We start from the raw sequence: 71,134 nt of genomic DNA, 5'->3' as shown, positions 1-71,134 counted from the left end.
GTGGCTGATGAGAGGATTTGAACGCTTGTTTCGGCAACCGGAACACATCCGATGAGACAAAGACACATACATCGTCAGGTGCAGTATATATATATATATATATATATATATATATATATATATATATATATATATATATATATATATATATATATATATATATATATATATATATATATATATATATCTCTACTAACTATTAAGAAGGGAATGTAGACTGCCCCCGCTCCCTACCGCACGCCCCGCGCATCTCGCCGCACGACCTCCGCTGCCGCAACGGCCACACCCGCACGCCCGCCCGTTCACCCCGCATCCCGCCGACCTCCGCTACCGCAATGCCCATCCCCGCACGCCCGCCGCCGCCGCGAAATCCGAGTGTAGACTCCCCCGCACGCCTCCTCTGCGCGTGCCCCGCGCCCGCCGCGCCTTCTCTCTGCAAATGCACCGCGCCCGCCCCGCGAACCCCCCACGCAAGCCCCGAGAGCGCCGGCCCTACCTCGTCTCCGAGTGCCGCGACCTCACCGACGCCGCGCGCTGGCGCTCCGAGATCCTCCGCGAGATCAGCGCCAAGGTCGACGAGATCCAGAACGAGGGTCTCGGTGAGCACCGCCTCCGCGACCTCAACGACGAGATCAACAAACTCCTCCGTGAGCGCGGCCACTGGGAGCGCCGCATCGTTGAGCTCGAATTGCTGTTGTCAAAACCCCAATCCAGCCTTCTATTTCCGATCGAGCCCAAACGAGGCAGGTAGAAGGCCGACGCCAGCGCAGGTGCGGATGGCGATGGGAGCGACGTTTTGCGCGGCGGTCGCAGACGCCATGGTCATGTTCTTAGGGTGCTGTGAGCCTCCGCGACCTCAACGACGAGATCAACAAACTCCTCCGTGAGCGCGGCCACTGGGAGCGCCGCATCGTTGAGCTCGAATTGCTGTTGTCAAAACCCCAATCCAGCCTTCTATTTCCGATCGAGCCCAAACGAGGCAGGTAGAAGGCCGACGCCAGCGCAGGTGCGGATGGCGATGGGAGCGACGTTTTGCGCGGCGGTCGCAGACGCCATGGTCATGTTCTTAGGGTGCTGTGAGCCTCCGCGGTCGGTGTCTCCACAGCAGCCGTCACGTCGTACCAGGGGGCGCAGGAGGGCGCTAGCCACTATGCGCTTCTCGTCACCACGTCCCTCCTCTCGGTGCTCCTCTTCACCTTCGACCTCCTCTGCGGTGTGCTCGGGGGCGCTAGCTTCAACCCCACCGACTTTGCCGTCTCCTATGCCGCCGGACTCGATAGCCCCTCCCTCTTCTCTGTTGCGCTTCGCTTCTCGGTGCAGGTAAGTAACGACGATGTGCTTTCCCCCATCCTCTGCCCCTCCTGTATTCAGTGGAATCAATCGAATTCTGAGGCAACATTTTTGTTAGGCCGTCGGCGTTGTGGGTGGTGCCCTGGCCATCTCGGAGCTGATGCAGGCGCAGTATAAGCACACGCTCGCGGGCCCCTCACTCAAGGTGGATCCCCACACCGGTGCTCTTGCCGAAGGGATGCTCACCTTCGTCATCACCCTGACCGTGCTCTGGGTCATCATAAAGGGCCCCAGCAACGTCATCCTCAAGGCCTTGCTGCTCTCAACCTCCATCGTCTCCGTCATCCTCCCAGGCGCAGAGTACAAAGGACCGTCTATGAACCCAACTAATGTCAGTATTACTGCCTTTCCTTTGCTTTTGAATTCTCTGTGTTTGTTTGTGTTATATTGGCTAAATTATAGGAAGGTTGGTTGAAAGCGTAGCAGGTGCAAACGAGTCTTAGGTGCATAATATGTTGCATATATTAAATCTCGATGATCCATATCATATCCAATATGCTCTCATATCTTCCCTTTCTGCAACACAGCATGCACACCCTTCTCTGTTTAGGAAAAATAGGTACTAGAGGGCGTTAGATCTGAGATTGATGACGATGATTCAGTATGTGCATCATATGCATCTGAAATGTTCCTGTGTTGGTTACCTTCATGTTTGGTTTCCTTGTGGTTTCGTTCTTTGCGCCGGATGAGCATACCTATACAAGACACTCAAATTCTCCATGCTTTCAGTTTGCTTCAAAGTCCACGGGTAGTTTCTAGACACCATCTACTTCTTACTACTAATTTCATTACCAGTCAACCGTTTTTCATGTGTGATATTGCACCATGGACCCCCTACAGCTTCAGAAGTACAAGTACCATTCCTAAAATTTAATATCCAATAACTATAATGGGATTGGGAGTCAGGAATAAAAGATCATACATACTGATGGGGATGTCATGGCCAAAACTCAGTGTCAGGTTGCAAAGTTTCCATGTACTATAGCACTTACCAGATAAGTCTTTGTTAAGAAAACATACTGCCACAAATATTGGTACGAACTTGGTAGTTCACAGCATCTTTTTATTTTTTACCACTACCCATCAGTTGTAGTTATATTTTAACTATGCTGGGGTTCCCCTTCCTGGCTCCTCTGCTTTGCGTGCGTTCGGTTCTCAGCCCGATCGATCTGCCGCTGTACTCGACTCAGCACGCTGCGCATAGAAGGAGCTTCAAGGACGTTTACTTGGTTTATGAGCTCATGGACACTGATCTGCATCAAAAAATTAAATGGGTGTTTGGTTTCTAGGGACTAATTTGTAGTCCTCCATTTTATTCCATTTTAGCCCCTAAATTACCAAATACGGAAACTAAAACTATCTGATGTAGTTTCCGTATTTGGCAATTTATGGACTAAAATAGAATAAAATGGAGGGACTAACAATTAGTCACTAGAAACCAAACACCCCCTAAGTCATCTCAACCACTATCTAATGATCATTGCATGTATTTTCTTTTCTAGGTAAGTTTCGCAAGGATCCCGTTTTCAAATAGTTACATCATTTGCTCTTGTTTCTTTATTGATATTGATATAGTATGTTCAGTAATCTGTTATCAGTCACCACATTCTGAAAGTATAGCCATTTTTTACATGAACCGAGGGGTGTTAAGTTATCTCTGTTGTCACAAGGAATCTATTATCAAATTGACACAATTCTGTTATGTGATCTGAAATCGGCAAAATTCAGCCCAATAACTACATGTATCAGAATGGGGATAAACAAAGGACTCGTATGATCTTAGCTCCTGCTTCCAGTCTCACCATTACTTTTTTGTCTGTATGAATTAGTAGTATCTCTAGATACACTAATTCGATTTGAGACAGTTCCTTGCGACTTCGTGACAGAAGTGAGCATCTTTCTTTTGATACAGTTGTAGAATTTCTTTATTAGTGTACTGATGATATTTTGATACAATTTGATATTTATTCACAGGGGGGCTTTACCAGTTATTATCCAAAATTCATAAAATCTAAAGAGTATATACCTTCCATATCCAAATATGCCCAAAGGTTAATGTGATAAACATGGAACAAACCTGTTTTAAGAGTCTTATCCAGTTAAATCAGTTTATCCCTAAGTTAACGCCCTCCCTCACGTCTACAGCTAGCGTGCCTCCGCGGCGCCGCCTCCCCCGTGCTTGCCCCCGCCTCCGCTCAATCCACCGCCTCCACTCACTCTGCTGAGATCTGATCTCGATTCGCCCCCTTGACGAGATCTACCGTCTCTCTTGCGCAGATTCCATGGGGTTCCCGCGGAGGAGAGGCTCCACTGGCGCTCCTTCCTGGTGAAGCTCGGATCCGAGAACCTCAAAGGGTCCAAGAACGAGGAGCTCCACGTTGCCTCCCACAAGTACGTTTCATGATCATCTCTCCCTACAGACCAAATTTACCCTTTTCATTCTTATTGTTATCAATATGCTTGTGACCATTTTGGTTTTATTTAGAAATCAACCCATCTCTGATGGGAATTAGCTCCAGGAAAAAAACTATGGTACTGTTATTAACTGGTTACTTCCAATTGGTGGAAGCCAGTCCATGAAGATTCTCCCTCTTCTTACGTGAAATTCCCCCTCTTTGTTAACTTGTTACTGGGCGAGGTGTTCAATCGACGATGGCTTATTTTCTGCTCTTTTTCTCGGGGTGGTGGTGGGCGGGCTTCATATGTGATTAATCACCTCAACATGGTGCGCGGCAAGGGCATGGCAGCGATGTACTCGTGGTCCTGCAAGAGGTAATGCGACACTGCTCCTTGTCCGTGACATTTTCCTGACCTGTTTTTTCTTGGCAATCTCTTTTTTCCCCAGTGTTGATCGATCAGTCGGTGGTTTCAGGAGCTACAAGAACGGGTTCGTGTGGCACGACCTTTCGGAGGACGACCTCGTCCTCCCGGCGACCGACGACGAGTACGTGCTCAAGGGCTCAGAGCTTGTGGACCAATCCCCTTCGGGTGAGCATTTCTCTTCCCCTTTTGAATTCGCATTTCTGCAAATGCTCCTCAACAGGTTCCAGTTAGTCATCTGGTATTCATAGTTCATGGCATTAGACAGAGGCTGGAGAAAGCTAATCTTGTTGATGATGTTGTCGATTTCCATCGTGTAACTGCTAACCAAGCTGAAAGATACTTGACTTCTTATCAAAGAAGTGCCCAGATGGTTCTATTTATACCATGTCAGGTAAGTTATTGACCTTTCATGATGCATCCCGCTAATATTTCTTTTCCACTCAAATAAGCAGGTTAGTTGCAAATTATTTGTCTGTTTTTCTAATTTTCAAGAATCTCAATTGTTGTGCTTTGCTGAAATGCGGCAGTCACTAATCGCTGATAGCGCTATCTTACCAGTGAGGCCTTCTAAACCCATATGTTCGGTAAAATATTCCATTGCTGTCAAATTTGTTTCCCATGACAGACCATTTCTTGAATGTCCTGTATTTTGATTCTATGCACAGTGGACGCGGTGCATGGCGTGCTGGTCATGGTGCTTCATGAAGGTTTTGTTTTCTTCATTATTCTTTTTTCATCATGCTGCTGCTGCATTTCAGGTGTAGCATTTTCGTGTAATTTGTCATTCTGCTTGTTCCTATAATTGATGAGCCTCCAAAGACTAAAGAAGTTAACATGAGAGATATGTATGTCGTTCGTCACTGATCTGTGGCCACTACTGCTCTTCTGCTCACAGACTGGACTTGGTTATGGTAAACGGTGACCTTTTGCTATGGGAAGATTATGCAGACGTATCAGCTGTTCAAGAACTGCAGCATGCGTTAGAGGAGTACTTTTGCCGGTTGTTCTTGGTTTAACAACAACGAAATGTTAGTTTCAACCTTTTCTTATTCACTTCTGTGTCTTTGTTCTTTTTTTGAGGAATCTCCTCTGTATAATCTTCATGGTTAATTACTCATAGAGTCAAAGATTTATAGTGAAATTTTGATTGATCTGAACAGGGAGCCGTCTCGAATCGTTAGTGCAGTTCAGGTGGAAGACCTTAGATGATGACCAGGTGAGAGTTTGGCACCTTTGCTATTTTTTTGGTATTGGAATGGAGGGAGTGTTATTTGGATGCCTTTACTGATTGGGTTACAAGAGGTTATTTCTTATTCAGGCTAATCTATTACTCCTTCCAAAAGAACAGCCAAGGTGGTGGTGAAAGGAAGGTGTCAGAGGTCTGTTCGTTCCATCGTACGTGGCAACCAATTTGTACATATTTACCCTTCTTGCGGCCTCTCTGTTAACTTCTTTAGTCTCTTCAGCGACCGCTTGTTCAGTGATGATTTGGTTTTCTTCTCCTTCGCCATACGATGTTTCAGTGGTAGTTTTCTTTCTCCCACGTTTTGGGCTTCTCTTCTTTTTATTGAGCTTTCACCATCACTTTCATCGCTTAACCCATCCACGACATCTTGAGAAGTCCTTGATGAAAAATTAGCACTGTGATTCACGATAGATGAGTAGAAGATGCTAAAGGGTGTTGCATGAATATTCTAGAAATGCTAATAGGAGTAGCAAAATTATGTTTAATTTTAATAGTTGAGAATGACAACAAATTAGTACTTGTGACTTAAGGTACTGTTAGATTTATAATATTATAGCTGTCATTTCATAGTTATCACTTATCAAAACATATAAATTACAGAAATGAATGGTCAAATTCAAAATTGCCCTACAGCTGATAGCTCTAAGGCTGAATCCAACCATTCCCCCTCTCAAATCCCCCTATTCATATTCTCTATTCATATTTAAATACCTCCCTCTTCCCTCTATTTCACTTTCTCTCCAACCATTCCCCTATACATTTTAACTGAGCTATTTGACTTTTAGACATCAGTTTTTGTAGTTTTAAAAGCACTGATTAACGAATGGGGAAGATTAGAGCTCCCCCTTATAAAGGGGAATTCCATTCTCTCTCCTTCAACTGCGTGTGGCAGAGGGGGCTCTTCCGGGCACTGCCGTACACCGAGATACCAGGGGGTATCTCTGCATTGTTTAGACTTTATAACTAATTAACTATTGCATATGAAATTGAAGTTTTAGTTGACAACCCCTTTACATTTTACCTGCGAACCATTTAATTGGGTTGTATAATAAGTATAACATCTAGCACCGTTTTGTGATTCGAGAGTGTAACAGTGCATGTTAAGCTGGGGCATCATGCTCTTGTAGTCTGTCTTTTGTTACAGTACTTTAGATGGCGATCCTGCACAGATCAAGGATTTTTGTGCTAGATGTTTACTTCGGGCTCAGATAAAGGAAAAATGCTCAGAAAAGGACCTGCTTATGCTTTTATTAGTTCGATGGATTGATTGATGTTTACTTCTGATGGATTTGAGGTTACACCTCATCTGGTCATGACACTGAGGTCTGAGGATCAAGCATTGGCCATTTATGAAGTATGCATTTTTAATTGAAATTCAATATTGAAACATGACTTGGAAGTTTTTAACAGAATATTCTGTACTGTTCAATGAGCGCTGTTATTAAACTTGGACCTTGTGAAGCTACTATCTTCTTTTTCATGTATTTCAATTCCATAGTCCATAGATATCTTAGATATATTTGATTTTTAACTATTGTGTCATCAAAACCGGAACTGTGATCTGAATCAAGATGTTCGCAAGTTTTGACTGTTTGAATATCTATGTGTGGTGTAATTAACGTAAAGTATGCTATCATTTTTTGTTTTAGAATCATCCTATGCTTGCTAAAGAATATGAACGTGTTAGGGCTGGCAAACCTCCTTTTATGCTAGATATGTATCGCTATGGTTTGGAGCCACCTCCAATGAACAAGAGGAATGATGTTGGCGCTTGGAGGCAGGCTCTACGGAATGCTCAGAGCCAGTTGCAGCATCAAATTATAAGGTAAGTGAAGGTATTATTTTTGGTGCATCAAGGGTTATGTATTCACATTCTATAATATAGATGCCTATTTGCAGAACTGTGTGTCTATGTAGAAACTAAGTAAAGCATTTTTGTGACAGCTACAAGTTTATAGCTTGTAATAATAATGAATATGGCTTGCACTGTTGTTTAGCGTGATGTGAAAAAAAATCTTAACTCTAACGCATGTACTGATAAGCTGCCATAACCATTCCTGACATGCCATAGTCAGAATAGTGCCCTTGTTTCTCCACAAAAATGCATAAAATCTGCTGCATGCTGAGTTAATGAACTTTTTCTCTGCATGGTTGCATTTTTCTACCCCATTTAATATAAAGGTCACAAGTACACGATGCCTATATTTTTATTACTCTCTTCAATGATTTCTGTAGGGCAATTTTGAATTTGACCATTCATTTCTGTAATTTATATGTTTTGATAACTGATTAGAATAAAACACTTCAGCTCACTTATATGTGTTTTCTCGTGCTCTTAACGACCTTTCGTCATCTCTGTATAGGCGTCGTCGAGACAATAGAGGTGGACAGAGAAGAGAACAAGGTCACGGTGATGGGAGCATCGTTGGCCCGAGTTTTTGCAATCCCGAGCTAAAATGGTGGTGTGGGTTTGGGGTGGGGGTTGTTTCTTCTGTGCTGAATTTCCCTAAGTTTTGCTGCAGATAAAAATGTCATGATTGATTATTTTTTTCTCTAGGAATTAATGTAGCCATTAAATCAAATTTACCTATATGGATGGTGATCCTACTACCGGCTTCAATCAGCTTTTGCAGTGTATTCCTTTGGGTCAAATTGTTCATTGGTCCTTTCGCTAAATGATGTGGCCACTTTGTTTTCATTTCATCTTTTGTGGCGCCAGCATAAAATGTTACATTTGGTTTAATTTATTCTGCATTTCTTATATGTACTTGATAGACCGCATGTATCTGCTCCTCGCTCGTAGGTTTTGCAATTGCAATATGCCACATTTTTTTCAACTATGTTTATCCTAAGATCAATTAATTGAATATATAATCACAAGGATGCTAGGAATGTATTCCATGATCACAAGCCCACATTAAAGTACTAAATGACTTTGTTGTCACTCTTTTTGAAGTGTAAACAAAGTTGTAACTTCACCTACCTTGTCGTCGGCCCGTCCGGCCCCATGTGATGCCCTCGGTCTTGTGGATCCCCTGATCACCTGTCGCTTGTTGTGTCTGTGCTCTCATCGGCTTGACCTTGCTCAATTATGTGCCGTCGCAACGCACGGGCCCTGTGCTAGTATATATATATATATATAGTATTTAGAGCCCTGGGCTCTATTTAACTACAGGAAACCCTGACCAGGTGTGCAGACCGCACCAGACCCTTTTTGGCTTATTGTACCTAACTGTGCTTACGCTAAATTATAATACGAGTTATGCTGATGTGTGTATCAGTTTATGCAAATATAGTCTGCGCATATTACGTGCATCAGGCCCACGATCCGGCCCACGCGTTCAATTATTCAGTCCCACACTGACACTATAAAAACACCCCACGCCGCCAGGGATTAGGTTTTAGCGGCGGCGGCGGTTCCCTCGGGCGTGCGAGCGGCGGTGATCCTGGGGGCCAGCAGCGGTGTCGCCTCGAGGCAGGCGACCGACGGTGGCGCTCCACCATGATCGAGCGACGGTGGCGCTCCACAGGGAGCTCGCCCGCCTCGCCGCCAGGTCCGTCGCGCGCCTGCCTGCTGGGGCTGGCCGGCTCGACAGGAGCGGAACCGCCGAGGAGGCCGAGATGGCCGCCGCGCTCATGGACGTCGCGGCCGCCAGCGCCGCCGCCTCCGCCGCCGTGTTCTCGGCCGTCGCGTCCGTGTCTGCCGCCGCGTCGTCGTGCTCGAACAAGAAGGCCCCGACGGCCTTCGTGGCTGCTGCCTTCGCCAAGAAGCCGGAGACGCCGACGCCGGCCGATGTCGCGCAGAAGAAGCACGAGGAGCTTGAGCGATGCATCGACGAGTGCGAGAGCGGCAGCGAGGTGGTGTTCAGGAGCATTGTTCGGAATAGGGTTTCGTTGCTCAACATCCATAGTCCGGCGATCTAGAGAATCGATCTCTCATATCAGTCGCCATCACAATTTAGTTAACGACTGTTGTATACTATGTTACATACGTATATATACAGTGTGAATACACGTTGAAACAATAGAGAATAAAAATATATATGTGCAGTTGGAAATAACACAGAAATTCAGTCAGCATGTATAGCCCCAGGGTAAATTATTAAAACTGTACTACTGTAATCATCAGGAGGGCATTATTTAAATGTTGTATGATTTACGCTAAAATTCGTACTCATTTACGCTGTTTTAGCTCACGTTTTACGCTGGAATCCGCCCGAGCAGAACCCGCGAACTGCGGCTATAAATTAAAATTTATTTCCTTCTACTAATGTTCTCAAACCGTAACTGTCCCTTTATTTACGCGATTATGCAGCACGTCTTTCCTTATATCAAACCGGTCAAGATTTATATAATGCATGGTTTATGCTATCATGTTACACATCATTATGCAGTCGTAAACGGTTTATTCTACGCATCGTTATGCAGTCGTTAACCGCCGCCAATATCACAGATACGAACGTGGACAGGCAGCTGTAAATGAGAATTTGTTTCCTCCCGTAACTGTGCCTTTATTTACGCGAACGTGGGGCACGTCTTTCCTTATCTCAAACCGGTGGATATTTAAATGTTGCATGGTTTACGCTATCATATTACACAACGTTATGCAGTCGTAAACGGTGTACACATGGTAATATTCGTTCTCGTGATTCGTGGCCCAAAAGATTCCTTCTATGCATGATTTATGCACATTTATACATATATTTATGCATGCGTATATCGTCTGTCACGTCTCATCCAGGATTCGTGGCTATCATATGCATGGCTGACGCATGCATGCTCGCGTATAGTGGGCTGACCGCGACCTGGTTGGCGTCCTGGCTGGGGCTTCCCCCACTAACGGAAGCCCAGGGCTTCCATTACCTCTTCCCTATATATATATATATATATATATATATATATATATATATATATATATATATATATATACACTACTTATTAAGTAAGTAATAGTAGTCTGCCTCCCCTCGTTCTGCCGTTCTGCCTCCCATCTATCTGGACCGTTCGTTTCTACTGTCTATGCCATCCAGCCGCAAGCGCCCCTTCCCTGTCCACGCAAGGATCCAGCCGTGCCCGCCCCCTCCTCCGCACCAACCGCCCGCCTCATCTGCACCGCCCCTCCACGGACTCCCAGCCGAAACCCTAGCTCTGCTTGTGGCGGGCGGTAGCGACTGCGCACGACGTGGAGGAGGCACCCCCACCCGCCCGCTCGTCCGTCCCCCGCCGTCCTCCTGCCACGGATCCACGGTGCACGGTGCAGGATCCACTCTTCTCGTCCCCTCCGCCCGCCCGTCGTCGCCTCCATGGATCCACTGCGCTCAGCACAGGAGCTCTTCACGCGTGTGGGTAGCGACTGCGCACGACGTGGAGGAGGCACCCCCACCCGCCCGCTCGTCCGCCCCCCACCGTCCTCCTCCTGCGGATCCACGGTGCACGGTGCAGGATCCACTCTTCTCGTCCCCTCCGCCCGCCCGTCGTCGCCCTCCTCCATGGATCCACTGCGCTCGGCGCAGGAGCTCTTCACGCGTGTCGCCCTCCTCCATGGATCCACTGTGCTCGGCGCAGGAGCAACGAGGGGCGCGCACAATGGCAGTCGGCGGTCTCCAGGGAGCGAAGAAGCGCAAGCGCGAGCACGCGGAAGGGAAGGCAAAGCCTCGGAAGCAAGTCAAGGGAGGCGGGGACGGAGCGAAGCGGAAGAGCCACTCGGCCGCCGGCGGCTACACGGCCCATGGCGGCGCCGGCGAAATTGTGGCGAGGAAGAAGACCCTGGTTACCCCCAAGGAGAAACGCCTCGCGGCCAAGGTATCTCTTAATTGCTCGTTTGTGCTCTGAAGTGCCTTTGTATGTCTGAGCTTAGGTTGACGAACGAGCTGGACTGTGGCAGGAAATGTCGGAGGCCAGGAAGATGAAGAGGAGGCAGCATTACAGCCTTGAGAAGGTGCTTCAGTGCTGTTTTTCCGCACCATATGTTCCAGTTTGGGGCTTGCACCACCTATGTTCAGGTCATATTATAAATTAAGATTCTTATTGTAATACTTTTGATGACAAGCTGCATCCTGATTTGCACTATGATGGATCGGTCCGCTGTGGACAGAGTTTATGTTAAACACATCAGCCTGCATGTAGTCATATGTCTAGAGAGTCAGTTTCTGCAACTAGATTTTGCTTGCCCTACTTTCTTATTGAACGGTTCTTTTGATGATGCCATTATGTGCTCTACTATCCAAGCCTGATTTTTGCCTTTTTTCGATTTTGAATTTGGGTGTTGCCTCCACTAGATCATCAACACCAACAAGTTCTTCAACCTTGACTGATGTTTGTGGTGACAGTAAACTCGTCAGTTTGCTAAATTCAATGCTTGTTTGCTTTGTTTGACCCTGAATACTGGCAGGAACTAACGAAATTGTGGGAAAAGATGAGATGTCGCAATGTGAGCAAAGAGGAGAGGTCCAAGTAAGCAATAGGGTCACAGTCTTGTATCTTTATGTTTGCATTCGTACATTAACATAATTGTCACCATTCCAGGGCAGTAAGTCAGGCTATCCATAAAATGGATGGGAAATATTTGGACATTGCCACATCACATGTTACTACACGTGTTCTTCAAGTAAGCTTAGCACACACAGTATTTGTCGTCCTACACGGCCTTGCCCTCGCCCTTTTCTTGCTTTGTCGTCCTCTCCTCTTCCTCTTGCGGGCGCCATGATCCGTTTAGCGAATTATGCATAGCATGCGCCCTTCGGGTGTTGATCTACCGAACCCCGTCCGTGCACGTCGCCGCGTTTGTGCTGGCCAGAGTGGATCTAATGTTGAGGCCTTGGGAAGACGAAGGAGCGTGTAGTTGGCAAGATACATGAGGCCTTAATTATATAGACACACACTTCTTTTTGATGCAGTCTGCCATGGGTCATGATCTTGTCTTGTATATGCTCCAAAATGGTAGACACGATTACCTCAAAAATGTCATCTTCTTTTATCGACTTCATAGAACTACCAAGGATCCTATTTTATATCTAACTATAATAGACCAAGCGGCCAAAATAACGAGATGAATCCATTTACCCTCAGCCACCACTCATAGAACATCACTATACTGATCCTCATGTTTCCAACGTGGACGTGGTTAAATTTCAGAAAGTGCTGGTGACGTGCTTGTGGATGTAATGCAATTATGCAAAACATTCATAAGATTGCTTGTGTACTTGATTAGTATCAAGGTTTCAAGGAGCAATGACATTTTCTGAATATATTTGTAGGACTACGAATTTAGTTACTAACTGGACTACTTGTAACAAATAATGTGCCTGTCGAATAACCAGTTGTAGGTCAAACACAAGTCTTCGGTGAAGCTTCCCTGTGTATTGCTTTGGTTGTTTAGAAAAATCACTTCCTCCTTGGCGAGCAAATGCCAACCTGAATGTCAGCTGATCATAAATTCATAACTGATCCAAAATCCGGATTTGATCAACATAAGAAATCGGTCGATGATGACACCATTGATATTGATGTGGAACTCTATGAGACGGTCGACGGTATTGGTAGTTATAGCGATATCAACATGCTATTTGCACTTCTGATTTGTTTTGGCCATCTTTGTCATGGCTATTGCTTACTGTCATTTTTGGCAATGCAGGGTGAGACAGAGAACAAGGACATTGTGAACCAAGATGAATCATTCATGGATATTGACAGTGCAGAGTGCGGACTTGAGGAACCAGCTTGGAGTAACAGAATATGCTGAAGAGCTTTACAAGTTTTACAGAGAAAATTTATTTGTCAGACGATACAAAGCTATCAGTTTCTAGCTGCACACTATATAGCTGACCAGTGCATTTTGCTTGTTTAGTTCACTAGCATATTCATCCATTGAGGTGGTTCTTTTTTCCCTTTTCCTTTTGAGGAGCTGACTGCTTGTCCGAGAAAGTGTTTATTAGGATCGTTTTGCACTAGAAGGTTCAAATAATGTTTGGTTAAAAAATGACATCTGTTATAGGATAGAGGCTATAAATATAAGATAGAATATACCCTTCTTTAGTACAATGTGGCCGCATTTATTTCAGCTGCTCAGATTTGCCACTCTTGGAGCTTCTAGGGGTTGTCACGGTGTTTCCTCCCATGATGAGCTTGATGTTGTCTGTGTTGCCGTCACCAACCTCTCTTTTGTCAGTGTCACCACTGGTAGTTCTCAAACACAATTTCACCTCCTTACTCCTTAGTTGTAACTTGCTCCATGTATTTTCATCTGTTCAATTTTCTATATGAAAGTTCTTGGTGGCTTGCAAGTAATATGCCTTCATCTAGCATGCCTAACAACATAAATATTTTTTAGTTGACTGAACTGCAGACTGAAACGTCTTATAATTATAATTTGGAAATGAGGAAGTAATAAACAAAAAAGATTGACTGAACTGCACCAATGTAAAGCTGGTTCACTCGTGTAACTGATGCGATACAGTATGCAAAGCTCCTGCCTTTGGCCTTGATCCACATGCTTGGAAATGTTTTCACCAATATGAGTTTGGGTAAGGTGGCTGTCTCCTTCACCCACACCATCAAGGCCATGGAGCCCTTCTTCTCGGTCCTCCTCTCTATCCTATTCCTAGGAGAGGTAATTGGTCGGTTCGCACCTTTGCTAGATTATTTGTCCTCAAAGGTGGAATCCTTCATATAAACATCTGTCCTACTGACAGTTCTGTTCCATTACCTTTTTAGGATTTTGCTCCTACACCTATTAAATTATTTAAGGTACCCTTTGATGCTTCAATCTGTTTTAGAAATATCTAACTTCCATTGGATAAAGAACACATAAGTTATACACTCATTTTTTTCTTTAGAAGCTTAAGTATTGAATCTGTTGAAGGTTTATTTCCATTGAGCAAAATAAATCTATTGTTACTGATGTTCTTAAGGAGAACATGGAAGCTATAAAGGAACACTGATATATATCACATAAACGGTTTGGTTTTTAATTCAACTTTAATGATAAATTGCAAACAATTTTTATAAACCAAAATCCGCATATGCTTACTATTTTATATCCTATTAAATGTAAAACTGTACTCATAATAAGGACTAGAGGAGGACGAGGAGATGATTTGGTGCTACGAGGGTCAGGCCCCATCTCCAAGAAATGGACCACGCTTGGCTATTGCCACCACTTGCACGCCCCTTTTGCGAGGCAAGGTGATGCTTTTGTACTAAAGCTAATTTTAATGACTGCTGTACCTGCTATACTTGATCGTGTCTGTGATGGTGTACGAAAAAATGTAATGTTATTCGTTACAGTTAGCGCATACTTTGCCTTTTGTGGTCTTTCATGTTCTTGCAAACTGTTCTATTTATTTCATGCTTAGATGAATTTAGGTTGATGTAAAAGGAGAGTTAGTGAAGAGATTATTTGATATTTCCTATAGCCATCGTCTAGCCGTTGTTAATGGAAGCTGCTTTGGTGTGTGGAGACTAGAGAAGCTTTTGTGGTGCTTGTCTTTAGAAAGGTTCGTGCAATCTTGGGAGGACGATTCGCTTTATTCTTGCAGGTGGATCACCTATTCAGGCCGAGAGCCATCCTCGCCCCAAATCCTCACTGCAGTCGACGGCCACCTCCCATCTACACCAGGACCAAGAGGCTCATGCTGCAGAGGTACAATACCCTAGATCCCTCACTGCAGTCGATTGCATCACTGTTTTGTACCAATTTGTAAGTTGTCGTAGCAACGCACGGTCACCCTACTATGATTTATTAACCTATAAATGGTTCACTGCTGTGAACCACCAAGTGTCAATCACTTAGCCTTCAACATATTTGAGGATGAACAAAATGTTAATCATGGTTTGGTTGTCAATTTACTTGAGGCCAGTATTCTAAAAAATATAGTTGAACCAAAGTCTGTTCCAGATTACACAGCTCGATTGAAGGACTAAAAATATCCTCCTACATTTTCCATTTGAAGTATACTAAAAAATATAGAGTAGATGCTCTATATGCAATAAACAGTTTCACAATGCATGTTTTTAGCCAGGCAATAGTATGTCATATGGAATGTGATTATTAACGTTTCAATTTCTTGTCTTCACAACCTTTATACTCTACAGGGTGTGGTCATTTTTTTGTTTAATTTGTTTTGTCATTTTCAAATGATGTAGACTGAAAACGCGGATCCAAACTACAAATAGCTTACATATCAAAATTGCCATGTTCTTTTTACAAAATTTCAGGTTGGACCTACCACTGCTCTTTTTAAGGCTAAAGTGCCCTGGTCATCCCAAAGAGGAAATCTCTCGGAGAAACAAAGAGTCTTCAAAACGGTGAAAGGGTGGGTAATTCAATGATTTACCTTCCTGCTCGGTTATTTTAGTGCGTTGTTTGCCTTATAGAGTAAATCTTCCCAGTTCCTTATTTCTCCATTATGTTTTGTTTAATTTGTCTTAATTATGCTGTGTACTGAACAAACTTACACAAGAGAAATTCGATCTTTTAAAGGGTCAACTAATGGAAGCTGGAGAATCGGTAAATAGTAGTTTTTAGAGTCTTCTAAGATTTAATAGGCAACTCTAATATTAAGAATAGTAGTTTTAAGAGTTGTCTTACAGTTAAAAATGTCAGAGAGTTAAAAGTTGACTCTAATGTGATAGTTTTTTAGAGTTCGACAAACTGAAACTATGATAGCTTTTTAGACTAAAAGTGTGATAGCTTTTTAGTTAGTCTTTTAGAGCGAGGCAACCTTTCAGACATCGGCCACTGTATTTTTAGTTGATTGACTGGCCTGAGGGTGGATACTTGACCATTGATTTACCAATGCCTCGGGGAGAAGTTTTCATTGGGGGTCCAAATGTAACTAAAGGCTATTTCAAGAATGAAGCTAAAACAAATGATGATTGTGAGCCCATATATGGAGAGCATTATGATCAACAATAATCCTTTCCACAATTTCTGTGTTGCGCTTGTGGTAGCTGCACAAATTGAGCTGCAAAGCTGGGCTTCCCAGCAAGGAATTAAAACAACAATTTCTCAGATTTGTGCTTTGATTTTTTTAGAAATGTATAGTTTTGGCTTGATCACACTTTATCCATGGAGTTGAGGAGGCACTATTTCTATACATCGCACCTTTGCTAGATTATTTGTCCTCAAAGGTGGAATCCTTCATATAAACATCTGTTTCTGTATTCTGTCTCTACAGACACCTTCTCTACCATTGTTGGGTTCTCTTGTCCCTATTTGTCGGCGTTTCGAGACAGGGGGGTCCCTAAGCCGACGAGTGAGTGTGCTGCGTGCCCCAGCCCAGATGGGTCGAGCGCGTGGGCGAGCGCGGAGGGGGGAGAGGCGAGGCGGCCGGAGCCGAGCGTGAGAGAGGTGGAAGTCCCGCGGCCTTCGTGTTCGTCCCGCGCCCAGGTCAGGTGCGCTTGCAGTAGGGGGGTTACAAGCGTCCACGCGGGTGAGGGAAGAGAGCGGCCCCAAGAGAGCGCCTGTCCCGTCCTCGGTCCCGCGCGGCCAACCTTCTCTGAGAAGGCCCTGGTCCTTCCTTTTATAGTTGTAAGGAGAGGATCCAGGTGTACAATGGGGATGTAGCAGAGTGCTACGTGTCTAGCGGGGGGAGAGCTAGTGCCCTAGGTACATGCCGATGTGGCAGCCGGAGAGATCTGGGCATCCTGCTGTCGTGATGTCGTGGCTATCGGAGGTGCGACGGAGCCTGATGGAGGGACAGCTGTTGGAGCGGTCGAGTCCCTGCTGACGTTGTCCTGCTGCCGTAAGAGAGCTGGGGGCCGCCGTCGTCATAGAGCTCGTGGAGCGCCATCATTGCCCCTCTGGCGGAGCTGACCGGACGAGACGCCGGTCTTGTTCTCCGTGACCTGAGTCGATTCGGGGTAGGATGATGATGACGTTTCCTGTTGACGTGGCGGTCTGTGCTCTAGGCAGGGCGACGTGGGGTTTCCTCCGAAGCCGAGGTTGAGTCTTGCCTTCAGTTGCCGTGGCCGAGCCCGAGCCAGGGGGTCGGGCGAGGCGGAAGTCGTCCGGCCGAGGCCAGGGCGGAGTCCGAGCCCTGGGGTCGGGCGAGGCGGAGTTTCGTCGTCTTCCGGGTCTTAGCCCGAGTCCGAGCCCTGGGGTCGGGCGGAGCGGAGTTCGCCGTCTTCCGGGTCTTAGCCCGAGTCCGAGCCCTAGGGTCGGGCGGAGCGGAGTTCGCCGTCTTCCGGGTCTTAGCCCGAGTCCGAGCCCTGGGGTCGGGCGGAGCGGAGTTCGCCGTCTTCCGGGTCTTAGCCCGAGTCCGAGCCCTGGGGTCGGGCGGAGCGGAGTTCGCCGTCTTCCGGGTCCTAGCCCGAGTCCGAGCCCTGGGGTCGGGCGGAGCGGAGTTCGCCGTCTTCCGGGTCCTTTGGCAAGGCCTAATTGCCTGTCAGACTCACTCTGTCGAGTGGCACTGCAGTCGGAGTGGCGCAGGCGGCGCTGTCCTTCTGTCAGACTGGCCAGTGGAGCGGTGGAGTGACGGCGGTCACCTCGGCTCTGCCGGGGGCGCGTGTCAGGATAGAGGTGTCAGGCCACCTTTGCGTTAAATGCCCCTGCAATTTGGTCAGTCGGTGTGGTGATTTAGTCAAGGTTGCTTCTGAGCGAAGCCAAGGCCTTGGGCGAGCCGGTGATGTGTCCGCCATAAAAAGGGGGCCTCGGGCGAGACGGAAGTCTCTCGAGGTCGGCTGCCTTCGGCCGAGGCTAGGCTCGCGTGAAGCGCGATCGAGTCACTCGTGTGGACTGATCCCTGACTTAATCGTGCCCATCAGGCCTTTGCAGCTTTATGCTGATGGGGGTTACCAGCTGAGAATTAGGCGTCTTGAGGGTACCCCTAATTATGGTCCCCGACAGTAGCCCCCGAGCCTCGAAGGGAGTGTTAGCACTCGCTTGGAGGCTTTTGTCGCACTTTTTTGCAAGGGGACCAGCCTTTCTCGGTTGCATTTCGTTCCGGTGGGTGCGCGCGAGCGCACCCGCCGGGTGTAGCCCCCGAGGCCTCGGAGGAGTGGTTACACTCCTTCGAGGTCTTAATACTTCGCTTAACGCTTCGGCTGGTCTGGTCGTTCCCTCATGCGAACTGGCCGTAGCCCGGGTGCACGGTCGGGGCCCAAGCTCTCGGGCTGGTATGTTGACGCTGTCAACGATTTGGCCGGAGCCGGTTTTTGCGAGAGCAGCCCCCGAGCCTCTGCACAGGGCGAGAGGACGATCAGGGACAGACTCGGCTTTCTACATACGCCCCTACGTCGCCTTTCCGCAAGGAGGAGGGGGGGAGTGCGCCATGTTACCCTCGATGGGCACCGAACATGGTGTCTCCGGTGAGCTGCAAGCGGGTAATCCGAGTGGACGTCCGTGCCCCGTTCGTTGGGGGTCGGCTAGGGGCCCAGAGGCACGCCCAAAAGTACCTGCGGGTGACTTGCCGGACCCGGTCCCCTGGCGACGGGGTCCGAGGGCTCGATGCCTCCCTCCGATGGGATTCCGTTACAAGATCGTTCCCGCTGGTCTCGGATATGTCCTAGGGTACCTCGGGAGCGCAGCCCGAGCCTCGGTTATGTATCGAACGTACCCCTGGTCATCCCTCGCTCGGTGTCTGAGGCGACTGTGAACCCTTCGGGGGCCAGCCTTCGAACCCCTGATCAGTAATGGGCGCGGAGCCCGAGTAGCCTGAGGCGGCCGTGGAGCCCTTCGGAGGGCCGGCCTTCGAACCCCTGACCAGTAGTGGGTATCGGGCCCACGCGATCTGAGGCGGCTGTTGAACCCTCGGGGGGCCAGCCTTCGAACCCCTGATCAGTCATGGGGGGCGCGGAGCCCGGTTCCTTCGCGGAGAAGGATCCCTCTCGGGGTATCCCCCTTCCCCGGTCCCTGTTGCAAGAGATAGAGAAAGAGGAAAACGGAAAAGGATACGAAATCAGACGACGCGGCGTACCTTTTCTGACGCGGTTATTAAGGCGAAGGTGAAGCGTCGCGCGCTCCTCCTGCCAGAAGCGCCGCGTGTCCCGCCGCGGAGTTAACGCGACGGGGCGAGTGGTTGGCGGGGCGGCCGCTACGCGTGTGCGAGCCGTTTCGAGGAACGGCTGTGCCGCTTCGCGTTTTTCGAATCCTGTATCCGGTCCAGGCGGCGTGCTGGAAACGGTTTCGCCCTGGCCTTCATATACTCGAGAGGGGGCCCGGTGACGGTTCTTCACTCTGCTCCCTTCTTTTCCCTTCAGGTTTTCGCCACCCGGGAAACTTTAGCCGGAGGAGAGGGAAACCGCCTTCCCTGCCCCCCGCGCCGCCATCTTCTCCATCTTTGGTGATGGCGGACCGAGTGACCATAATCCCCCCGCGCGATCCGTGGCCCTTCTCCACGGTGACGGCGAGCGATCTGGAGGAGCTGGTCGGCGAAGGTCTGCTCCGCCCCCTCACCGACAAGCAGCGGCCAGAGTGGATTCCTCCCGTGGGCGGAGCCGCTCCGTCCCCACCGCCGGGGTATGTTGTGAGCTTCGTCTCCTTCCATGAGCGGGGATTTGGTGCGCCGGCGGGCCGCTTTATGCGGGCCATCTTGTTCCACTACGGGGTGGAGTTGCACAACCTCTCCCCCAACTCCATCTCGCAGGCCGCTATTTTCGTAGCGCTATGCGAAGGGTACTTGGGGATTGCTCCCCATTGGGATTTGTGGACTTACTTCTTCTTCGCCGAGCCTTTCGCCTTGTCGACGGGGGAGAGGAAGATCCGCGCAGCGGTGCGGGCCGGTGGCTGCATTCTCTTGTTGAGGCAGTCGCGGGCGTTGCAGTACATTCCTGCCATTCTCGCGTCTTCGAACAAGGGGTGGCAGCGCCGGTGGTTCTACCTCCGGAACGACGGTGAGTTGCTCCCACCGTTTTCCCAGCGAGTAGTTACAGCTGCCACCGACGCCTGGCGCCACGGGACCCCGCACGAGAGGCAAAAAAAATCTCGAGCCCCTTCTCCAGGCCCTGAAGGAGTTGCGGGAGGGGGGACTTACTGCTGCGGGAGTGATCGCCGCCATTCACCGTCGGAGGGTGCTCCCATTGGCGGAGCGGCGGCTGTCGCTCTGGGAGATGACCCCGGGAGCCGACTGGGAGGGCTCACGGATGTCCCCGGATCCTCTTTCTTCTGACGCCCTCCAATGGCGGGTGTCGGCCGCGATGGGGAAGCCGGACCCCCACGCATACTCCCAGCTTCGGATGCGCCCCGATCAGGGGTGCGTGACTTTGGTGAGCGTCCGCTCCTCCTTTCTTCGTATGTCTGGTTGCTCCAGGTCCTTATGATCGGGTTCCTTTCTCCCCTCCTTTTAGGATGTGGGGTGTCACAAACCCTCCCTGCCACGGGTTCCGGAGGACGTGGTGGACCGTGCAGCGCGGCGGGTTGCCGCGGAGGAGAAGAAGAAAAAGAAGGACGCGGAGAAGGCCCGGGCCCGCGAGCGGAGGCGGGCTCGGGACGCCTTAGAGAAGCGCCGCCGCCAGCAGGAGAGGGACGGACTCCCGAGGGAGCCGTCGCCGGAGACGCCCGACGACGATGACGACGACGATGATGATGATGATGATGATGTGGCCGCCCGTCTTGGTCTCAGCCTCGGCCTGGGGTGTGGCCCAGAGCCGTCGGTCCAGCCCCCGAGCGAACCGACTCCGTCAGCCCCCGAAGTCGGGGCGTCGGGCTCCCGACCCGAGGCGCGGGGGCGAACCGAGAGGCCACCTGACCCCTCCGCCGGAGGAGCTGAAGTAGTTCCGGGGGTCCAGACCAAGGCGTCTGTTCCCCAGAGGCCGCCGCTTGTGCTGGGGGTGGCCGGGAGTGACCCTCAGGTCGTCGCTGCCGTGCCCGAGGAACCTGTTTCCCAGGCGCCCCAAGCGCCGGCGAAGCGGACCTCGGTGGCCGTTTCGAGAGCTGGGATCCAAGAAGGCTCTCCCCAGGCGCGGTGGATCATGGCCCGGAGTGGGTGAGTACCTCGGAATGTCTTCGTCTTGGCCTCCCATTCGTATGTTTTGGTTGTGATCCCCTTCCTTTTCTATCCAGCAAGCGAAGTCACGGCCAGACCGACCTGGCACCCCGGAAGGCCCTCAAGACGGCGCCGAGCTGTGCGGCCAGCACCATTCAGCCGACCCTCTCGCGGGGCACCCCGACATCGGGGGTTCGGGCGTCGCTAATCTCGGAGGAGCGGGCTCCCGAGGCCGGCTCTTCAGCCGGAGCGGCGATCGTGGTTGAGGAGGCGGCTGACGCCCACACGGCTCTGAGTTCGCCTGTCGGGCCGGTCATGCCGGCGCCCGCCACCGTCGAGGCTGCCGCCGTCCTTGTCGAAGGGTGCCCAGCCGCCGCCAGTGCCGGGATGGCTGATGCGTCGGTGCCCAAGACCTCAGAAGAGGTGGGCGCGGTCGCGCAACCTGTCCCGCCGGGCGACAGCCTCATCGCCGTGCGGCGGAGCCCCGAGGCCCGGCGCCCGTTGCTCCGATTCCGGACCCGCGAGGCCTCGGACCCCGTCTTCGTTCTTGATGATGAGCAGGAGGACCAGTCCTGGGGTGAGCTCCGCGAGTGCGCAGAGACGACGATGGGGTCGCTCCGGGCGTCGCTGGAGGTCTTCTGCAGAGACGTCCCCAAAATCCTCCAGGTAGCGGTTTCGGGCATCCCTTTCTTCCTTCTGTATGATACTCGCTGTGACGCCCTGTTTCCTTTTCCCAGGATCTGACGGACCGGAGCGCCGCTAAGTCGTCATTCATCCGCCGTGAGGTTGATGTCTGGGGCTCACTGCGATCCCTGAGGTCTTCGCTTGCCGGGGCTACCACGCGCCTTTCTCAGCAAGATGCCAAGGTGGCGGATCTCCAGCTGTTGTGCGCCGACCTGAGAGCCGAGGCGGCAGCGGCGCGTGCGGAGGCGCAACAGCAGCGATCGGAGCTCGCCCGGGTCGTCGAGGAAGGGAACCGGCTTCAAGGCCGGGCTGCCGAGGCCGAAAGCCGAGCCGAGACCCTTGCGGCCGACTTAGCTGCAACCCAAGTCGCGGCCTCGGAGCATCGTGCCCGAGCCGGGAGTACGTCTCGGTCCTCCCTAGTTCTTTTTCTTGTCCGTTTCCCTTGCTTGTACTTGAGGTATCTCTCCTGGCTATTTGCAGAGCTTGAGTCCGCCCTTGATGAGTCCGCCAAGGCGCTTGCTGAGGCGCTTGCCGGAGCCGCTGAGCAGAGGGAGGCGGACCTCGCGGTCATGTCCGAGGCCGTCTCGGACTTTTACCGTGCCCTCGGCTCTGATGACGTCCCTTCAGGAAGCTCCCCTCAGAGCCGCCTTCGGGCTTTGAGTGGTCACGCCCGCGGCAGAGTCCGCGAAGCGCTACACCACGGCGTCAGGCGGGCCTTCGCCGTGCTCGCCTCTCACTACGTTGTGGATCTGGAGCGGGTTAGTGAGGGGTACTGCCTTCCTGACGAAGACGATGCTGCTTTGGCGGAGGTGCAGCGGCTTGACGCGGTTGCCGCTGGCCCAAGCGCGGTGCTGGCGACCACCTTTGAGGCGGAGGTCCTTCCTCCTGTGACGTCACCGGAGGCCGAGAGGGATCTCACCGATGGCGGGGGTGTAGTTGAAAGCGCGGCTCCTTCCCAAGGCGGCACCTGATTCTCGTTTGAACAGTTTCTTGTTGAACGTGTGTCTTACCACGGCCGCTGAGGCCTGAACACTTTTGTCTTTCTTGCATGGAGTCGTACTCTCCTCTCTTTCCGTCTGCGTGTTCGTCCTAGCTCGTCGATAATAGAGTGGCTTCTCGAGTTGGGCCATTCTCCGCGGCAGGTGATGAGTGAGGTATCCCTAACCCGGAGGTACGGGAGTTCCTCGGCTCAATCGGCCTTGCCATTTTCATGAACTCGCGTTCGCTCCTCGAGACCCGGCTTCTGACATAGCCGGGAGAACGTAGCTGGGAGGACGCAAGAGGCTCCCCCTTTTTTTTTTGATTAAAAAGATCTCGACGCCGAGGGGTTCGATCTCGACGCAGAGGGGTTCCCCCTTTTTAGCCCCCGAGGGAGGGTCGGGCTCCGCTATGGCGAGGCCGACCCTTCCTTGATGATCAAGGCGCAGAGGCTGCCTGACGAGTCGGGCCCCGGCCCAAATATCCAGCGAGTGTTCGGCGGCATCCCTCGGTATGCCGGGCGTGTCCGAGGGACTCCACGCAAAGACGTCGGCGTTTTGCGCGGAGGAAGTCGACGAGCACTGCTTCCTATTTGGGGTCGAGCCCGGGACCGATCCGGATCTGCTTGGTGGTGTCGCCGCTGGGGTCGAGGGGGACGGCCTTGACCGTCTCCGCTGGCTCGAAGTTGCCGGCATGGCGCTTCACGTCTGGGACCTCCTTGGAGAGGTTCTCCAGGTCGGCGATGAGGGCCTCGGACTCGGCGAGGGCCTCGGCGTACTCCACGCACTCCACGTCGCATTCGAACGCGTGTTTGTACGTGGGGCCGACGGTGATGACCCCATTGGGGCCCGGCATCTTGAGCTTCAGGTAGGTGTAGTTGGGGACGGCCATGAACTTCGCGTAGCATGGCCTCCCTAACACGGCGTGGTAGGTTCCTCGGAACCCGACCACTTCGAACGTCAGGGTCTCCCTTCGGAAGTTGGAGGGTGTCCCGAAGCAGACTGGGAGGTCGAGTCGCCCGAGGGGCTGGACGCGCTTCCCAGGGATGATCCCGTGGAAGGGCGCAGCGCCTGCTCGGACGGTGGACGGATCGACGCGCAGGAGCTTGAGGGTCTCGGCGTAGATGATGTTGAGGCAGCTGCCCCCATCCATCAGGACCTTGGTGAGCCTGACATCGCCGACAACGGGGTCGACGACGAGCGGGTATTTCCCCGGGCTCGGCACATGGTCGGGGTGGTCGGCTCGGTCGAAAGTGATGGGCTTGTCGGACCAGTCTAGGTAGACTGGCGCCGCCACCTTCAACGAGCAGACCTCCCGGCGCTCTTGCTTGCGGTGCCGAGCCGAGGCATTCACCGCATGCCCTCCGTAGATCATGAAGCAGTCGCGGACCTCGGGGAATTCTCCTGCTTGGTGATCTTCGTTCTTGTCGTCGTCGCGGGCCCTGCCACCCTCGGCGGGTGGCCCGGCCCTGTGGAAATGACGCCGAAGCATAACACACTCCTCGAGGGTGTGCTTGACGGGCCCCTGATGGTAGGGGCACGGCTCCTTGAGCATCTTGTCGAAGAGGTTTGCACCTCCGGGGGGCTTCCGAGGGTTCTTATACTCGGCGGCGGCGACAAGGTCCGCGTCTGCGGCGTCGCGTTTCGATTGCGACTTCTTCTTGCCTTTCTTCTTGGCGCCGCGCGGAGCAGACGCCTCGGGGGCTTCTTCCGATGGGCGGCCCTGGGGCTGCTTGTCCTTTCGGAAGATAGCCTCGACCGCCTCCTGGCCGGAGGCGAACTTGGTGGCGATGTCCATCAGCTCGCTCGCCCTGGTGGGGGTTTTGCGACCCAGCTTGCTCACCAGGTCGCGGCAAGTGGTGCCGGCGAGGAACGCGCCGATGACATCCGAGTCGGTGATGTTGGGCAGCTCGGTGCGCTGCTTCGAGAATCGCCGGATGTAGTCCCGGAGCGACTCCCCCGGCTGTTGCCGGCAGCTTCGAAGGTCCCAGGAATTCCCTGGGCGCACGTATGTGCCCTGGAAATTGCCAGCGAAGGCTTGGACCAAGTCGTCCCAGTTGGAAATCTGCCCCGGAGGCAGGTGCCCCAACCAGGCACGAGCAGTGTCGGAGAGGAACAGGGGGAGGTTGCGGATGATGAGGTTGTCGTCGTCCGTTCCACCCAGTTGGCAGGCAAGGCGGTAGTCCGCGAGCCACAGCTCCGGTCTCGTTTCCCCCGAGTACTTTACGATAGTAGTCGGGGGTCGGAACCGGGTCGGGAATGGCGCCCGTCGGATGGCCCGACTGAAAGCCTGCGGACCGGGTGGTTCGGGCGAAGGACTCCGATCCTCCCCGCTGTCGTAACGTCCCCCACGCCTGGGGTGATAGCCTCGGCGCACCCTTTCGTCGAGGTGAGCCCGACGGTCGCGTCGATGGTGCTCGTTGCCGAGGTGGCCCGGGGCCGCAGGCGCGGTGTTGCGCGTGCGCCCGGTGTAGACCGAGGCTTCCCGCATGAATCGGGAAGTCGCGGCATGAGGTTCCGAGGGATATCCTTGCCTTCGGGATGCAGTGCTCTCGGCCCGCCGGGCCGCGGCGCCTTCCAGGAGATTCTTGAGTTCTCCCTGGATCCGCCGACCCTCGGTGGTTGACGGCTCCGGCATCGCGCGGATGAGCATTGCTGTGGTTGCCAGGTTCTGACCGACCCCGCTGGATGCGGGCAGCGGCCTGATCCTGACGTCGTTGGCGACGCGGTGCTGGAGACCTTGGGGCAGATGACGTATTTCTCCGGACAGGGGTTGGCCCACCCATGCCTGTCCGACGTCCCGACGGATCGGCTCAAGCGCTCCCGTTCCCTCGTTGAGCCTGGCCTGCGCCTCGCGGACTTGCTCGAGTTGTGGGTCGTAACCCCCCGCCGGAGCGGGGACCACAGCTAGCTCCCGTGGGATGTCGGCGCGAGGCTCCGGCCTAGGGGGATCACCATCCTCCGGCATGCCAAGATGGTTGCCTTCGGTGGGATTCCCTAGCTCGATGTGGAAACATTCGCGGCTTGAGCCGCAGCTCTCGTCGCCAAGGCTGCGGCTTCCATCGGAACAGTCGGACAGACAGTAGTCACATGCGGTCATGAAGTCCCGCACGGCACTGGGGTTGCCAAGTCCGGAGAAATCCCAACCGATGCTGGGGTCGTCATCTTCCTCGGACCCAGAGGGCCCGTAGGTCGAGACGTCCGTCAGTCGGTCCCAAGGCGACCGCATACAGAACCTCAGTGGGGTTGCACTCGCCTCAATGAGAGCGCCCGCCAAATCGAGGTCGTTTGGCGGGTTGAGGCCGAGTCGAAATGACGCAAGATGGGAGTTAGTCGTTACCTTTTGGTCGACGAGAAGCGACGTAGTCACATCGGGGACTGGTTGCGCCGTCATCTCTGGTTCGAGGGCGACGTCCTGCAGGCTTTCCGCGAGCGCGCCGGCGTCGTCTTCTTGCTCGGGGTCATCGTGCCGCGGGGGGACGGCGCTTGCCTCCGTCTTGAACGCGAGGTCGATGTCCGGCGTGCCTTCCGTCGGGGCGTCGGGGGCGTCGATTCGCTCGACGGCCGGCGAAGCGCGGCCTCCCGTCTGGCCTTGACGGCCCCGCCTCCTCCTCCGTTGGCGGGGGAGAGAACGGAGCGAGCCCGAATGTTGCTTTTCCACCACGCGGGGTAGACGTCGTCGATTCCGCCGCCGGCGGGCGGGTTGTCGGCCGCCATTGTCGTGGTCGCACGGCGGTGGAAGAAGTATCATGTCGTAGCTGCCGTCGAAGGACATGAACTCGAGAGCCCCGAAACGAAGCACCGTCCCGGGCCGGAGAGGTTGCTGGAGACTGCCCATCTGGAGCTTGACGGGGAGCTATTCGTCAGCACGCAGCAGGCCCCTACCTGGCGCGCCAACTGTCGGCGTTTCGAGACAGGGGGGTCCCTAAGCCGACGAGTGAGTGTGCTGCGTGCCCCAGCCCAGATGGGTCGAGCGCGTGGGCGAGCGCGGAGGGGGGAGAGGCGAGGCGGCCGGAGCCGAGCGTGAGAGAGGTGGAAGTCCCGCGGCCTTCGTGTTCGTCCCGCGCCCAGGTCAGGTGCGCTTGCAGTAGGGGGGTTACAAGCGTCCACGCGGGTGAGGGAAGAGAGCGGCCCCAAGAGAGCGCCTGTCCCGTCCTCGGTCCCGCGCGGCCAACCTTCTCTGAGAAGGCCCTGGTCCTTCCTTTTATAGTTGTAAGGAGAGGATCCAGGTGTACAATGGGGATGTAGCAGAGTGCTACGTGTCTAGCGGGGGGAGAGCTAGTGCCCTAGGTACATGCCGATGTGGCAGCCGGAGAGATCTGGGCATCCTGCTGTCGTGATGTCGTGGCTATCGGAGGTGCGACGGAGCCTGATGGAGGGACAGCTGTTGGAGCGGTCGAGTCCCTGCTGACGTTGTCCTGCTGCCGTAAGAGAGCTGGGGGCCGCCGTCGTCATAGAGCTCGTGGAGCGCCATCATTGCCCCTCTGGCGGAGCTGACCGGACGAGACGCCGGTCTTGTTCTCCGTGACCTGAGTCGATTCGGGGTAGGATGATGATGACGTTTCCTGTTGACGTGGCGGTCTGTGCTCTAGGCAGGGCGACGTGGGGTTTCCTCCGAAGCCGAGGTTGAGTCTTGCCTTCAGTTGCCGTGGCCGAGCCCGAGCCAGGGGGTCGGGCGAGGCGGAAGTCGTCCGGCCGAGGCCAGGGCGGAGTCCGAGCCCTGGGGTCGGGCGAGGCGGAGTTTCGTCGTCTTCCGGGTCTTAGCCCGAGTCCGAGCCCTGTGGTCGGGCGGAGCGGAGTTCGCCGTCTTCCGGGTCTTAGCCCGAGTCCGAGCCCTGGGGTCGGGCGGAGCGGAGTTCGCCGTCTTCCGGGTCTTAGCCCGAGTCCGAGCCCTAGGGTCGGGCGGAGCGGAGTTCGCCGTCTTCCGGGTCTTAGCCCGAGTCCGAGCCCTGGGGTCGGGCGGAGCGGAGTTCGCCGTCTTCCGGATCCTAGCCCGAGTCCGAGCCCTGGGGTCGGGCGGAGCGGAGTTCGCCGTCTTCCGGGTCCTTTGGCAAGGACTAATTGCCTGTCAGACTCACTCTGTCGAGTGGCACTGCAGTCGGAGTGGCGCAGGCGGCGCTGTCCTTCTGTCAGACTGGCCAGTGGAGCGGTGGAGTGACGGCGGTCACCTCGGCTCTGCCGGGGGCGCGTGTCAGGATAGAGGTGTCAGGCCACCTTTGCGTTAAATGCCCCTGCAATTTGGTCAGTCGGTGTGGTGATTTAGTCAAGGTTGCTTCTGAGCGAAGCCAAGGCCTTGGGCGAGCCGGTGATGTGTCCGCCATAAAAAGGGGGCCTCGGGCGAGACGGAAGTCTCTCGAGGTCGGCTGCCTTCGGCCGAGGCTAGGCTCGGGTGAAGCGCGATCGAGTCACTCGTGTGGACTGATCCCTGACTTAATCGTGCCCATCAGGCCTTTGCAGCTTTATGCTGATGGGGGTTACCAGCTGAGAATTAGGCGTCTTGAGGGTACCCCTAATTATGGTCCCCGACACTATTGTTGGTGGAGTTGTATTGGCGTCGATGACTGAAGTTTCATTCAACTGGTAATTTATTGCTTTAAAGCGTCAAAGAATTTAATCAAAGCAATATTGTGTATTTGATTCTAAGACTAGGATAAAACAAGATTGGATTCTGGAGTGCCATGACTTCGAATCTTATGAATCAATCGCGGAACGTTTACAGCAAGAAAATTCTCGTTGATAAAGAGGTGAGCCTTTTGCGCTTATAATGTTCCCTAACTGTAAATCCACAACAGTTCAGCACGATATATGCTGTGAACGCTACACCCCCTAACTAGACTTGTTCTTATTACAGGACAGTTTGGATGACATAAATCTCTTCTCAATAATAACTGTCATGGCATTCTTGTTATCTGCTCCACTGATGCTATGTGTAGAAGGAATCAAGTTTAGCCCATCGTATCTACAGAATGCTGTAAGGGTGGCCAGCATGAAAAACAAGAATTTTTGGAATATTTCAACACTTTACTGACATGAAATTGCTGAACACTAAACTTTTTGGGTTTTCAGGGAGTTAATGTAAAAGAATTATTTGTAAGAGCGGCACTTGCTGGGACATCTTTCTATTTTTACCAACAGGTGAGGCCAGTCTGTCTCCGCTCAAAACATTTTTTGTAGTCTCTCGGATGTTGCTAAAATTGTCTGTTAGTGGCTACTGCGGTTGGCTACTTAGGTCCAAACAAACTACTTACTACTTGCTTGCAGATAATATATATCTTTTGTCCATTGTTTTATTGCTAGGATCAGACCATTCCAGTTAAATATGATATTATCTCCAGTTATGTTGAACAATTTTTCAGCTTTCATGTGTCATCTCATGAAAAAATGTTGAATATCAGTTTTTTAGCCTAAAAAGTACTCCATCCGTCTCAAAATAGTAGTCGTTATATTCAAATAGATGATGATAAATCAACACACATAGAGAAAACAAATGCATCAAAAATTGTATGAACTCATTATTTTTCCTCATTAGTGTCTATCAGTTTTTTGGACTATCTCGTATCTAACTGTTACTATGAATTCTATTGCACACTGAATTACGTCTAATGAAGTCTCTATTTATTTCTCGACAGGTTTCGTACAATTTATTGGCTAAGTATCTCCCGTGACCCATTCGGTTGCTAACTCTTTTAAACGTGTGGTGGTCATTGTGTCATCCGTTCTCTTCTTTAGAACTCTAATTTCACCTATAAATGCCTTAGGTACAGAAGTGATTAATATTCTTCATGCAAGTGCCAGTTATTGAACGTCTCATCAGTGTCTGAATTGTAAGTTTTTTCTTTGCCTGCAGGAACCGGTGTTGCTCTCGCTGGAGTGTTCCTGTACTCGTAGTTCAAAAAGTCAAAACCAAAGGCTACGGCTGCATGAAGACAACTCCCTGATGAGGTAACAGACTATAGAATGATGGAGAATTTGGAACTATCAGTCGACGTGGTGAAGCAGACTGGCCTTCACGGTAGCAAACACATGTAGTTTCCCCATGTTGCGTCTTAAAATAAATGTGTTCTCTTGTCAGCTTCTTTTGATGTGAAAAGCTTGTACGTAAGTTTCCTCGACAAGGTGTGGTAGAACACGTGAACAACGCAGATATAGCATTCTTAGATTTCAAGAGAATACAAATTTTGGAATATATTTCCATGTCATTGAAACTGACAGAATGCTCTCACTATTATATATATTCTTTACGTCAAAATATGGTTCAATGTTTTCTTACTATTATATATATTCTTTACGAACTTTGTGTTTTTTGCTGAAAGAAAAACAAAAGGAATATCCTGGTTCCTGGATATGGTATATATGAAATAGACAGAATTTCAGAATCAACTGGTGATATTGATTGATAAAAAAGATATCGCTTTCGTGGATGAGAGCAGTTGAGAAGGTATATACACCATGAAAAACATAAAAGTAAACTCACAGGAAAATGAAATAAACATAGAGTGATAACCAAAAAGTTTTTTTTAAAAAAAAACATTCGCCAATCACTTCATATTCCAGATGAGAAGGCACTGCACAATTACCACATGCAGTTCTAGAAAGGAAAAAGAATGTAAGTAAGTGCACAGTCACGATCAGTAATTAGAGTTGCCAGTGAATGGTTAGGCAGCAGGGCTCCGACTCGTTCAAATCAAGAAAAGGAAATGGCTCTATTCTGCAATTGATAGCGCTGAATATTTTTTGCAATCACAAATGTAAAGAGACAGAGATTGAACACAAGAAGGATGAATAATTGAACTGTGACAACACGTGTCGCGACGTGAGAAGCTGACATGGACGCCGGCGAGATGGATCGGAAGCGACGTAACAACTCGATCGGCAAGGTGACTGTCTTTTTGTTCTCTGCTTTCTCACCTCACCCACTCATTACGGGCTTATAGAGCTATGGCCCAACTTACACACGCGGCCCACATAACCTAGTTAAATCTCTACTACTAATTATGTGACTAATGTAGGCGTCCACACCTCTCCCATGGTGCACGTTCTGCCGCACGCACCCTGCCCCGCATCCCGCCGCCCTCCCGCGCTCTCTTCCTACCCCACGTCGTTGCGTCCGCCATCTCCTCCTCCTATCGCGCCCGTCAATGGAAGCCACAATGACAAACCCGCAGTCCTCAACCTCACCTCCTTCTGCTCCCGCGCCGTCAATGGAAGGAAAGCCAAATCTCCTCGCCCGCAGTCCTCGGAAGGTCCGCGCATTCACCTCCTGTCGCGCCGTCAATGGAAGCTAGATCTCCAAACCCACAGTCCTCACAACGTCGATGGAAGGTCCGCCACCTCCTCCCGCGCCTCCCCTTTCTCTGTGACCATCCCCTGCTCCCGCGCTCTACATGGAAGGCAATTCGACGCCCAAATCGAGCGAAATCACTGCTCGTGGACGGGATTGCGGCCTTGATCCGCGCTCTCTGCTGCTCTCGCGCCCGTGGTTCGCGTCCCCGCTCCATTGTCAGTCGTCGAGGACGCAATCCTAGCTGTTGCGTCCGTGATTCGCGCCCCCACCCATCGACAACCATCGTCGATCCCATCCACACACCGCGCCCCATCCGCGTCCGTGATTCGTCCCTTCTTTTTTGTAGTTTGTGGGTAGATGTGGATCATAATCAGTTACTCTATCTGTAACAGTGCGAGTATTTCCAACACCAACAACGACGATCCAGAGCTCGGGGAAAGTAGCAAGATTTTGAGCTCCTATAGTTAGACAGCCGCTAGACCCAGTCACGACGACTGATGTTGGAAACTAGCGGCTCGCCTACTTCAGTTGAGTGCAAAGCTGCCAACATCTGATACATGCTTTTGGGTTCTTTGTATCTGTATCTATCAATTCATTAAGTGCGGGAAAATCCACGTTTTTTTGTTTTATATACTATAAAAAATTAGTCTGTATCGAGATTAACCTGTCATGCTGCAAATAAGGCCCAAACACGACACGATGATCGGACCAGACCGACACGGACCCAATGGACAACTGTTAATCACGTTCTAACTATAAAAACCAAATGTTTTTATGATATTTTCATTGTAGTATAATTTGATTTTTATCAGTTTAGTGTTGTATTGATTATTCACAAAGAATTTATGAGATACTAAGGTCGATAATATTATGTCGTAGTTTTGCTAATCGTAAGTTAAATAGAGAACGTAGCTTTTTTAGGTCAAGACTAATGTAGTATTAAAATGTGTGGAGCGTAGACACTAAGCTTATCGTAAATTTAAATGTAAGCTATTAAAATGAGTAGGACTCAGACACTAGAATTATTTCTTTCGTGATTAAAGTTAGTAGATTATATTATTTTGAGCATACCCATTTTCATGGTATTGTATATTACATGACATTGCATAGAATACAATGAGGAGCAAATTCAGATACTATGCTGTTCCAAACTACTATATTCGGTAGATTATGTTTGCAAATCTACGATTTTAGGGACAACTCACGTAAACAGAGACTTATCGATATTGTAAAAAAGGATTAGATTAGTGTACGGTTGTCGACACATTTGTCTGACATTAAAAATTCTATATTGACTCTTTAGAAATAATTCGTGTGATGCTGATAATATTTACCACACAAATTTTGCATATTATAGCGATGTCTGTCGTTCCGTTTATATATTTCATACAATTTTTTTACTCCCGTCGCAACGCACGGGCACATACCTAGTGTATGATATATATATACGTAGGCCTTCTCCTAGCTGCGGCTTGGGGTTAGGCGGGTGAAAACGATCGCACCGCACCCGGGCCCCGGCACCCGCCCCCTGCCGACTCGTGCCACGAAGGCGCGACGCGACGGGCGGCTGTACGTGCAAAGCGAGCAGCGGAAGCACTCGACTCGACACTGTGGCTCCCACGTCCCGGCCCCCGGCCCGCTGTAACCACCACCGTGATGTTCGAAGAAGAGCACGCCATGACACCGGTGTGCCAGCCAACCAGAGCAAGCCAAACCGGTCGCCCATGCGACGACCGAGCCCTGTGCCGCGCGTGCACGGAACGGCGAGCAGCTAGCCCGCCGGGCGGCCGCCATCACGCAAGAGCGTGATGGGCTAGCTGGGCTGGCTCCTTCCTGAGGCCGCTCGATCGATCGATTCGGCAACGCCGCAATTACTAACCCAGGCAAGGCGTTCTCGATCCTATCCGGCATTGGGTAAAGTATCATCACGGCCGCGCCCCGCGTGGCGTGCGTGACAGCCCAGCGAGCGCGACGTGCCGGACGCAACAACTTACCCAACCGGCTGGCGCGGGGGCCTTTACTCAGCGGGCGACCGCGGCTTGCCCGCGTCGGCGTCGCGCTTGATCGTGAGCCGATCGGCCAGTGTGGTGTGGCCGGCCCTGGAGGGCAGAAGCAAGGGGTGGTCGACGTGCGCGCGGCATGTGTCCTTTGCGAGGCTGCGACCCTGACAGCGATTCAATCGGTCAGGGACACTGCTCTCGCTCCATAGCCCACCTCGTCCCGGCGCCGTGGAGACAGGCAGACATCTAACTGGGCGCCACTTCTTTGGGGCCGTTTGGTTCAGCTTTTTTCTGACCAGTTTTTCTGAAAATCTGGCTGTGGGGAGAATCTAAGTATCATTACGATTACGTGTGGAGGAAGAAAAAGTTGTTCATAGGGCTCAGGATCTAGAAAGTGACGGATTCCTACTATTACAACGACTCAACCGATTATGTGTTTATGTTGATTTTAGATGGTTTTTGTTCTAACGAATTTTATAGAAGCTGGCTGAAAAGTTGAGCGTTTGGCAGTCCGCAGCAGCTTTTGGTGGCCAGAAGCTGGCAGAAGCCGAAACAAACAGGCACTTTGGTTCTTGCGTAAAAGCTGCGATGCCCGTAGTCCATACTCTCACCCGGTGAGTAACTCGAGTAGCCAAAGTCTTGTGGCCGCAGTACACCATCTTGGCTGGCGCAACGATCCCATGGGAGGGCTGGTCGATCAGATTCGTTCGCTAAGAATGTTTGCCAGCGTATGGTGACAGCCGGGCAGCCGGCGTTCAGGAACGGAAGGCCGAGTGGTTGGATCTACGTGCCCATCTCGAATGGAAGCCCAAAACGTCGACCGGAACAAGAGGCGCTGGTTCGTCCACGCCGCGCCTTGGCTTTGGTAGGGTGGTTCTCATATTCTCTTGCACAAGAGGACGGTGGTCGATCTTTGTTAGCTACTGCTAATGGAATGAGGAGATAGTAGAGAAGGAGCAGAGGTAGGAGACGAGAACAGGAGAGGAAACAGGGACAGATTGTATTGATTCAGAGTAAAGTTCATACCTGTCCTTCCTACTGCCCAAGCCAACAACATATATACGACTACTTAGGAACATGGCTCACCAACCGGTGACCGAGGGACACAGCCTCACACGCTAGAGACTTACTCCTAGATAGGACCGCAACAACAAGGCTGCAGTTAGTACCCACTCAGGACGGACTTCCTTCTATGGAGTATCTGACAATGGCGGTGTAACATTCCCTCCTCCTTAAAATTCGACTTGCCCTCAAGTCGACGCAGAATCTAAACACATGCAGGATCTTGCATCGATTACTTCAAGAAGCTTGTTCTGAAACTTTGTTCCCAAAACATGTATCTTCAAGCAGTTTTAGAGTCAAGAAAGTCTTTCACAGAATTCCCTGGTAGCTTGAAACTGGAACCTGCATTCGCAACAAACATCTGATGCAACGTCTCTGGATAATAGTCAACTATCTCTTGCCAACCATCATCTATAATCAGAAACCTTGGTGGCACACCACCTTCACGCCGACGTTGAAGGTCCTCCTCAATCCCACATGGTTCAGCAGCTTTGTAAAATGCATCCGATGTGCACCACCCAAAACAGTCCAAATTTGAAGGGATCATCGTGTCCTGTATGTGATTGAAAGTCTGAATTTGCCACGGTATCTGCAGTATCTTGTGTTGGCAATGTAACAATTCTCCATTAGCCACGCGAACCTGCAATGGAGCAACCACCAGATCCACATGCTGGAACCATGCACGGAACTTCTCATGCAAGAAGGTATATGGACTACCACTATCAATCAATATCAGAACTGAATGATTCTGAAGTTGGCCTTGAAATTTCAAAGTCTGAGAAACATTTGTACCTCCCCAAGCAGCCAGAGATACTAACATAAACAGCTGCTCTGTAGATGAATCTTCTGGACTCTGTCCTTCGGTTTTAGTTGGATCAGGCACCAAGAGCTCCCAAACTTCTTCCAATGCATGAAGATGAGCATCAACAATGCATTTGTAGGCGTGACTCCATTTCTCATCACATTTTTCCCAGAGACCTCGAGCTCGACGAAATCGGCACAGCGCAACCAATTTATCTTCAGCTGAAGATACCTTGTGGGTGTCAGATGATTGATCCCATTTAGGCGCACCCGACTGGAAGCAATCTACCGACAGTGCATTGTCTAAAAACTCAAAGCAATGCTTCCAATGTATCACACTGAGTTGGCAATGGGTAAACATGCTCTTTCTCATGTTTACTGAGCAGTGGGGCACCAAGGGCAGTGATTGCAACAAGTGCCTCCGAATTATAATACCAGAGAAGGATGGCCAGGGAATTGGCCTGCGTTGAGTGGCATGCATCCCGAACTGAATAGGTGGTGGCCAAGGCCCTTTGTCATGCACATCTCCAAGTAGTGGCCCACGAGGCATAGCATCGAGCACTAGCTGAATACCCAATGGAGCTGGTGGAGGTATGCTTGAAACACCCATCGCCAGAGTTGGTAGGGGCTTAATGAGTTTGGTGACGTCATACAACACTGAGGCACAGCTGCAGCTGAACCAATTCATCAAACACTGGGTGGGCAAGGTGCTGGGAACCTCACCCTCCTCCTCACGGATCACCAACTGCAGGAGATAGGACGCCAGGAAGGGGAAGCTGAGCTCGGTGGGATGCCAGATATCCGGTACACCGGCGGCTCGCCCTGGCCGTAGCTGGCAATGTTGCGCTCCAGTAGCACGTCGCGCACGGTTTGAGCAAAGTGGACCGTGGAGGTCGGCTCGGGCTCGTACTTGAGGAAGAAGTCGACGACGGAGCTGTTGAGGCAGTAGTTCTTGCCGGTGATGGAGCCGGCGAGGTCGTAGCAGCTCATGCTCGGGCAGCGGCAGAATGCCCTGATCAGGTTCGTCACCAGTGGTGCTAGCGGGTCGATCTCGGCCATCCCGAGGAAGTCCAAGAGCACCTCGCCGACGAACGCTTTGGATAGCAGGATGCCGATGGGGGTGTTGATGTGGGCGAGGTAGGCCACCGGCATGAGCAGCGCCGCTGATTTCAGTTGGTTCACCACCCGGCTCTCCGAGAAGGCCGCCAGAGCCGCCGCCGTGCGCATCAGGCGACCACTGTAGGTCCCTGGTGTCGATCGCTGCTCGAACCTTGACCATGGAGGGGTGGAGATGGTTGATCGCGGAGTCGATGCGGGGATGCCAGAGCTCGAACACTTGGGTGGTCGATTCGAGTTCCGTGATGTGTGAGCTGGTGGCGGCTTCGAAGTGGTGGCGCCGATCCTCCGCGGTCGCGTCCACCGCCGCTTGGCGCACCTCCGGATCTGCACGAATGCTGGACGAAACCGAATCCATGTGCTGTGTCGAATCAACGACAATGGACTCGAGCGCCTCCACCACTGAGATCTGGGCCGCGACGTCGGTTCGCAGGTCGGAGGAGACGTTGTCGAGTTGGCGCTCCGAATCCGCCGCGCGGGACTCCAGGACGGCAACACGGAACTCCCATTTGTCGTCGCGAGCCTGAAGACGCTTGTCCAACTCCGAGAAGAGGGCGCGCGTCTGATGTTCCAGCACCTGGATGAAGTTGATGCCGATGGATGAAGAAGACGCCATGGAACGAGGATCCGAGGATCGGTGGAGCTCTGATACCAATTGTTAGCTACTGCTAATGGAATGAGGAGATAGTAGAGAAGGAGCAGAGGTAGGAGACGAGAACAGGAGAGGAAACAGGGACAGATTGTATTGATTCAGAGTAAAGTTCATACCTGTCCTTCCTACTGCCCAAGCCAACAACATATATACGACTACTTAGGAACATGGCTCACCAACCGGTGACCGAGGGACACAGCCTCACACGCTAGAGACTTACTCCTAGATAGGACCGCAACAACAAGGCTGCAGTTAGTACCCACTCAGGACGGACTTCCTTCTATGGAGTATCTGACAATGGCGGTGTAACAATCTTACAGAGAACATCACAATGCGAGACACAGTACAGGATGGTGCCTGTTCTTTCTCACTTTCCGTGTAACATGGATCCTTACAACAACAGTCTAAACAAATGTTTCAGCTTAAAATTATATTCTGGCAGTCAGAATCGGATTTCTGTCAGCGAAACATTTCACTTCTCAGCTCGCTTATGTGAAAATAATCAACATGAACATAGGATATGACAAGTTGTCATAAAAAGTAGAATCTGTTAGTACCAGGGCCGGCCCTGGACAGGTGCCGGCGGTGCGGCCGCACCGGGCCTTCGAGAACCAGAGGGCCCCTCCCCGTATATACGTGTATGTGTATATATATAGAAAATGTTTATGTAGATTACAACACAAAGATTGATAAAAGGCCAAAGCCCATCAACGTACAATATGCATGCCTGTTTAAACTCGATTACGTACTTGGCTTCTCGTGGACGCTTGAGCTGCAATCCTCTTTGCCTTCTCTTGGAAGCCTCCGCTCACGTTGTCCAGGCTACAACAATTGTTCGGCACCAGCAGTAGCAGCTAGCAGCGACAGACGGGAGGGATCATCTTGTCCGCTGCTCTGTCATCTGCCCAGACCAGGCTTGCCGCGCGCCGTGCCTAGCGGTAGCGACATGGTAGCGTGCCCTGCCTCGGAGTCTGCTACTCTACTTTCGTTGTTCAATTTTCGCCTCAAACCAATCTTTACTAGTTAAATGTTCTTTTATTTCTGAGTATAGGTTATTTTGTGTTCTGATCACCACATTCCACATGCATCTAGTAGTGAAAAAGGAAAAAAAACATAAAGATAAGTTCAATGCATCGTAGTTGAAAGTTGCCTAGAGGGGGGGTGAATAGGCAAGTTAAAACTTTTTCAACAAAAACTAGAAACAAACTAGGTAAAACCGTCCGGTGTCAAAACCAGTGCAACTGGTTTGAACGAGCTCAACTAAAGAATGAGATATAAAACTGAATTGATCTCGAAATTCACCCAGTTAACTTTGGAAATGAGATGTTCTAAATAATCCACAGGGTTCAAAGTAGTAGATCTGAGAAGGGCACTTCTCAAAATCCACACACCAAAAAGATATAAACAATCTTTCACGGAATGGTGAGAGAACGAAGAACACAAACAAACACAATGAGCAAGAACACAAGAGACACAAGATTTATCCCGAGGTTCGGTCACACCACCAAGGTGCCCTACTTCCTCGTTGAGGCGCCCACAAAGAACCGGGTCTCTTTCAACCCTAATCCTCCCTTGCCGACCACAAAGGTCAAGCCAACACACTAATCTTTGCTCAAACGAGCGGGTAATACAAACTTTCTTGTGGTCTTCCACAAGATTTGGAGACTCACAAGAGACACCTAGTCGTCTAGGAGCTAGAAGCTCCAAGAGTAATGAATCCACAAAGAACTCGATGTAGTACCAAAGCTCGAATCAAGAAGAGCAAGAGAGATTTGGAGATGAAGCATAAAAACCGCAGCTCTCAAACTCACTCAAAGATTTCTCTCCAAAGATTTGAAATGGGAGAGGCAAGAGGTGTGTGTGAGAGAGTGGGAGGTGTTTCTCAGGTTAGGAATGGAGTCCAAGTCGTGCACTTCTGTGGGGAAGAGTGTGGGAGGTATATATAAAGGTGCCCACAAAAGCAGGTGGCCGTTGGGGAAAGTTGGCCAAAAACCGGTTGAACCGGTTTGTAAACCGGTTGAACCGGTTTCCACCAGGAAGAACTCGGTTCACTGACCTACTCAGCCGGAGAGTCAACCGGACTCAAAACCGGTTGAGCCGGGCTCAAATCCGGTTGAACCGGTTTTCCCAAAATCTGCACACGACTTTTTCTGACAGGACTGACTGGCAGACTGGCAGTGGCAGAGCGGAACAGTGCAGAAACCGGTTGAACCGGTTTTAGGTCCGGTTGAACCGATTTTTGAACTGCTGCACAGATTTTGAGAAAACAGAAGTGAAACTAGGGTAAAATGGAAGTTTTAGATCAAGGATTTTGAGCTTTAGTACCAACACCAACCTTCTTTTTGGATCCCCCTTGATAGTACGACGATTCCTATACTCAAGTTAAATAAAATATAATTAAGTAAACTCCTTGAGTCATTGGTGTCTCAAGTGTGATTTCTCCATGGCGTTGCTTCATAAGGATCACAAACATCTTTGTCTCACCGTTTGAAGCAAACACAAATCGAGCCTGTGACTTGTGCCATTTCACCATATATGAGTTCAAATCATGGCTTCAAGTCACCTTACTGATGCATCAACATGTTGTAACTCTTCATAGCTGATTAGTTCATCGACTTAGTGCAAGTACTCTCTTCTTCACCTTAGCCATGGTACCTCGGTCTACAAGCCGTCGCTTGGCCTTCACCTTCACTTAGTTCCTCGAAGCCCTTTCCTTGCTATCTTCACCCTATCAAGCCATTCTTGAGTCACATCTTATTGAGCATCCATTGAGAGAATCATTTCTTCAATATTGTGAACCTTGCTTGAATGTCATCTAGATATAACTGCTAAGATCAATCAAGCTCCAGTTTGATTCTCATATATTCATATATGGACTAATAGTAATATGGTCAAGCCAATTCACGATTCCTCATATCTTATTCACTTTGGCTTGACCAATCCTCTTAATCACTTCAACCTCTATTATGATCATATTTATGCATAGTGATTTCTCAGGACTTGTCCATATATTCAAACCAATATAGAGACCATATTATATCCATTTGCATTGTCTCACTGGTTATTTGACCTTGTGTTGAACCTTGTTCACTGATCATTATACACTATTCAAGTATGTTCATCATACTGAATTTCCTGTTCAACACTTAGCAAACTTGTTAGACCTTTAAATGTGTTGTTATCCAAATCACCAAAACTCACAAAAAGGGATGAATGCACTTTCAATCTCCCCCTTTTTGGTGATTGATGACAACACATTTAAAGCTTACATAAGATTTAATAAATAAGATTTTGAATCCTATGATATAGTTTCCTCCCCCTAAATATGTGCATTTCAGAAAATACCAATTTTGTACTCAAATGCCAAAACCACATATTTGGGTCAAAGAGTGAAGACAACTTATATCATACTATTCATAGGGTGCTTTGTGTCATAGATAAACGTGATGCTCATGACATATTATGCACTCATAATTTCCTTCATCTTATGTTTTACTTATGATTCGACCCCCTTTTGTCAATTATTTCTCCCCCTTTTCAAAAGTCTTCTTACACTTAGTTACATAAGACTAAAGGTAAGCTTTAATGCACAATTTCTCCCCCTTTGTCATAAATCTCCAAAAAGGATACAAAGAATATAAAGGGTAGAAATTATGATTAAGCAAGATGGGAACACACTATTATGAAAAGGGTCCTTATATGGCACAAAGGTAATGGAGAAGTGACATAAAGTGATGTACCTTTGCATTTTACCTTTTCAAGGGGAGTTCCACACTTGTGTTGTATTTAGAGTTCATTTTGCAATCTCTTGTTGGCATAATTGTGACATAGGTCCAAGATATCAAATGAATATTGTCATACTAATTGAAAGATAACTCTTGATACCTGGAGTCTAGATGTCACCTAGCATTTTCTTATCATAAAAAGAGGCAGCATGAAAATTGCACAAGTATGAATTATACAACTAGTGATCATGTATGAAAAATATCAATTGAAAAACACCAATTGATACAATTTGATAGATAAGCAGATCACTAATAGCATATTACACTAAGTTCTCCTCAAGTTTTAGTGCGCACATATATATGAATTCAATTGATACCAGTTGATAGTACTTATTTGTAATTTAAAGTACCATTGGCATAAAATGAGTATCAATTGAACATAATCATGCAACATAAGAAACATGTGCACTATTTAATCAATTAAGTTCTAGACAGGAGAATTTATAAGCTATGCTACTTTAGACATTTGCAATCCAAAAGAATATGATACATGTTTACCAGTTTTAGATGATGTTGGAGTAGCATATACAAGAGAAACTCATTCTCTTATGAAATGTATAAAAGATACATTTATTGGGGCAAAGAATCTTTGATACCCATCAAATTTGCAGTGGAAGCGATTGTCTTTGCTTGAAGATTCCTTTCTAATTTGAGACTACACACATAATAGACTTGAAAATGAAGTTAGTCTCAAAGATTCAAATTATAGACCATTCTCCCCTAAATGTGTGCATACAAGTGATGAATACTTGTTTTACCTTATGCACTTGGAATTGTGAGGTCAGGGGATTAAGTTCTACAATTTGAACCTTGGTACAAATAAAGTATGAAAATATGAAATTGCACCAATTGAAGGAATTACTCATAATCAAAAGGTATACTAATAGACATGATATGCAATATTTTAAGTCAAGATTCTTGAGAAGTTAGCATGTTTGACTCATACCTCACTAAGATGACTTAAGACAAACTTATGACATCACCACAAGAGGTATTAATCAAATATCTAGAGATTCTATAATCATCACCACTAGTGCAACCTTATGGTGAGACTTAAGATATTGCATATACATGCACACACTAGCATGTAAGAGCCTAGATACAAAAAAATGTAATACAATAGTTCATGGAGTGACACACCTTTGTTCTACGCCACATGGTCTCCATTATAATCATGAATTTCCATCTTAGCTTTTGATAGACTTGACATTATTTTTGCACAAAGCAAGATGATTTTCATTCATGCTCATCAGTCTTCATTACGACATGTATTGAGTAAATTTAGCATGCCAAGGACAAACATATCCTCTTAAAAAAAATCAAGAGAAACCCATTCTTTTCAAAGAACTACACAAGTTCACTAAAAGAAAATGTTAGTATTTAAGGACACAGGATATAGAATGAGCTCCCCCTAAATGTGTGCATCAAGTACTCGAATTACTTGTAACATGCACTTGATTCAATTAAGATTCTTAGAGGGGTTCATCATATATCTTGGCCAGGGCATAATAAATTTGCAACAATTGAAATCATGCTAGAGAACACATATCGTTCCCCAAAAGAACTAATCCATGGGGTGACATGTGGTAATTATTTGATCATTTCGTTGGAACCACTCATCCTCATTTGATGTTCTTCTTTCACCAAGGTGTGAGACTACACAACATGAACTTGAAAGAAATCATTAGTCTCACAAGATATAGGGTAAACTCTCCCTCAATTTGTGCATGCAAGAGTACACAAAGTACACTTATGCACATCAACAATACGAGGTTAAAGGAGATGTTTGTACTATATCTTGGTTTAACATAACATGCTTTACATAGATGATGAAAATCAAACCAATTGAAATTTTAAGAGCTAAAAGTATATCAATTGAAATCCTAAAGGGTAAAGCATGCTAAGATGAACCTCAAACCTCATAATGAAGGATATCATATAAATATGTCACTACATTTTCATTATTTGGTTGACAAAAAGTGTAACTCCCTTCTTGAATCACTGTGATTTCTTTTCTCTTTATGATTTCATCCAACCAGGCGATCTTGAACTTCATTCATCTTGGCTTGGTTCAATCATACTTGATATGAGACCGATTGAAACTCAATGATTGAAACAACCAAGACTCTTATATCCGTAGATTTTGAATCCATCTTGAAAGCACTTGGAAAGACCTTATTGAAACACTTAGAAAAGAGAGCATTAGAAACACAAGGGAGGGTTTCACAAATGATGATCCTTATATGTGGATGGCAAATGAATCATCATTATTGAAACCCAAAAGGATAGACTAAATTACTTTAAATTAGTGCACACATATAGTTGATGTCAAAGTTATATGCACTATTGAACATTTTATATTGCGGGTAATTTAACCTATACTATGGTACATCCCACTAAGGATAGAATACTAAAAACAACTGAAGGAGAGGAAGTTTTCATACCTTGGCATCTTATCAACTCCATCTTACTTTAGTTGAATAGTATCCTTTAAGCTTGTGATTTATCCAATTTAATAATAAGCACCATCTCTCAATATAGATTTTCTATGGATAAACTCAACACAAGAGATGGCATTAGTAGCACAAGCACTAGTTTCTTATTTTGCAACCCTTTATATGTGGAAGGCAAGCAAGTTGCTAAAATAGAGAAACCTCATAATATGGACTAAATTTCCCTTGAGCCCTTATGCACAAAATATTTTGAATGACATGGATAATATGCATGGTTGTTCAATGAAGTCTAAAGGGCTGACTTAATCCATATTATGGTGAGTGTCTAATACAGAAGAATCAAATCCAAATTAACTAGATAGAGAATACATCACATAATTTTGGATTGTTCACCATATGATAATATTCATTCAACTTCCAATTAGACCTTTATTTCATAATCAACAACTGATGTATATCCTCAAGTGCTTCTTTTTCCTTAGTGGCTACACAAGTCACAAAAGAGATAAGATTTGAAAATAATATGCACTTGAGATTCAGTTGTTACCACCCTAGCTACTATCTCCAAAGATGATTTATACATTCATTATTGAGCACCCAACTTGATCCATTGAAGGAGTGATCCTGCAAAACAAATTTAAGCTTCATATCTTGGTACCCAATTTGAATTGGGTCCTTTGAGATTAGTGGTAAGAGCCTTGAGTACCCACACAATCCTTATTGTGGCCTTTCTCTTTGTGTAGGCACCCACATATACTTGACAACCATCTTACATGGTTTCAAGTCAATATTTAATCACACAGATAAAAGCAAGAGTTAAGAATAGGAGCCTTTTCTCCTTTTCTTGATACATCATTGTGTTGCCTTCTCGATGATGAACCTAGCTTGACCTTGGGTGCACCTAGCTTATCAAGGTTAGTCGCACAAGCATTCATATCATAAAGACAAGTTATGCATGGAATTTACAACTTAGTGATCCAATTCAATGTGAAGCATATGTATATCGATTGAAGTAGATTTCTAAGATATCAAAATATGGGTTTCCAAAATTTAGAGAGTATGGATCACTAATTGTACCTTTTACAGTTTAAAAATCATATCCATGTTAGTGCATATGTATGTGATGAATATCAACAAAAAGATTCCTATGCACTTTTAGAATTAACGATAAGAGAATTTTAAACTGCATCAAGAGTAGCTATTTTGAAAACAAAGATTACAATCCATAAAAATGAGATACAATTTTTACCATTATGGATTGAGTTAGTATAGCTTACTCAAGGGAAACTTATTCTCTACGACACAAGATATATATAATGTGCTCCCACTAGATATGTGCATCAAGTATTTGAATGACTTATCAAATGCACTTTCAATTCAATGAAGATTCTCAAGAGGAGTACATTACATATATTGGTCAAGGCATGAAAAATTTGCAATGAATTAACTTATGCCTAAGAATACTTACCACCATATAGAATGTACCATTTGTTATATCAATTGAAAGATCTTACTATATGATATGGTGTCATCTAAGTATTCTTCTTTTCTTCAATTGTGGAGACTTCCTTCTTTAGCTTGTTATCTCTTTTCCTTTTAAAACTAGTAAAAAAAAACACTTTGAAAAGAGATATTAGTAGTACAATGAAATATTTAATGAATGATGATATGTATATATGAATGTCAAATAAATCATCATTTATGAGGCATAAAGGCATAAATTAAATTCCTTTTAAGTCAATGCACATGTATGAGTGAATTAACAATATGCACCAATTTACAAATTTAATCCAAAAGGAATTTAACCTTCATATTGACATTTCTTTTCATAAAATAGATTATTACTAATTGAAAGTATGCCACTTGAAAGGAACTACTATTGATCAACTACCAATTGAAGCAATTAGTTCCATACCTTTGCCTTGAGCATTCCTAATCTTTCTTTTAGGTGAAGATTAACCTTTAAAGCTTGTGATTTTACCAATTGAAAGAGCACAATCTCTACTTATGAATTTCCACGAAATATCTTAAAAGAGATTGTATTAGTAACACAAGCAATAATTTCCTATTTAGCAACCTCTAGTATATGAATGAAAAGAAGGTTACTAAAACAAGGAAACCTCATGATATGAACTAAATTACCCTTACAAGCATCATGCATAACATCAATTGTAAACAAGATGAAAGTAGTATGATTATTTAATTAAGTTTTACATGGCAAGTTTAATTCATAGCATGGTGAGTGATTAATGTAGAAGACTCAAAACCAATTTAAACAAGAATGAATACATCACATAGTATTGGTTCGGTCTTCTTTGAATGTTGAATGGCACACTCCATTTGGGAAACACATTCTCATGTTGTGAGACTACATAAACACTTAGATAGAAACATTAGTCTCACAACTCTAGTCATATAGAGAATTCCCCATTTGGTAAGTGCTATAAGAATTTGAATTTCTTACTTAGCACTCTATTCATTTAAGAACATGGGATAATCCTCTTTATGTCTAGGTCATGGCAATAACACGATAATTAATTTGAAATATGCCACAAGATACATATAATCAATTTAAAACATGTAGATTGTCACAATATAAAAATATGAACTTGCAATCTACCATATAATTAGATCCTTTCCAAAGCAAGGTAAAATCTCTTAAGTTCATTCTCAAGTGCTTCATTTTTCCTATGTGGCTACAAAAGACACAAAGGAATATACCAATTAAAAGCAATGTGCACTTAAGAATTAATTGTTACCATCCTTTGGATATCACTTGGTTGTAGGCCTTTTGCTTGATTCCCACAAAGGTTAATCCTTATTCCCTACAACACAAGTTCTTGCTAGAGATGAATATGAAGTTAGTGATATAACAACTCAATTCATCTTTGGGTCAATCTTAAAGGATAGACAATGTAAGATTGATATCTTGAGATAAGAATTGAGTTAAACCGCTCAAGCACCCCCAAAGCTTCATATCATCTCTGGGTACCTGCAAAACTTATTAAGTACATTTCGGTACCCATTTTTGGATGGGTCCACCAAGGTTAGCTAATAAGTACTTAGGCACCCAAATGGCCTTTGTGCTAGTTTTAGGTGAACTAATTACCTTTCTAGCACAAATGTCATTTTTGGGTCTCCTAAGCGAATATGAATGAATTGACATGGTAGGCTTAGGATACTTACTCATGGGACAATCCTTGCATAGGTGTCCCTTTCTTCGGCAAGTGTAGCAAATCTGATTTTTAATTTTGCAAGACTCCTTCCCTTGCTTCTTGTTTGCTACATGGTTAGTGAGCCTCTTTCTTTCTAAAGTTAAGCCACTATCCTTTGTGTAGGGACATGACTTAATCTCATGTCCCTTCTCATGACATTGATAACACTTTCTAGCGCACCTTCTCTTATTTGGAAGAGTGACTTGTTTGTTACCTTGTGTGGAGCATGTGGAGGCGTGGTTGAGACACTTGTCATGAGCTTTGGCTTTCTTCTCTTGATGTTTGCTCATGTCCTTCTTGGAAAGCTTTATATTCTTTTGAAGGGGTTTTGTGCATGCTACTATTGTCCCCTTCTCAAGCTTTTTCACCATATTATCACGGTTATCTTGAGAAGGTTGAGCATGACACTTTCCCTTCAATTGAATCAAGCTCCTTTTTAGCCTCTCATTTTCTTCCTTGAGCTCATTGTTTTCTTTTGCATAGGAAACATTACTTGTTCCTGAAAATTCTAGCTCAATGGAAGATTGGCTTTCTTGAGAGCAACATTTGTTAGCACATGATAATATAGTTTCTACTTGAGTACATGTGCATATGTGAGGTTGGTATGATTTCAAATTAGTTAACACAACCTCATGAGCCATTTCTAACATGATATGTGAATCCATAAATTTATTATGAGAGCACACAAGCATATCATGTTTTTCTTGCAAAGCTAGATTTTCAATATTTAGCTTTTCTATCGTGTTCTTGAACATAGCATTTTTATTTTCTAATTGAGCAATATATGATGAATGATTAACAACTTTAATTTGCTCAATTGAAATGTCTTCATACCTTTGGACCAAATCATCATGAGAGCACTTTAGCTTCTCATGCTCTTTGGTCAACTTCTCTAAGTCTTCGATTTTTCTGATGAGGAAGTCTTCTTGCTTATGAAGCATTTCTTTTTGTTCTTCCGCTCTTTTCATGAGTTTGAGCAAGCTCATCCGATGTTTCTTGCTTAGCTGAGCGAAGAATTGTTGAAGATCATCCTCATCTTCACTATCACTTTCTTGCTCCTCCTCATCCTCACTTTCGCTTTCACTGTCACTCCCATTAGCAATAAAGCACATATGAGAAGTGGATTTGAAAGACGAACCTTGTGAAGAGGTGGATTCGTCGTTTGGTCTCCATCGATCATTTTCTTCTTCTTCAATCTTGTTCTTCGCCTCATCTTCCTTCATTTTGAGGAACATCCTTTCGGCGATTCTCATGGCAAGGTCTATTGTCCTAGGATCAATATCTGCACCAAAAGATGAAGTCGAGACAACTTCAACTTTTTCAAGCTTAGAAGCACTTTCGTTTCTTAGTCCCCCCGACATGATCTTTCCTCACGCGGTTAAGCGTTAGAACGAGGATTAGGCTCTGATACCAATTGAAAGTTGCCTAGAGGGGGGGTGAATAGGCAAGTTAAAACTTTTTCAACAAAAACTAGAAACAAACTAGGTAAAACCGTCCGGTGTCAAAACCAGTGCAACTGGTTTGAACGAGCTCAACTAAAGAATGAGATATAAAACTGAATTGATCTCGAAATTCACCCAGTTAACTTTGGAAATGAGATGTTCTAAATAATCCACAGGGTTCAAAGTAGTAGATCTGAGAAGGGCACTTCTCAAAATCCACACACCAAAAAGATATAAACAATCTTTCACGGAATGGTGAGAGAACGAAGAACACAAACAAACACAATGAGCAAGAACACAAGAGACACAAGATTTATCCCGAGGTTCGGTCACACCACCAAGGTGCCCTACTTCCTCGTTGAGGCGCCCACAAAGAACCGGGTCTCTTTCAACCCTAATCCTCCCTTGCCGACCACAAAGGTCAAGCCAACACACTAATCTTTGCTCAAACGAGCGGGTAATACAAACTTTCTTGTGGTCTTCCACAAGATTTGGAGACTCACAAGAGACACCTAGTCGTCTAGGAGCTAGAAGCTCCAAGAGTAATGAATCCACAAAGAACTCGATGTAGTACCAAAGCTCGAATCAAGAAGAGCAAGAGAGATTTGGAGATGAAGCATAAAAACCGCAGCTCTCAAACTCACTCAAAGATTTCTCTCCAAAGATTTGAAATGGGAGAGGCAAGAGGTGTGTGTGAGAGAGTGGGAGGTGTTTCTCAGGTTAGGAATGGAGTCCAAGTCGTGCACTTCTGTGGGGAAGAGTGTGGGAGGTATATATAAAGGTGCCCACAAAAGCAGGTGGCCGTTGGGGAAAGTTGGCCAAAAACCGGTTGAACCGGTTTGTAAACCGGTTGAACCGGTTTCCACCAGGAAGAACTCGGTTCACTGACCTACTCAGCCGGAGAGTCAACCGGACTCAAAACCGGTTGAGCCGGGCTCAAATCCGGTTGAACCGGTTTTCCCAAAATCTGCACACGACTTTTTCTGACAGGACTGACTGGCAGACTGGCAGTGGCAGAGCGGAACAGTGCAGAAACCGGTTGAACCGGTTTTAGGTCCGGTTGAACCGATTTTTGAACTGCTGCACAGATTTTGAGAAAACAGAAGTGAAACTAGGGTAAAATGGAAGTTTTAGATCAAGGATTTTGAGCTTTAGTACCAACACCAACCTTCTTTTTGGATCCCCCTTGATAGTACGACGATTCCTATACTCAAGTTAAATAAAATATAATTAAGTAAACTCCTTGAGTCATTGGTGTCTCAAGTGTGATTTCTCCATGGCGTTGCTTCATAAGGATCACAAACATCTTTGTCTCACCGTTTGAAGCAAACACAAATCGAGCCTGTGACTTGTGCCATTTCACCATATATGAGTTCAAATCATGGCTTCAAGTCACCTTACTGATGCATCAACATGTTGTAACTCTTCATAGCTGATTAGTTCATCGACTTAGTGCAAGTACTCTCTTCTTCACCTTAGCCATGGTACCTCGGTCTACAAGCCGTCGCTTGGCCTTCACCTTCACTTAGTTCCTCGAAGCCCTTTCCTTGCTATCTTCACCCTATCAAGCCATTCTTGAGTCACATCTTATTGAGCATCCATTGAGAGAATCATTTCTTCAATATTGTGAACCTTGCTTGAATGTCATCTAGATATAACTGCTAAGATCAATCAAGCTCCAGTTTGATTCTCATATATTCATATATGGACTAATAGTAATATGGTCAAGCCAATTCACGATTCCTCATATCTTATTCACTTTGGCTTGACCAATCCTCTTAATCACTTCAACCTCTATTATGATCATATTTATGCATAGTGATTTCTCAGGACTTGTCCATATATTCAAACCAATATAGAGACCATATTATATCCATTTGCATTGTCTCACTGGTTATTTGACCTTGTGTTGAACCTTGTTCACTGATCATTATACACTATTCAAGTATGTTCATCATACTGAATTTCCTGTTCAACACTTAGCAAACTTGTTAGACCTTTAAATGTGTTGTTATCCAAATCACCAAAACTCACAAAAAGGGATGAATGCACTTTCAGTAGTATTCATATTTTTTTGGTATTTGTGATGAATGGGGCCTTAATTTTTGTCTCGCATCGGGCCACCAAATTCTCAGGGTCGGCCCTGTCTGTTACTTCTTAGAGATCCTAACTTCTATAGACATAAGTCTCACGTTATTCAGATTCTCATCACAACTAAATTCTCCAAAAATCTACATTCCTATAAAAGCTCGCGAAAAAAAGTTGAACCAAACAAATTAAAAGAAAAACATTGTGATATTGTATATTTTTGTTCATCAGACATGCCATAATCACCGGCCACATGGTGGCTTGCTTCCACGGTCCACACACAAGCTGCTAAAAGTGTCAGCCAAATCAGAAGTTGTGGCCAGGTCTCAATTTTGACCTTATTATTTCGTTATCAGTCCTGCCACAGTTTGTCACGTCTAAGATTATGCAAGTTTGACTGAGTTAGATATATGTTTGGTTTATAGCCACAATTATAGCAGTATTTTTGTTCTGTTGCGTAGGTCCCACTCGTCAATGACTCGTAAAAATGTGGTAGATTCACTTAAACATTGCTATAGTTGTAGCGTATAATTTAAACGCCTTTAAATATACAACCAAACATGCCGTAAATTCAAATGCGCATTTGGTATGAATTAATCCATTGGATGAGAAATAACTCCTCATGATGACATGTATATAGAAGACGATTCCTAAATAAATACAACATAGATTTAAACTAGATTTTAGTCTTTTGTACTTTAATTGGTGACTAAAAGGGACTAAACTATATAATTCCACCTTTTGCCTTTACTTTATTGCAGTTATACTAATGATGGAAGAACGTTAAGGGTATTTTGGTTATCTTATGATTCATTTAATGCGTTTTGAATACTTTTATTCCTTAGAACCAAATATGATAGAGACTAAATTTTAGTCTTCTAACTAAACTTTCGTCTCTAGACTAAAGGAACCAAACAGACTCTTAGTTCCTATATTTTATTCTATTTTTATCTCTAAATTAAAAAATACGGAAACTAAAATAAAGTTGTAGTTTTTGTATTTTACAATTTAAGGACTAAAATAGAAAAAAAATTAGTCCATAGAAAACAAACATCCATCTTAATAATACGGACAAGAGTAGAAATTTAGAACCATGGAAGGAATGTTTGGAAACCGCCTTAACAGCATGCACGTCGAACCAATGGCTGCAAACTCTCGTGCCCGAAAATCTCCACGCGCCGATTGTGCTGATCAGAAACACTATGTAAGATTGCATATGCTAAATATAAAAACTAGACGAGAATCAGAACGCACGATACTAGTGATGTGAGCACGAATCCAGCAACATCGACGATCTGGAGAGCTCCATCGAGTGTATCGTGTACTTGTAGACAGGCGTTCTATCTAAAACTGGACAAGGAACACTAGGGTCGATTCGGTCAATAACACATAAACTCAAGGGCAACCTCGTAACTTGGCTGGACGAGCGTGAGAGTGGGCGCGTAGATATTTACCCGCCATCAGTCATCGGTGTGTGATGCAGAGGCGATGCCGAGCGGGTGGAGCTCTAGCCACGCCCACGCTCCCGCCTCCCCGGCAAACACACTCACGCCCGCCGAGGCCACATCCTAGCACGTTGTAGACGCCGCCACCGCCACCGCCTGACGCCATGCAGGAGTTCCAGTCCATCCCTGGCCTGGCCGGGCGGCTGTTCGGCGGGGCCGCGGCACCCGGCGACCTCCGGCGCGCGCAGGCGGCGCAGCATGGCCCCGGCGGGGCGCGATGCGGCGGTGCCTCGCCCGCGGCGCCCGAGGCGGTGAAGTGCCCGCGGTGCGAGTCTACCAACACCAAGTTCTGCTACTACAACAACTACAACCTGTCGCAGCCGCGCCACTTCTGCAAGAGCTGCCGCCGGTACTGGACCAAGGGCGGCGTCCTGCGCAACGTCCCCGTGGGCGGCGGCTGCCGCAAGGCGAAGCGCGCCTCGCCGTCGGCGTCGGCGTCGGCGTCCTCGCCCGCCTCGTCGTCGGCGCCGTCCACGCCCGCGTCGGCCGACGCGGCCAAGAACCCGCGCCGCGCCTCGGCCTCGCCCCGCTCCAACAGCGGCAGCGCGAGCCCCACGGCCGCCGCCGCGACGACCCCGACCCCGACCGATCCGAGCACCTCCGCCACGCCGTCGTCGAACGGCGTCGCCTTCACGGGCAGCCACCACTCGTCGAACCCCTTCTCCACGATCGACGTGGCGGCCGCGCCACCGGCGCCGATATTCGCCGACCAGGCGGCGGCGCTGGCGTCCCTCTTCGCGCCTCCCCCTCCGCCGCCGCTCCCGGTGTTCAGCTTCGCGGCGGCGCAGCCGAAGGAGGAGGAAGCGCCCACCAATTCGGAGCTGCAGCAACACCTCGCCGCACAGGCGGCGCCGTCGTCGTCGGTCTCCGAGGACATCATGGCGCCGTTCGCATCCCTGGACGCCGCTGGGATATTCGAGCTCGGCGACGCCGCGTCAGCCGCGGCGTACTGGAGCGCCGGGAGCTGCTGGGCGGACGTCCAGGACCCGAGCTTGTACCTACCCTAGCGTACGTGCTTGTTTAGTTACCTATCGCGATCGCTAGATTAAAGCCGCGGTTAGATCTTAACGACGGGCGACGGCCACGAGCTCCGTCTCTCTAGCTATTACTCCATGTCCTCCCTGCCTCTCTCTCTCTCTCTTGTTTATTGGTGATTTGGCTTCACAGGCTGCGTGTCTAGAAAGCTAACATCTGTGTTTCGTGTCTGCATGCACCCTGCGAGTGTGGCGGATCATTGCGCTGCTGCGATAGAATTAATCGCATTATTATTGCTTGTTTACTCTTCGTAATAGTAACTTGTATGAATACATGCATGTTTGGGGGGAAGCAACGTAACCACGAGTGTCCGTGTGTTATGTTGTGATGCACGGTCAAAGCCGATGGTCAGGTCTATCGCCAACGCCAGGGGATGATGGAACAATGGTGCGTGTCATTTTGGTTAGCGGTTGGTTTGTTAATTTCGGCTGGTGGCCCGCCCGTACATGCCTCTCGCTCTCCGGGGGGTTTGTGCTGATGGCGACGCCAGTTGCTAGCTGGCTCTTACGTACATTGCTTCTCTGTACGCCTGTTCGTTGGCCCAGCATGGCCTCCTCCTGCCTCCTGACATAACACACTTCCGTGCCTGCTCACGCGAGCTTGGTCTGCCCCCCCCCCCCCCCCCCCCCCTGTCGTCGGGTGCGGCACAGGTGAGGTGACCGTATAGAAGCCGCGCGAAGTCGTTTTTCTGTGCTGATTTTAAGCTGAAGGGTTTGTTAGTGTGTCACCACTTGATAACTCGTCCGGCACACGCACAGGCTTGGTTTGGATCATCATGTTCAGTTGGATCGACGACCAAGTCATGCATGCACCCCGCCGATCTCAGCAAACTCAAGCACGGGCTCGAGATGTTGACGGGCAACTGAAACATGGAACCGTGGCCGCCCAGGAAACTGTCAGATAGTGGCTCGCTCGACACTCTCTGACAGCCTGATGACGTACCGTACACTGAGGCGTGCTTGGGCCCTGCCCCTACCGCCCTACGGACTGCGTCGCGTCACCCTTTGACACAAAGATGCATCAGTGTGTACCGAACGCACAACGACCGTCGCGTCGTCTCCCACCGTCCCACCCACGCACTGCCTAGCTAGCCATAGCCTGGCTACTGCTAGGCTGTCCGTCGTTGGTTGCATCGCAGACGCAATCAATCTGTCACACACACACCTGCCCTCCGCAGCCCACACCCTGCTGCGGTCCATCTACGCTCTACCATCGTACAGGATGCATCCTTTTTTTATTTTTCGTATAGAAGAGGACCGGGCCCAGCATCTCCAACGGCTCAGTTTTGGCCTGGTTCGGTTATTCATAATATATATGGATAAGATATAACTAGAAAAAATTAAGAAGAAACTTAACTTGTTTAGGATTCAAAATTATCCAATCCCACTCAATCCTTATGAATTGAGGGCTAACCGAACAAGCCTTTAGTATTTCGAAAACTTTATTTTTAGGATAATATCAGAAAAAAAAACTCATGTCCAACAGATCCCAATATATATGGTCTCAATTTTTTGATTCTCCCAAAACGAGAGCTTCTTGGCGTAAATGTTCGCCGAGCAACCAACGCCCCAATCGCGGTTTGTTCCGTTTCCCGGGTCGTCGAAACATCTTCGCGCCCTTCTACCTCTCCAGGCGCGCGCCCGCGCCGCTCCGACCTCCCTCTCCAGGCGCGTCGTCGGCCTCCCTCTGTAGGGTCCCGGTGCACACCGCCCCGCATCCTCCCTCTCCTGGTGTCGTTTCAGATCGACTATAATGCATGCCGATTTCGGCGACCCTACTCTCGGTCAGTGTCGATGATTGCTTCAGGTTGAAGACATTATATATATAATATATGCGAGATTTCCTTGTCCAGGATTCCAAGAGGCATGGCCTACGAGATGGACAAACGAACAGCAGCGGCGACCGGCCAACTTTTTTGGATTTTAGCTCTTTTTGGGTTTTTTTTGCACAACTATGCCCTTTACAGTTTCATTTCAAAAAATGGACCCCAACCTCGGCGCCATCATCATTGGCGCCGAGATAACACACATCGACGCCAGTACCATTGGCGCCAACTTTTCCTACGTGGCAGCCGATGTGGCAAGTCCCAGGGGGTCGGCGCCATAGATCTTGGCGCCGACCCCCCTTGACGATGGGGTCCGGTGCTATCCAGGGGGGTCGGCGCCAAGATCTATGGCGCCGACACCCTGAGACTTGCCACATCGGCTGCCACGTAGGAAAAGTTGGCGCCAATTATGTTGGCGCCACTATGTGTTACCTCGGCGCCAATGATGACGGCGCCGAGGTAAGGGTCTATTTTTTGAAATGAAACTACAAAGGGCATAATTGTGCAAAAGAAACCTAAAAAGGGCTAAAATGCAAAAAAGTTGGCGGCGACCGGCGAGAAGCTATCCGCGGGGGACGGACTAGGCATCTCCGGGACAAGAATTCCGGCCTCGCGTCATTCATTGCCGCTGCCGCCTGCCGGGCTCGATCCACTGTTGCTTGACCCACGCTGAAAGCCACAGATGCGCCTGCGCGAGGAAACACAGCGGGGCCGGGCGTGGGTCGCGACTGTGCGGTAAAGACTGCTGAGCTGAGCTGAGCTGTGTACTGCTGTGTCTGACTGTGTGCCCTGCCCATAGGGTCGACGTCCCCGTCAATCGCCGGTCGCGTCAGGGATCGAAATCTTTCTGGTGACTGCTCCGTCTCCGGCTCGGTTCGTTCGTCAGGCTCCGCGTGCGCGTTTCGCCCGTTCTCTCAGGTTTCGTTGCATCCGGTCGGCTATCCGGGTTTGACTCCATCTCCATGTGTGTATTTCAGTTTCCTTCGCTGTCATTGTTTTTTATTTTGATCCAGAAGTCCTGTGCCGCCGTTGGAGCATCGCACACGAGGAAGGAACAAGGAAGGGATCTCTCTCTCTCTCTCTCTCTCTCTCTCTCTCTCTCTCTCTCTCTCTCTCTCGTTATTCTCCATTCAGAAAATTACAGCTTTCTGATCTTTATTCATGCAGCGTAGTGAACTAGTGCGTTGCAAGAAAGATTAAGTTCACAGGTTCTGTTCTCAAGGCCGTCCATGAAGGCTCTCGTCTCAATTGACGTCCTGCACTAGCCAGGCACGCCGCTGCTACGAAATGAAGGCGCTTCAGGGTTCAGGGCAGCAAAGCGGGCCATGAATTTGCTTGTGCGCCACTGGGAACAATGCTACGCCTCAGGAATTGTCCTCGCATGGAATTTACGCCTGCGCAGCTGAGCTGCTGCAGCCAGGCACAGGGGAGGGGACTGGGGCAACGCAACCACAACGGCGTCCATCCAAGTGCCCAGTTGGCATTCACTACGGAGAAGGACGACTGCAGCAGGACAGAAGGCCATTGCTGCTGCCGCCGAGCGCCGACAGGGTTCGGAAGTTACTATGATCCTGGAAAACCTGCTCGCTCTGTCCCTCCGAATAGTTGGCGACTGTGGATTCGTCGGCTTCAATTACTCTCCAGCCCTGCCCTGCCCTGCCCATGCCAGCCGCCTGCTCCGCTGTGCATGCTTTCATGCTCGCAGTCGCAGAAAGGACAGGCTCCACGGGTATGGCCGTAAGGGTTTGTTTTGTTCAAGCCAAATATTTGCCATCGCTCGGCGCCAAAGAAAAATTAATCAGCCGTTATATGGTACTTGCTTGGTCCCAAAATATAATTTATCTTAGAGTTATCATAATCCATTAAGTAATAAATATAGTTTACATTTATATCTATATTTATTTTTTTTAAATGAATGTGAACAATAAAAACGGGCTAAAATAACTAGTATATTTTAGGACGGAGGTAGTAATCAAGATGACAGACCTACGGCCAATTCATCAATCTCAAGATCGAACTAGTAGTTTCTTAAAGATTCATAGGATGTTGTGCTATGGAGATTCGAACGTGACTATGTAAGTGTACGTTAGTGTCGCGTTTATTCAAAAACAACTAAACAAGTAATGTTAGACCCTACACTTGCAAAGTCCAGTGAACTAGTGGAGGCAAAAAAAAAAAATCGTTTCCACCCATCAGCTATAGCCATAGTTTGATTTCACCTCTAGTTTATGTTAAAACGTGCAGCGATCTGATCCACCCTAGTTTATGCTAGAGCACGCAGTGGATCTAAGCCGGCCTGCTATACATATGAAGCAGACCCTCTGAAGCCTAGGTTCATCAGAGAGCCCACAACAATATTAAGGCTTTCAAACTAAATCAACCTAAAAGACTAGTCCAATAAGTTGTACTCTTTTATCATCATTTTGTGATGTGGTCTTAAACTTAACAATCTTCTTTTTTTGTCACACATCGGACATAATTCTTCACATCACACAACACTTGTAATCTCCAGGCCCAAAGGCGTCCATGTCACACACAATGCTTCGCTGCGCTGATTTCCATGTTCCATGCCTACAGGCTCAGGCTATATATATAGGTCGCCAGGTCGGCACCACGCCTTAGTTGTGCCTGTGCTGGTGGGAAGGAGAGGCAACCAGAGCGTGTTCACTAGACGGTGCTCCATCCTCGGCAACTACACAAATTTGTTGTACAACGCAACTGCGATTTGTTTGAAAGCGTGATTGCGTGAACTCAGACGAAGAACTGCACGCGATTTTCTCAAAGATCTGGGCCCATCTATTTCATTTGGTGCTATACACATTGTGCCCCGGAGGTGGTACCGTTGAAAGGCCCAGGTCAATTTCCTGTTTGAAGCAGTAAATTAAAAGCATATTTTGAAGCAGTAAATTAATTCAAATGAAAAGTTTACAACTACAAATTGGTATAACTCATCATGATGTACAATTTATATTTTGATTATTTCTTCGTATGACAAAATAAAAGTAAATTTATTCATAAAACATATCTCTCTCGCAAGAGAGATGTATAAGATTTGTGAATAATGTTAGAATAATCATGTGGGATGAACAAATAACCAAACAAACAAAATAAATTTGTAGATCTTGAGAAGTTATAGAATTTTGCAGTTGGCAAATTTTTCATTTGAAGTCACCTTGTCAACGAACATTACGTCTGATTTTTTTTAAAAAATAAAATTTGGATTTTGAAAACGACCTTGAATAGAAAAAACACCAACAAGAAAGTTGTAGGTCTTGAATTGTTATGAAACTTTCTAGTTGACAAGGTTTTGGTTTGAAATAATTTTGTCATGCAAACTATGTTTGAATTTTAAAATTTGAAATTTTCAAACTACCTCGGACGAAAAAACACCAAAAAAAAAAAGCTGTAGGTCTTGAAATGTAATGAAACTTTGTAATTGACAATTTGTTTGATTTGAAATCATCTTATCATAGAAAAATTAGCGTGAAGTTTTCAAATTTGAAATTTTCAAATTTTGTAAACGATCTCGGATGTATAAACTATCAAAATAGAATTTGTAGACCTTGTAAAGTGAAAGGGAAATGTGCCATTGGACCATTTCTAGTATATTTAAGTGATTAAGTGTCCAACACACATTAAGTGGATTATTATATGCCAAATGATGAATGAAGTGCAAATCAACAAACAAGGTATGTTTCTAGACTTAGTACATTTGTTATGTGTACTAATGAAGTTACCTAAGTGCTAGAAACAGGAAAAAAAGATTGAAAGAGAGTGTCTGTGTGCAACCAAGACTCAGCACAGTCTGGCACACCGGACTGTCCGGTGCGCCAGACTGGTCTCCAGCGAACTGGCCACTCTCGGGAAAACTTCGGCGGCGTACGGCTATAATTCACCGGACTGTCCGGTGAGCCAACGGCCGCCAGCGCAACGGTCGGCCGCCAAATCTGCGGGCGACGTGTGGCCCGCTCCAACGGTGGCAGGGGGCACCGGACTGTCCGGTGCGCCAACCAGCCCAAAGTTGCAACGGTCGGCTGCGCCAGGAATGGAAGGAAATCGCGCACCGAACATGAACAGTGGCTATCCGGTGCGCCACCCGACAGAAGGCAAGATTAGCCTTCCAAGAATGCCTCCAACGGCTCCTAGCTGTCTTGGAGCTATAAAAGGGGCCCCTAGGCGCATGGAGGAGTAACTCAAGCATTTTTTGATCATTCCTAAGCATCCAGACTCCACTCCCACGCATTTGATTCTTTGTGCTAGCAATTTGAGCTCCTCTTGAGTTGAGAACTCCGTGTGTTGAACTTAGAGCTCAAGTTGTGACTTGTGTGCGTGATTGTGCTCTCGTTTTGAATCTTGTGTGCGTTGCTCTCCCCTTCCTTACTTTCGTGCTTCTTTGTGATCATCAATTGTAAGGGCGAGAGGCTGTGAATCATCTAGGCCCCTTTGGTGATGTTTTGGTAATTAATGACAACTGCTTGTGGACTAACGATTCTTCGAGAAATAAGAATGCAGGGTTGGACCACATAAAACAGGAAATGTTGGAGAATCATAAACATTGGTTGTGGATCAGATAAAGGCAAAGGTATAATATAGGTTTTGTTTTTGTCGGTCTTGAGGAGTTTAGAGAAGATACCTGACCGGATTAGTAGGCTAGATAGCCGTACTATTAAGAGGGGTCAATGACTTTGATCTGTGTGAAACTTAGTGCCTCATAGAGCATCAAGTAGTTGCATTTGCATGAGGACTAACAGCGCTTCAAATCTCGTGAGTTAAAAGTTCTTTCAAACCAAGTTTGAAAAATTGCAAAGTCTTGGATGCGCGGACCGTCCGGGCCTTGAGGGCGGACTGTCCGCGATCCACCAGAGGGTCCGAAGACTGTCTTCTTCGGAGGCCACTTTGTTGCTTTGCACTGCGGACCGTCCGGGCCTTAGGGCCGGACCGTCCGCAGTCCTGACCAGAGAAGGCTGGTTTCGGGTCAGTCCCTGAATTATAGTGCGGACCGTCCGGCCGTGCAGGGCGGACAGTCCGCAGGTGTCAAAATGTTTTTTGGTCAGGGACTGTGCGTTTTCTTTGATCAGTACTACGGACTGTCCGGGGGACTAGTCCGGACAGTACTATCCCAGGTCGCGGACCGTCCGGATTTATAGGCGGACGGTCCGCGCGTGTTAACTGTTCTTGGTCCGAGGCTCGGGTGTCTCATGCTGCCAGGTCGCGGACGGTCCGGCCTTGGAGGGCGGACCGTCCGGACCTACCTTTTCTGACAGTTCTGACAGCTTTCAAACGGGAATTATAGCCGTTATGTGTACGACGGACCGTCCGGCCCTAGGGCGCGGACCGTCCGCGTGTGCGCAGAACATGTGCCTTTTGTACATAACGGTTGGATTTTGATGGAGGGGTATAAATAGAAGGGTAGCTCGTGTGAGAGAACTCTCTTGGCCATTCCTTGCACACATTGAGCTCATTTGTGATCCTCCAACTCACTCTCTCACACTCTTTGCTTGAGATTGCATTCTAGTGAGAGATTGAGGGTTCCTAGTGCATTTGCATCATTTGGTGATTCTTGAGGCACTAGGTGGTACACCGAGCAAGCGTCATTGGCTTGTTACTCTTGGGGTTGCCGCCTCCTAGACGGCTCGGGTGATTGTCTCCGTCGAGCTCTCCAAGAAGATTGTGGAGAAGCCGCGGTGTTGATTTTGAGGGGTTTGCGCCTACCTCGCCGGAGCGGCAAAGGTGACATTAGTGGAATCGAGGTATTGAGTGATTTCTTGTCCACTTGGCTCAAAGATCAAGTCGTGACTTGATAGAGGAGCAAGTGAGAGCTTGAAGTCCACCTCAACGTGGATTAGGGGTGATCGGCAAATCACCGATACCATGGGATAAATTTCGGTGTCTCTACCTGTCGGCGTTTCGAGACAGGGGGGTCCCTAAGCCGACGAGTGAGTGTGCTGCGTGCCCCAGCCCAGATGGGTCGAGCGCGTGGGCGAGCGCGAAGGGGGGAGAGGCGAGGTGGCCGGAGTCGAGTGTGAGAGAGGTGTAAGTCCCGCGGCCTTCGTGTTCGTCCCGCGCCCAGGTCAGGTGCGCTTGTAGTAGGGGGGTTACAAGCGTCCACGCGGGTGAGGGAAGCGAGCGGCCCCAAGAGAGCGCCTGTCCCGTCCTCGGTCCCGCGCGGCCAACCTTCTCTGAGAAGGCCCTGGTCCTTCCTTTTATAGTCGTAAGGAGAGGATCCAGGTGTACAATGGGGACGTAGCAGAGTGCTACGTGTCTAGCGGAGGGAGAGCTAGCGCCCTAGGTACATGCCAATGTGGCAGCCGGAGAGATCTGGGCACCCTGCTGGCGTGATGTCGTGGCTGTCGGAGGTGCGGCGGAGCCTGATGGAGGGACAGCTGTTGGAGCGGTCGAGTCCCTGCTGACGTTGTCCTACTTCCGTAAGAGAGCCGGGGGCCGCCGTCGTCATAGAGCTTGCGGAGCGCCATCATTGCCCCTCTGGCGGAGCTGGCCGGATGGGACGCCGGTCTTGTTCTCCGTGACCCGAGTCGATTCGGGGTAGGATGATGATGGCGCCTCCTGTTGACATGGCGGTCTATGCCCTAGGCAGGGCGACGTGGGGGTTCCTCCGAAGCCAAGGTTGAGTTTGCCTTTTGTTGCCGTGGCCGAGCCCGAGCCAAGGGGTCGGGCGAGGCGGAAGTCGTTCGGCCGAGGCCAGGGCGGAGTCCGAGCCCTGGGGTCGGGCGAAGCGGAGTTTCGTCGTCTTCCGGGTGCTAGCCCGAGTCCGAGCCCTGGGGTCGGGCGGAGCGGAGTTCGCCGTCTTCCGGGTCTTAGCCCGAGTCCGAGCCCTGGGGTCGGGCGGAGCGGAGTTCGCCGTCTTCCGGGTCTTAGCCCGAGTCCGAGCCCTGGGGTCGGGCGGAGCGGAGTTCGCCGTCTTCCGGGTCTTAGCCCGAGTCCGAGCCCTGGGGTCGGGCGGAGCGGAGTTCGCCGTCTTCCGGGTCTTAGCCCGAGTCCGAGCCCTGGGGTCGGGCGGAGCGGAGTTCGCCGTCTTTCGGGTCTTAGCCCGAGTCCGAGCCCTGGGGTCGGGCGGAGCGGAGTTCGCCGTCTTCCGGGTCTTAGCCCGAGTCCGAGCCCTGGGGTCGGGCGGAGCGGAGTTCGCCGTCTTCCGGGTCTTAGCCCGAGTCCGAGCCCTGGGGTCGGGCGGAGCGAAGTTCGCCGTCTTCCGGGTCTTAGCCCGAGTCCGAGCCCTGGGGTCGGGCGGAGCGGAGTTCGCCGTGGCGCCTTTGGCAAGGCCTGACTGCCTGTCAGACTTACTCTGTCGAGTGGCACTGCAGTCGGAGTGGCGCAGGCGGCGCTGTCCTTCTGTCAGACTGGCCAGTGGAGCAGTGGAGTGACGGCGGTCACTTCGGCTCTGCCGGGGGGGCGTGTCAGGATAGAGGTGTCAGGCCACCTTTGCGTTAAATGCCCCTGCAATTTGGTCAGTCGGTGCGGCGATTTAGTCAAGGTTGCTTCTGAGCGAAGCCAAGGCCTCGGGCAAGCCGGTGATGTGTCCGCCATAAAAAGGGGGCCTCGGGCGAGACGGAAGTCTCTCGAGGTCGGCTGCCTTTGGCCGAGGCTAGGCTCGGGTGAAGCGTGATCGAGTCACTCGTGTGGACTGATCCCTGACTTAATCGTACCCATCAGGCCTTTGCAGCTTTATGCTGATGGGGGTTACCAGCTGAGAATTAGGCGTCTTGAGGGTACCCCTAATTATGGTCCCCGACAGTAGCCCCCGAGCCTCGAAGGGAGTGTTAGCACTCGCTTGGAGGCTTTTGTCGCACTTTTTTTGCAAGGGGACCAGCCTTTCTCGGTTGCATTTCGTTCCGGTGGGTGCGCGCGAGCGCACCCGCCGGGTGTAGCCCCCGAGGCCTCGGAGGAGTGGTTACACTCCTTCGAGGTCTTAATACTTCGTTTAACGCTTCGGCTGGTCTGGTCGTTCCCTCATGCGAACTGGCCGTAGCCCGGGTGCACGGTCGGGGCCCAAGCTCTCGGGCTGGTATGTTGACGCTGTCAACGATTTGGCCGGAGCCGGTTTTTGCGAGAGCAGCCCCCGAGCCTCTGCACAGGGCGAGAGGACGATCAGGGACAGACTCGACTTTTTACATACGCCCCTACGTCGCCTTTCCGCAAGGAGGAGGGGGGGAGTGCGCCATGTTACCCTCGATGGGCACCGAACATGGTGTCTCCGGTGAGCTGCAAGCGGGTAATCCGAGTGGACGTCCGTGCCCCGTTCGTTGGGGGTCGGCTAGGGGCCCAGAGGCACGCCCAAAAGTACCTGCGGGTGATTTGCCGGACCCGGTCCCCTGGCGACGGGGTCCGAGGGCTCGATGCCTCCCTCCGATGGGATTCCGTTACAAGATCGTTCCCGCTGGTCTCGGAAATGTCCTAGGGTACCTCGGGAGCGCAGCCCGAGCCTTGGTTATGTATCGAACGTACCCCTGGTCATCCCTCGCTCGGTGTCTGAGGCGACTGTGAACCCTTCGGGGGCCAGCCTTCGAACCCCTGATCAGTAATGGGCGCGGAGCCCGAGTAGCCTGAGGCGGCCATGGAGCCCTTCGGGGGGCTGGCCTTCGAACCCCTGACCAGTAGTGGGTGTCGGGCCCACGCGATCTGAGGCGACTGTTGAACCCTTCGGAGGGCCAGCCTTCGAACCCCTGATCAGTAATGGGGGGCTCGGAGCCCGGTTCCTTCGCGGAGAAGGATCCCTTTCGGGGTATCCCCCTTTCCCGGTCCCTGTTGCAAGAGATAGAGAAAGAGGAAAACGGAAAAGGATACGAAATCGGACGACGTGGCGTACCTTTTCTGACGCGGTTATTACGGCGAAGGTGAAGCGTCGCGCGCTCCTCCTGCCAGAGGCGCCGCGTGTCCCGCCGCGGAGTTAATGCGACGGGGCGAGTGGTTGGCGAGGCGGCCGTTGCGCGCGTGCGATCCGTTCGTGGAACGGGTCACGGGTGCACCGTCTCCACGCCGTGAGAGGAGGCTCTCTTGCTGTCTCAGGATGGGACGTGAGCCTGGCTGACGATGTGACCGCTGCGCCCGCCCGCCTGCCACCGCTATTACTACCGGCCCACTTTCGGTCGCTTTGACCGACGCGCCAGGCTGGCGCTGTTGGGTCGCCTCGAGTCGCGGCATAGGCTCCGCAACCGAAGAGGCGTGATGGTGGCACAAGTGGCGGTGCGGTTGCTTGCATGCAGCAACTGACGCACCGGTTGCTCGACGCGTGGGCCTGGGTTCCCAAGCTGGCGTGTCAGAAGTCGGAGAAGCGCGTCCATCTGGCGCGGTTGCATGCCGCCTGCATGGCTGCCCGCCCCTTCTGCCCGTTGGTCTGGGCGAAAATGGGGGGTCGCCTGCAACCGCCGGACGGTCGTGCGCACCACGCGCGGCGGTTTGGCTTCTTCTGCCCTGAGCCGGCTTGCATGACATGCGGGACCCAGCCCCCGAGTCGCAGGGGAGGGCCTTGGAGCGTGTTGGAGAAGACTCAGCCCGCGGCGTCTGGGGGCGCACGTAGGGAGAGTTGCCTTTAAAAGGAGGGAGACTCCTTTCGTAAGGCAACCATGTCTTCTTTCTCCCTTAAGCGTCGTGTCTTCCCATCTTCCAAGCCCCCGGATGGGGGGTATCCGCCGCCTTTCCGCCTCCTCGTTGGAGGAACGCAACTCCATGGGAGTTGGTACCTCTCAGCCATCGTTCGGCTTCAAGGATTTTCATCACGCAGCCCGGTCGCGCCCCTTCACCGGCGGTCACCCGAGAGGGCGACCTCCAGCTTGATGGTGGGGGAAAGCGAGCCGGGCTGCGGCCTCTGCCCCTTCCTCAGCCTCAAGGATTTTCATCACCAAGGCTGGGGAGGGGAGAGTGCCGAGTTGGGGTCGGCCCCTGCGTGGGCGGTGGCCCGCTCCTTCACTCAGTGATGGGGGGAGAAGCGGGCATTGCCCGTGGCGTCCGGTAGCTGCAGCGTGCCTGGTCTTCAGTCGCGAGTGGCTTCGGGGCCACTTGCGGCGCCGGCGTCTGCCACGGCAGCTGGAAGGGGTTCTTCCGCCGGCGCGGCGGCTGGGACCGGCCACGGGCTGACCTCCAACCTCTACGGCCTTCTGCCCGTCCTTGCCTCACGAGTTTTGGCATGGGCGGGGGCCTCCTGGCAGCGGCATCCACCCTGAGGTCAGCGTTGCCGCTGTTCGGCCCCCCGGAGCAGAAGTCGTCGTCGTCGCCGCTGCTGGAGCAGGTGACGGCGCGCCGTTCGTCGGCCTTCCGTTGCTCCGCAGGCCTTCCCCCTCGGAGTGGGGTTGTTCGTACCTGCGGAGGGGGAACCGGAGTTCCGTTTGTAATGGCACTTCGAATGCCAGTGTTCTTCGTTCATTGTGGCTGTCGGGGCCTGAACGTGTATGTAATTTTGGCACGGAGCCGTGTTTTTTCCTCATTTTCGAGCATTAAGTCTCGCCTGTTGATTATCTGAACCGCTTTACCAAGCATGAGTTGCCCCATGTCAAGGTGACGGGTGAGGTATCCGTATCCCGGAGGCGTAGGAATCCCTCGGCCCGTTCGGCCTTGTTGTCTGGGGCTCCTCTAGCTTAGTTGAAGAGACCCCTCTGCCGCCCTTTGGTGGACCGAGGCCAGGGGTAGCGATATCAGTATGAACAGAGGCGGAGTTGGCTCGAAAATGGGAACCTGTCTGGCCGGAGCCTAGCCGTGTTGTCCGTCAGCGGAGCCGACGCCGAAGTCGATCAGTCGAGGCCTCGGGTCGGGCTGGCGCCCTTGGAAGCCGGTTGACCGAGGCCCCAGGGGTAACCGGTTGAGCCGCCTGCTCGGGCCGGATTCCCGGAGGAGTCCCCGGACCGCAGCGCCGCCCGAGGCTGGGTCGGGCTTTGCTGAAGACGTCGTCGATGCCGAGGGTGCTACGGCTCCCTTCAGCGCAAAGACCCGAGCCTGCAGGATCAGATCATCTTGTAGCGTGTGCTTTCTGCGGCCGCCGAGGCCAGAAGAACACACCCTCGCCGCGCTTGCGAAGCTGCGTCTTTTTTCCTCTTGTTTCGAGCATCTGGACTCTGTCGGTAACAGGGATGTTTGTGTGAGCGAAAGCTGCTTTTCGCGGAAGGGACGAGTGAGGTATCCGTATCCCAGAGGCGTGGGAATCCCTCGGCTCGGTCGGCCTTGCGGCTTACGCGTACTTTCACCCGTCCATGAGGCCCTGTCGCCGACTTAGTCGAGAAAGCTTGAAGGACTGCTTCGGCAGGAGAGCTTCCGAGCGTGATGACTCGTTCGGTCCACGGAGTCGCTTTATCCGAGCGCAAGTTACTTATCGCAGAAGGTGATGAGTGAGGTATCCGTATCCCGGAGGCGTAGGAGTCCCTCGGCTCGGTCAGCCTTGGCTGCTTACGTGTACCTCGTCGTTTCCAGGACCCGCTTTTCCGAAGTAGTCAGGAAGCACGAAAGAAATCCTGCTAAAAAGAGATCCTTTTTCGAGGAAAAATTCGACGCAGAGGGGGTCTCCCCCCTTTTAGCCCCCGAGGGAGGGTCGGGCTTTGCCGAGGCTAGGCCGACCCTTCCTTGACGACTAAACTTTGCGTAGGTGCGAGGTATATAAACAACTTGAAAACATCTTAAGGGTAGAAGCGACGTAGTTGTTTGATGTTCCAAGCGTTGCCGTAGATCTCGCCTTGATTGTTGGCCAGCTTGTATGTTCCGGGCTTCAGAACTTTGGCGATGACGAATGGCCCTTCCCAGGGGGGCGTGAGCTTGTGCCTCCCTCGGGCGTCTTGCCGCAGCCGAAGCACCAGGTCGCCCACCTGGAGTTCTCGGGACCGGACCCCTCGGGCATGGTAGCGTCGCAGGGACTGTTGGTACCGCGCCGAGTGTAGTAAGGCCCTGTCCCGAGCTTCCTCCAGCTGGTCCAGCGATTCCTCTCGGCTAGCTTGGTTGCTTTGTTCGGTGTAGGCCCTCACCCTCGGGGAGCCGTACTCCAGGTCAGTGGGCAAGATAGCTTCAGCCCCGTAGACCAGAAAAAATGGCGTGAAGCCCGTGGCACGACTCGGCGTCGTCCTTAGGCTCCAGACCACCGAGGGGAGTTCCTTCATCCATCGCTTGCCGAACTTGTTGAGGTCGTTGTAGATCCGAGGCTTGAGCCCTTGTAGAATCATGCCATTGGCACGCTCTACTTGCCCATTCGACATGGGATGAGCCACGGCGGCCCAGTCCACCCGGATATGGCGATCCTCGCAAAAATCCAAGAATTTTTTGCCGGTGAACTGGGTGCCATTGTCGGTGATGATGGAGTTCGGGACCCCGAAGCGATGGATGATGTTGGTGAAGAATGCCACCACCTGCTCGGACCTGATGCTGTTCAGAGGTCGGACCTCGATCCACTTGGAGAATTTGTCGATGGCGACCAGCAGGTGCGTGTAGCCCCCGGGCGCCTTCTGCAAGGGACCGACGAGGTCCAGACCCCATACAGCGAAGGGCCAGGTGATGGGTATTGTCGGCGGAGCCTGAGCGGGCAGGTGTGTCCGCTTCGCATAGAATTGGCACCCTTCGCAGGTGCGGACAATTCTAGTGGCGTCAGCCACCGCCGTTGGCCAGTAGAAGCCTTGCCGGAAAGCATTTCCGACAAGGGCTCGGGGCGCTGCGTGGTGGCCGCAAGCCCCCGAGTGTACTTCTTGCAGCAGTTCCTGACCTTCGGCGATGGAGATGCACCGCTGGAGGATGCCCGAGGGGCTGCGATGGTAGAGCTCCTCTTCGTCGCCCAGCAAGACGAATGACTTGGCGCGTCGCGCTACCCGCCGAGCCTCGACTTGGTCGAGGGGTAGCTCTCCTCGACGGAGATATTGCAGGTACGGGGCCTGCCAATCTTGATCTGGTGTGGCCCCGCTCTGCCCTTCCTCGACGTTCAGTGCCCTGCCCTCGGGGGCCGAGGGTACCTCGGGCTGAGCCGAGGGTGCCTCGGGCTGAGCCGAGGGTACCTCGGGCTGAGCCGAGGGTGCCTCGGGCTCGGTCGTGTCGTCGAGCTTGACGGAGGGTTGATGCAGATCCCGGGAGAAGACGTCCGGGGGGACTGTCGTTCGCCCCAAGGCTATCTTAGCCAGCTCGTCTGCGGTTTCGTTGTAGCGTCGAGCGATGTGGTTGAGCTCGAGCCCGAAGAACTTGTCTTCCAGGCGCCGAACCTCGTCGCAGTAGGCCTCCATCTTCGGGTCGCGGCAGTGGGTGTTCTTCATGACTTGGTCGATGACGAGCTGCGAATCATCGCGAGCGTCGAGGCGTCTGACCCCTAGCTCGATGGCGATCCGCAATCCGTTGACCAGAGCTTCGTACTCGGCCACATTGTTGGACGCCGGGAAGTGGAGGCGCAGCACGTAGCGCAAGTGCTTTCTGAGGGGCGAGATGAAGAGCAGGCCCGCGCCGGCCCCCGTCTTCATCAGCGACCCGTCGAAAAACATGGTCCAGAGCTCCGGTTGGATCGGGGTCGTTGGCAGTTGGGTGTCGACCCATTCGGCCACGAAATCCGCCAACACTTGGGACTTGATGGCCTTCCGAGGGGCGAACGAGATCGTTTCGCCCATGATCTCCACCGCCCACTTCGCGATCCTGCCGGAGGCCTCTCGGCACCGGATGATCTCCCCCAGGGGGAAGGATGACACCACAGTCACCGGATGGGACTCGAAGTAGTGTCGCAGCTTCCGCCTTGTCAGGATCACAGCATACAACAGCTTTTGAACTTGTGGGTAGCGGATCTTAGTCTCGGACAGCACTTCGCTGATGAAGTAGACCGGCCTCTGAACGGGCAATGTATGCCCTTCCTCCTGCCTTTCGACCACAATCGCGGCGCTAACCACCTGAGTGGTTGCGGCGACGTAGACCAAGAGGGCTTCTCCGTCCGCCGGCGGCACCAAGACATGCGCTTTTGTAAGGGGCGCCTTCAGGTTGCCGAGGGCTTCCTCGGCCTCAGGGGTCCAAGCGAAACATTCGGCCTTCCTTAAGAGGCGGTACAGAGGCAGACCTCTTTCGCCGAGGCGTGAGATGAAGCGGCTCAGGGCCGCGAGGCATCCCATGACCCTCTGTACCCCTTTTAAGTCCTTGATGGGTCCCATGCTGGTGATGGCCGCAATCTTCTCCGGGTTGGCTTCGATGCCTCGCTCGGAGACAATGAACCCTAGGAGCATGCCTCGGGGGACCCCGAAGACACACTTCTCAGGATTAAGCTTGACTCCTTTCGCCTTGAGACACCGGAATGTCACTTCAAGGTCGGAGAGGAGGTCGGAAGCCTTCCGCGTCTTGACTACGATGTCATCGACGTAGGCCTCGACTGTGCGACCGATGTGTTTGCCGAACACATGGTTCATGCACCGCTGGTACGTCGCGCCCGCATTCCTCAAACCGAACGGCATGGTGACATAGCAGTACATGCCGAACGGCGTGATGAAAGAAGTCGCGAGCTGGTCGGATTCTTTCATCCGGATCTGGTGATACCCTGAGTAGGCATGGAGGAAGGACAGGGTTTCGCACCCAGCAGTGGAATCCACGATTTGGTCGATGCGAGGCAGAGGGTAGGGAACCTTCGGACATGCTTTGTTGAGACCAGTGTAGTCTACACACATCCGCCATTTCCCCCCTTTCTTCCTCACAAGCACAGGGTTGGCAAGCCATTCGGGATGGAATACCTCTTTGATGAACCCCGCTGCCATTAGCTTGTGGATCTCTTCGCCAATCACTCTGCGCTTCTCCTCGTCGAATCGGCGCAGAGGCTGCCTGACGGGTCGGGCTCCGGCCCGAATATCCAGCGAGTGCTCGGCGACCTCCCTCGGTATGCCAGGCATGTCCGAGGGACTCCACGCAAAAACGTCGGCGTTTGCACGGAGAAAGTCGACGAGCACTGCTTCCTATTTGGGGTCGAGCCCGGAACCGATCCGGATCTGCTTGGTGGTGTCGCCACTGGGGTCGAGGGGGACGACCTTGACCGTCTCCGCTGGCTCGAAGTTGCCGGCATGGCGCTTCACGTCTGGCACCTCCTTGGAGAGGTTCTCCAGGTCGGCGATGAGGGCCTCGGACTCGGCGAGGGCCTCGGCGTACTCCACGCACTCCACGTCGCATTCGAACGCGTGTTTGTACGTGGGGCCGACGGTGATGACCCCGTTGGGGCCCGACATCTTGAGCTTCAGGTAGGTGTAGTTGGGGACGGCCATGAACTTCGCGTAGCATGGCCTCCCTAGCACGGCGTGGTAGGTTCCTCGGAACCCGACCACTTCGAACGTCAGGGTCTCCCTTCGGAAGTTGGAGGGTGTCCCGAAGCAGACTGGGAGGTCAAGTCGCCCGAGGGGCTGGACGCGCTTCCCAGGGATGATCCCGTGGAAGGGCGCAGCGCTTGCTCGGACGGAGGACGGATCGACGCGCAGGAGCTTGAGGGTCTCGGCGTAGATGATGTTGAGGCAGCTGCCCCCGTCCATCAGGACCTTGGTGAGCCTGACATCGCCGACAACGGGGTCGACGACGAGCGGGTATTTCCCGGGGCTCGGCACATGGTCGGGGTGGTCGGCCCGGTCGAAAGTGATGGGCTTGTCGGACCAGTCTAGGTAGACTGGCGCCGCCACCTTCACCGAGCAGACCTCCCGGCGCTCCTGCTTGCGGTGCCGAGCCGAGGTATTCGCCGCATGCCCTCCATAGATCATGAAGCAGTCGCGGACCTCGGGGAACTCTCCTGCTGGGCGATCTTCGTTCTTGTCGTCGTCGTGGGCCCTGCCACCCTCGGCGGGTGGCCCGGCCCTGTGGAAATGACGCCGAAGCATAACGCACTCCTCGAGGGTGTGCTTGACGGGCCCCTGATGGTAGGGGCACGGCTCCTTGAGCATCTTGTCGAAGAGGTTTGCACCTCCGGGGGGCTTCCGAGGGTTCTTATACTCGGCAGCGGCGACAAGGTCCGCGTCGGCGGCGTCGCGTTTCGATTGCGACTTCTTCTTGCCTTTCTTCTTGGCGCCGCGCGGAGCAGACGCCTCGGGAGCTTCTTCCGATGGGCGGCCCTGGGGCTGCTTGTCCTTTCGGAAGATAGCCTCGACCGCCTCCTGGCCAGAGGCGAACTTGGTGGCGATGTCCATCAGCTCGCTCGCCCTGGTGGGGGTTTTGCGACCCAGCTTGCTCACCAGGTCGCGGCAAGTGGTGCCGGCGAGGAACGCGCCGATGACATCCGAGTCGGTGATGTTGGGCAGCTCGGTGCGCTGCTTCGAGAATCGCCGGATGTAGTCCCGGAGCGACTCCCCCGGCTGTTGCCGGCAGCTTCGAAGGTCCCAGGAATTCCCGGGGCGCACGTATGTGCCCTGGAAATTGCCAGCGAAGGCTTGGACCAAGCCGTCCCAGTTGGAAATCTGCCCCGGAGGCAGGTGCTCCAACCAGGCGCGAGCAGTGTCGGAGAGGAACAGGGGGAGGTTACGGATGATGAGGTTGTCGTCGTCCGTTCCACCCAGTTGGCAGGCAAGGCGGTAGTCCGCGAGCCACAGTTCCGGTCTCGTTTCCCCCGAGTACTTCGTGATAGTAGTCGGGGGTCGGAACCGGGTCGGGAATGGCGCCCGTCGGATGGCCCGACTGAAGGCCTGCGGACCGGGTGGCTCGGGCGAGGGACTCCGATCCTCCCCGCTGTCGTAGCGCCCCCCACGCCTGGGGTGGTAGCCTCGGCGCACCCTTTCGTCGAGGTGAGCCCGACGGTCGCGTCGATGGTGCTCGTTGCCGAGGTGGCCCGGGGCCGCAGGCGCGGTGTTGCGCGTGCGCCCGGTGTAGACCGAGGCTTCCCGCATGAATCGGGAAGTCGCGGCATGAGGTTCCGAGGGATATCCTTGCCTTCGGGATGCAGTGCTCTCGGCCCGTCGGGCCGCAGC

General features: G+C 50.3%; 2 protein-coding genes and 2 pseudogenes across 2 annotated transcripts; all 4 read left to right on the top strand.

Annotated features, from left to right (window-relative positions):
* Positions 1-776: 776 nt before the first annotated feature.
* On the top strand, positions 777-3,582 carry LOC103628834 (aquaporin SIP1-1-like; annotated as a pseudogene).
* Positions 3,583-10,926: 7,344 nt separating this feature from the next.
* On the top strand, positions 10,927-12,367 carry LOC103628832 (pumilio homolog 24). Its single transcript, XM_035959270.1, has 4 exons — positions 10,927-11,221; positions 11,304-11,357; positions 11,811-11,872; positions 11,945-12,367. The coding sequence occupies exons 1-4, from the start codon at positions 10,961-10,963 to the stop codon at positions 12,123-12,125; spliced, it is 558 nt and encodes a 185-aa protein (XP_035815163.1). The 5' UTR covers positions 10,927-10,960; the 3' UTR covers positions 12,126-12,367.
* Positions 12,368-12,903: 536 nt separating this feature from the next.
* LOC118471966 (phosphoenolpyruvate/phosphate translocator 3, chloroplastic-like) lies at positions 12,904-29,927 on the top strand (annotated as a pseudogene).
* A 21,133-nt stretch (positions 29,928-51,060) lies between these two features.
* LOC103627668 (dof zinc finger protein 4) lies at positions 51,061-52,713 on the top strand. Its single transcript, XM_008647960.4, has one exon. The coding sequence runs from the start codon at positions 51,511-51,513 to the stop codon at positions 52,411-52,413; it is 903 nt and encodes a 300-aa protein (XP_008646182.1). The 5' UTR covers positions 51,061-51,510; the 3' UTR covers positions 52,414-52,713.
* Positions 52,714-71,134: the final 18,421 nt, after the last annotated feature.

Source organism: Zea mays, chromosome 5 (assembly GCF_902167145.1).
Source record: "Zea mays cultivar B73 chromosome 5, Zm-B73-REFERENCE-NAM-5.0, whole genome shotgun sequence".
Classification (NCBI taxonomy): Eukaryota; Viridiplantae; Streptophyta; class Magnoliopsida; order Poales; family Poaceae; genus Zea; species Zea mays.
The sequence above is the reverse complement of the archived record's forward strand: the minus strand, read 5'-3'. Positions and strand labels throughout refer to the sequence as shown.

What these genes read in the sequence shown, in the direction of transcription:
- LOC103628832 (XM_035959270.1), top strand. Translation starts at nt 10,961, where the DNA reads ATGGATCCACTGTGCTCGGCGCAGGAGCAACGAGGGGCGCGCACAATG. An exon ending in AGCATTACAGCCTTGAGAAG is followed by an intron (nt 11,358 to 11,810) that starts GTGCTTCAGTGC and finishes GAATACTGGCAG; the next exon opens with GAACTAACGAAATTGTGGGA. An exon ending in AGCAAAGAGGAGAGGTCCAA is followed by an intron (nt 11,873 to 11,944) that starts GTAAGCAATAGG and finishes TCACCATTCCAG; the next exon opens with GGCAGTAAGTCAGGCTATCC.
- LOC103627668 (XM_008647960.4), top strand. Translation starts at nt 51,511, where the DNA reads ATGCAGGAGTTCCAGTCCATCCCTGGCCTGGCCGGGCGGCTGTTCGGC.